Source organism: Peromyscus maniculatus, chromosome 5, assembly GCF_049852395.1.
Source record: "Peromyscus maniculatus bairdii isolate BWxNUB_F1_BW_parent chromosome 5, HU_Pman_BW_mat_3.1, whole genome shotgun sequence".
Lineage (NCBI taxonomy): Eukaryota > Metazoa > Chordata > Mammalia > Rodentia > Cricetidae > Peromyscus > Peromyscus maniculatus.
The window spans coordinates 135,573,183-135,634,110 of record NC_134856.1 but is presented as its reverse complement, the minus strand read 5'-3'; the positions used below and the strand labels follow the sequence as shown (position 1 = coordinate 135,634,110).

At 52.0% G+C, this 60,928-nt stretch overlaps 3 protein-coding genes across 3 annotated transcripts; 1 reads left to right on the top strand and 2 right to left on the bottom strand.

Annotated features, from left to right (window-relative positions):
* Positions 1 to 1,482: 1,482 nt before the first annotated feature.
* On the bottom strand, positions 1,483 to 5,362 carry LOC143273538 (uncharacterized). Its single transcript, XM_076573631.1, has 4 exons — positions 4,575 to 5,362; positions 3,238 to 3,360; positions 2,122 to 2,229; positions 1,483 to 1,608 (listed from the first exon to the last, which is right to left on the bottom strand). The coding sequence occupies exons 1-2, from the start codon at positions 5,360 to 5,362 to the stop codon at positions 3,330 to 3,332; spliced, it is 819 nt and encodes a 272-aa protein (XP_076429746.1). The 3' UTR covers positions 1,483 to 1,608; positions 2,122 to 2,229; positions 3,238 to 3,329.
* Positions 4,931 to 17,410, top strand: Gprin1 (G protein regulated inducer of neurite outgrowth 1). Its single transcript, XM_076573382.1, is given in 3 exon segments — positions 4,931 to 5,040; positions 14,372 to 14,489; positions 14,491 to 17,410. Coding segments are annotated over 2 exon segments (2,880 nt in total). The 5' UTR covers positions 4,931 to 5,040; positions 14,372 to 14,414; the 3' UTR covers positions 17,296 to 17,410.
* Positions 17,411 to 18,309: 899 nt separating this feature from the next.
* Cdhr2 (cadherin related family member 2) lies at positions 18,310 to 54,649 on the bottom strand. The gene is made up of 32 exons (XM_076573380.1): positions 54,558 to 54,649; positions 44,087 to 44,149; positions 43,758 to 43,829; positions 42,211 to 42,350; positions 42,059 to 42,112; positions 40,381 to 40,470; positions 38,808 to 38,897; positions 38,087 to 38,212; positions 37,857 to 38,003; positions 37,698 to 37,773; positions 37,491 to 37,606; positions 37,166 to 37,399; positions 36,114 to 36,269; positions 35,870 to 36,031; positions 35,541 to 35,602; positions 34,729 to 34,972; positions 31,966 to 32,205; positions 30,206 to 30,275; positions 29,314 to 29,919; positions 28,341 to 28,412; positions 27,884 to 27,933; positions 25,617 to 25,765; positions 25,354 to 25,462; positions 23,813 to 23,901; positions 23,355 to 23,423; positions 23,183 to 23,260; positions 23,024 to 23,084; positions 22,804 to 22,928; positions 22,257 to 22,370; positions 22,099 to 22,176; positions 21,160 to 21,217; positions 18,310 to 18,547 (listed from the first exon to the last, which is right to left on the bottom strand). Exons 2-32 carry the CDS (start codon positions 44,136 to 44,138, stop codon positions 18,407 to 18,409), a joined length of 3,930 nt encoding a protein of 1,309 aa, XP_076429495.1. The 5' UTR covers positions 44,139 to 44,149; positions 54,558 to 54,649; the 3' UTR covers positions 18,310 to 18,406.
* Between the last annotated feature and the right edge of the window lie 6,279 nt (positions 54,650 to 60,928).

The window sequence follows — 60,928 nt, the reverse complement described above, 5'->3', positions numbered from 1 at the left end:
ATTACATTCCTATGCCACCATACCCAGCTAGTTTCGTTCAGGCCAAGCAAGAACTCCTGGGGCAGCATGGTGAGGGCCTAGGAACAGTCCTTGTGGGGAGGTCAGGAAGGCCTTGTCAGGTGTTAGTTATCTGGGCTGAGGGTGGGAGGGGCGTGCACATACATGGGTGCTGCATGTGTACATGTGTATGGCCACACTACGACTCCTGGCTTTGTCCCATTCTAACTCTGTGGCCCTAGTGAGTTAACTTTTCTCATCTGTCTAGTGGAACTAATAATTATCCATCTCAGCTGGCTTTCTTTAAGAATTAAATAAGGAAGCAGGGTGGTGGTGCATGCCTTTAATCCCAGCACTCAGGAGGCAGAGACAGTCAGATCTCTGTGAGTTCAAGGCCAGCCTGGTCTACAGAGTTCCAGGACAGGCTCCAAAGCTACAGAGAAACCCTGTCTAGAAAAAAAAAAAGAATTAAATAAGGAGCTGGAGAGATGGCTCAGAGGTTAAGAGCACTGGCTGTTCTTCCAGAGATTCCGAGTTCAATTCCCAGCTCACATGGTGGCTCACAACCATCTATATTGAGATCTGATGCCCTCTTCTGATGTGCAGGCAGAACATGCAGACAGAACTCTGTATATATATAATAAATAAATCTAAAAAAAGAAATAAGATGCGGCAACAACTATGGAAAACCTGGGGAGTACTACCATTGCCACCTGGGGTGGGCACAGTGCACAGGAGAGGCATGGAGCCTGAAGAAGTGTGCGGTCTTGATGAGCATGTAAACATGGGCTGCACATGTCTCCTTGAAGCACATGAACTGTGTTCAAAAATGATGCCCAAAGATGGGGCTGCATGTTCCTGCCTGCCATAATCCTAACACACACAGACACACACACACACACACACACACACACACACACACACACACACACCATCCCTGGAGGTTTTGATTGGTAAAAGCTGATGTTCAGCCTAGATCAGAACCAGTGTACTGGTGAAGGGACAGGAACTATGGATGTTACTAATTGGCAATCTCAAAGCTTTCCCAAAGCCTTTAGCTTCAAGCAAAACTGGAATGAGGTTATCTGGCTAGAGCCCAGGAGTGGGCGGTCCTGGGTGTGAAACACGATAGTGTTTGAAATAGACATGAACATGATATGGACATGACAGAGAGGGAGAACATGAGAGACACACTGTGATGCTTGTGAGCATGTGCATACAGACATTCAGAGTGGCATGGGGGCTGGCTGCTGTCTCTGCTTTGATATAGTCTGCTTGTCTCCATGGTGCCTGTTGCCACACACGCTGGCTCTCTTTTCAGAAAGTCACTGGGATTGTTTATTCCACCCCCGGCCTGGGCACCCGCCAAGGAGCTGCAGGCACTTGTTTATCTTCTGGTGCATACGAATGTGTATGGCTCCCCAGCGGCAGTCCAACCCGAGGTACAAGCACATGTACGAATACACATACACACATACCACATGGTGTGGGTGACCATGTAGGTTTATTATAAGGTGAGCCTAAGTTCCAGGCCTTGGGAGATTCTCCATAAAGGGACACATATAACTCTCCAGAAAGCTCCAAGTAGGCACATCATCCATCTGGCAACACCTAAAATTACAGAAAAGTAAGAGAGTCACTTGCCCTGGGTTTGGTGCCTTGCTTCACCCTATCCCCAGAATGAATTACTGGATGGTGGCTGGCCAGATTTGGGTCACTACCTACTCAATAGATGGGTCCAGAAGTAGCCCTCTAGGGAAAATGGGGGTACCACAATGAGAAAGGACATCTGTGTGAGACTTTCCATCAACAGTGGTGTTCTCCACAAAGGCTATACTATGCCGGTATGTGCGGACCTCTGGAAGCCTAGTGTTACATGTGGTGGCATGAGGTTCAGAGACCTTGAAGCTGGGACTGGCAATGCTAACAATGAGCACACAAGAGCTGCTTTCTTGCCCATTTCCTGTTCCTCATTTGCTCTAGCAAGTGTTTGGTTGTCCAGAAATTTTAAAATATGATTTTATTAACAAGTCCTGTTGGAACAAAAGCTGTTATAAGGCATGGCCGAGGACACATACAAAGAGGCCTTGACCATGACCTCATAGACACAGCCAGATTACTGACCTTACCCTTCAGATGCGCCCACCAAGAGGACTCTCAACAATCCACTGCCTGAGTCTTTGATATCAAAGAGAAGTACTCAGACTGCTGGAACCATTTTGGGTAGGATACCTAGGAAGAAACCACAGCACCATGAATAACCCAGGGACAGTCCCTAACCAAACATCTGTCAAGTGTTGTTATATGCATATGTTGCCCTTGGCCAGGGGAATTCTGAAGTGTACACTTACACCATTTTCTAAGACTTTGCTGCAGATCTAAGCTCCACTCATCCACTGTGGCAGCTCTTAGTAACCTTGTGTTGGCTGCCTCTGCTTCCCGGGTCACCTTCTCACTCCCCTGCTGGTGTCCTACCACCTCACAAATGAGCCACATGCCTTTCATATTCACCTCGGGCTCCTGGAGGCATCCCCAGGATCTGCATCTCGGCTTCTCCCTCCAGACTCCTGCCCCGCCCCCCGCTGGCATCTTTCCCTTCCCTTCTGCTCCGGCCCCTCCCATCTCCACCTCATCTGCCTCTGTGGAAGCTGTCACAGTCATTTGTGTTCCTTCTTCCTTTCTTTTTCCCCTTTTTATGACAGCATCTTAGGGACCCCAAGCTGACCATGAACTCCTGGTCCCCCCTTCCGTCCCCTGAGTGCTGGAATTACAGATCTGTGCCACCATACCTCTTCTCTTTCTCAGGGTGCAGACTTCCTGGGGAAGATGTCTCCTTGCTCACTGCCCTTCCTTCCTCCCATTTTCACAGCAGCCCGGTGTTCCTTGGGAGGTGCTAGGGTTCTCATGCTTGCCTGCTTGTTTAATGCCCTTCCTCCGTATGCTGACTCCCTCCCCACCCCCACGACTGCCAGCTCTCAGACAGTGTGCCTCCAACTGTGACAGCATTAGAGCTCAACCCTGGACTCATATCTTAGGGTGGTCATCCCACAAGCACTCCCTTTCCCCAACATGCATGCAGTATGTGTCCTCCATCCACAAGGTGGAACCTCAGAGGACCAGCAGGAGACTCTCTCAACATTCACCTCATGACCAAGGCCAGTCGATTGCCTTCAGTAGGTAAGAGTCACCCACTATCCATATGAACAAAGGCTTCCGGGTCCATTTATCATGAGTCCTCACCTGAAACACTGCCACAGCCCTCTCAATATACTTGGTTCTGCTCCAGCGTCATTCTGCCGAAATCAAAGCTGGTTCTCGCCACTTTCGGTGTCTCATGGACCTCCTAAGTCTCGGTTGCTTCCTCTGTGTCACAGAGCCAATAATGATCACCTTGAAGGCGAGGCCGGTGAGGAATGAAATGACGGATGCGGAACAGGGTTTGTAAATTCTGAAGCTAATTAAGTCCCCTCTTGAGCAGTCAGAGAACCATTTTCAGCACCAATAATATGAGAGAGCAGGTCTGTGTGCGCTGTCCGTGGTCCTGAAAACGGGCCCGCGCTCCGTATTTTGATGAAAAGGTCTGTATCATGAATTTCATTGTTTTGAGACTTTTGGAAACAGAGTCTCGCTGTTTTACTAGATCAGTCTTGCCCAGGCTGACCTGGTACTCACATTGTAGCCCAGACTGGTTCGGAACTCAGGGTTATCGACCTGCCTAAACTCCTGAGTGCTGGGTTAGACGCAGTGTCCCTAACCCTAGTTTTTCCTGTGGATTTTAAATCCTCACTTGCCATCTAGATTTTCTTATTATCTTAAGTTAAAGTGATCAGTTAATTAGTGGTTTCTAAGACATAAGCCCAAGTGTGAGGCTGCAAGAAGTGATCTGTATAAATTTGCAATCCCAATTCGACCTACTAAGGAACGGTGTGGCCACAACAAGAAACTTAGCTGTATTTGAAAAAATGTGGATAGAATATTTCCTTGGGCCGGGCAGCGGTGGCACTCGCCTTTAATCCCAGCACTCGGGAGGCAGAGCCAGGCGGATCTCTGTGAGTTCAAAGCCAGCCTGGTCTACAGAGCGAGATCTAGAACAGGCACCAAAACTACACAGAGAAACCCTTTCTCAAAAAACAAAACAAAAACAACAACAACAAAAAAAAAAAAAGAATATTCCCTTGCTCCTGAGTGACTGGTCATGAAAGTCATCTATAAATCAAATTTTAGCTCTGTGTCCCTGCCCAAGAGGTTCATTTGCCTTCGTTATTATTTTAGCAGGTGGCTTTCACAGTTCAGGCACAAGGATCTCTTATCACTTACAAGACAATCAGAGCTCTCATCTGAGAGAGGGAAGTGGGAGGGTCCCACTTCTCTGCTCAAAAATAGAGGGAAATGGGCAGTGAGTCCTCACGCCTTCTGCAGTTGACCCAAGTGGAAGCCCTGGACATCGACTCCAGGCACTTTCTTTTCTACGACCGCTCTGAGATTCAATGCTAGTCCCAGTTTACAGACCTAGAAACTGAGGCTCAAAGAGGTGAGATGAATTGTTGGAGGATATCCAGGAGGAGGACCGGGCTTACCCTGACCAGAGAGTGGGAGGATGCTGCCGGGAGGATTCAGGGAGCCTCCCAGCCCAGGGCGGCCACTCGCCGGAGCGTGGGCAGCAGCGAGACAAAGGGCCGGGGGCGGGGCGGAGGGGGCAGAGGCCGGAAGTGCGGCCGAGGGGGAAGCGGGAAATTTCCTCGCCTAGGCAGTTGGCAGATCGGGACGACCCGGGGTTCCGGTGCCGCCGCCGCCCGTGCACCCGCGTTGCTCCCGGCTGAGCAGCGGGTGGGCGCGCGGCCCCCGGGCCCGGGCGGCGTCTGCCGGCCCTCGCGCGCCCCCGCGGCGCCCCCTCCCGGCTCTCGAGTGCGCCCAGCGCGCATGCCCGGGGCGGGGCGCCCAGCCGACCAGGGACAGCGCGGAGTCGGGTCCGCCCGCCAGCGGGGCCGGGAGCACCGGGGTGGTCTGCGCGACGGGAATGGGAACTGCGAGAAATCGGCACCGGTAAGCGGTGGGCGCGCGTGGGGAGGCTGGGCGCGCGGGCTGGGGTCGCTGTCCAGGGTCCTGACCGCGAGGGGCTCGGGCTGCGGGGCGGGGGCGGCGGGGCGGGGCGCGGTGGGGCGGGGCCCCGGTGCACTGCCCCGGCCCGAGGTGCGGGCAGGCGGCCCCGCGTCCAGCCCCGCTGCCCACCGCTTTGTTCCGCACCGCGGTGCAGGAGGGGGCGATTCCCGCCACCGGGGGGAGGGGCTGCTCTCATTGATTCATCCCACCCGGCACACACCCAGTGTGGGACACACTCCGGGACGTGGTCACACACCGCGATCATGCCTGGAAACCTCATTTTTGGACGAGGCCACAGGTACACACACACACACACACACACACACACACACACACACAACCGTGACCCTTGGTCATTCCATCAGACTCACACATCCGGCCACCTGTACACCCACCCAATGCACCCAGTGGGGGCTGCGCACTCACAGCACCCATCCTGAATCAAGTCAGCAATACTCTAATCGACACCCAGCCACCCTGCTCCGGCCACCTTGTGCTTCTGCCCCTTCTGTACCCTACACCCTGGAGTAGGCTGTGACCCTTTTGCACACACTTGCTTTGTCTGTTAGCTTGCCGCTCTTCTTCAACCCACACTAGCACAAGTCTGCACACCCTTGAACGTCCATTCTTGCCCTTCTATGGATTAGCAGGTGGACAAATGGACAAATGGTCTGGGAAATGTTTCTCAAAGAAGGTCTTTTGTTATAGACTCCTTCGCCTGTGGTAGCAGGCAGGAGGCTTGTTGCTGTGAGGGCTCTAGATGAGGGGACAAGTGGCAGAGGACTGGGGTTTTCAGTCACACTCACAGGCATACACCAGCCTTTGTCAGTCTTGTTACCATAGCAGGAGATGTTTGCAGGTGCCTGGCAGCTCTGGCCCTGACTGGGGGTGTAGAAAAGACTCCAGACTGGGAAGAAATCCTAGAGGGAAAGAAAAAGCCAGGCTAGCCGTGTATCTCTGAATTCACAGGATTGCCCTGCCTGTGAGCCAAACACAAGGACCTATGCACACACTTAGGCTAGCTCTCCCAAGGTGAAACTGTAAGGCCATGTGATGTCAGATGCACACGCCCACAGGGTCCCAATGGCACCCACAAGGCATAAATGCACAGGCCATTCTATGAACACAGGGTATACAAATGCACACCAGGCTTTTCTTGACTAGGACACAGGAGCCAGGTCCTGGGCCCAGACTGGCCTGAGCTGGTACAGTCCTCCACAAACAGTGCACTTACTCATTTGCATACCAGATGAGTTGACCCATTCGCTTACATGGTCATTTCTGCCTACTGCCTATACTGGATCACACACACCTCCCTTACATCCCAGTATGCATCCATGTGTCCATAGGGTGTGCACGTCACCGAAGGTATGTGTGTGGATGCAGGGACACTGGCTTCCTCTACGCATACTTTCTGGTACTATTACCTGCGAAGCCCACAGGATTTGAAGAATCTTTGGTCTAGGCCAAAAAGAAAGGCGCTTTACGAGCCAGTGTTTGGACTGAGTTCAGATCTCCAGAACCCATTTAAAGCCAAATACAGTAGCGTGTGCACCTGTAATCCCAGCGTCCAACTGTGAGAGGGGAGAGAGGGGAACCCTAGAAGCCGAAGGGCCTGTTAGCCCGGTGTACAGCAAGAAGACCTTGGAAGTCAAAGACTGATACCTGAGGTTGTCCTCTGACTTCCACATGTGCAGGAGAATGCCCACATTCCCACATACACACAAAGATAAAGAAAAGAGCCTAGCACTAGTGTGTAGATGTTGATTGACAGACTGGGAAGAATCCAGGCTTTGAGCTCAGACACAACTAATTTTGAACCCCGGCCTTGCTCCCTCCAGGCTTTCCTCCTGACTTCAGTGTCTTCATCTATGGCACGAAATGATAAGGGTCCCCATTGTGAAATTGTTGTAAAGTCTACGCGATAAAATGAGCCTGAGGGTGCTGAGTCCAGGGCTGAGCATGCAGTGGGGTGGTAATGGAGGTGTTCTCTAGTGGTAGGGTGTGGGGAGGGGATGTGGGGCGCCAGGCCTCGGCTGCCTTAGAGTAGTAGCTGGAAGCTACTGAGACTTCCTCTCAAGCCAAGAAGAATCCCCCAGACCTGTGAGCAACAGACCCTTTGGAATTTGTCTCTGGGCCATTGGATTGGGAGATTGAGACTCCCAGAGTGGAAAAACCCACACAAAGCCACAGAACAAGTTAGTGACTAAGTTGCGGCTTGACCCATATCTAGCCAAGCTGTCCATCCCCTGTACTGGGCCCAGTCCCGTCTCAGAAGCCGAGAAGCTGGAGCTGGGAACTGAGATGCCAACCTCTTCCTGGGAGGCTTTGCAGAAGGGGCATACTAACATCTGGCCATGCCTGCCTGTCAGATTTGCCGCTTCATTCTTGGAGAATAGGAGCCTGTCACCTGCTCCATAAGCACTTGGGCAAAGTCCTGTCCTGCTTTTATTGGCATGTGAGCAAAGTGTCGAAACTCAGATGCTACAGGGCAGGAAGGCAACATACATGAGGATCTGATGATAAGAAAAAATCTGAAGGGGTTGGGGATTTTGCTCAGTGGTAGAGCCCTTGCCTAGCAAGCTCAAAGCCCTGGGTTCGATCCTCAGCTCTAGGGGAAAAATAAAATAAAAATATTTTTAAAAAATCTGAACTCAGTGATGAGTGGCCATGGACAGTTAGCCTCAGTGTCCAGGACACCGTCGGGAGGAGCGGGGATTGTGGCTACCTGCCTCCTTCAGGCCATGCTTCTCAGCTCCAGCTGGCTGTGGCTCTGCAGGAAGCATGCTCAGCTTGCCAAATTTTAGTTTGCCAGAATAACCCGGACATCTGATTTCCACATGAACTCTATCAATGTTTAGATGTTGATGACTTTGCTTCTTTGTTTTAACTTGACTTAAGGGGCTGGGGAGGCTTCATCCCATCCACCCACATAAAAGAGTCCTGGAGAGCCAGAGACAGGAAGGTCCCTGAGCCTCGCTGGCCAGCCAGCCTAGCCTAATGTGTGAGTCCCAGGTTCCAGTGAGAGACCCTGTCCCCAAAAAGAAGGTGGACAGCTCCTGAGAAATAAGATCCAAGGTTGACCTTTGGTACACACACACACACACACACACACACACACACACACACACACACACACACACTGACTTAAAAAAAAAAAATTTGTTAGCATTGTAGGCCAAACAAACATGTCCTAAAGCCAGATTTTTGCTGAATTTTGTCTCTGCTGCAACCATTTCAGACTCAGCCCCCCACCCCCGCCCCCTCCTGGGAGCACAGCTGGGCTCTGACAGGCTGAGTAGATAAAAACAGGTTTTCCATGTACACAGCCTGGCCCTAACGTGAGCAGAACCATGCACACCCCTCATCTACTCTAATTCTCACACCAGGCCTGGTGGGCAGGGAGGCAATGAGTCGTCTGGGGGAGGGGTCAGTGAGAAGGCCCTGCCTGAAGTCTCAGAGCTGCTGAGCTGACTGCACTCTCTGTCCAGGCCACACACAGGAGGCAGGAGCAGGTGTGGGGAGACCCTAGTGTGGGCTGTTACCAGTGTGAAATAGGAGGTGGGGGGGGCCAGGACACCCCTCCTTTAGCCTTTCCTGACCCTTGCGGGCTGCGCTTCCCTCCCTGGGTAATTGCTGGGCAGTTGTTAAATTCCTATGTTCCAAAGGAGGAAACAGGGAAGCCTGGCAAACAGACTTTGGTTCTCACTGGAATCCGGGTACTTTCTCTTGTTCATCTGCCCAGTCATTTGCTTCCCACAGCCCCAAAGACAAGATGGGTCACAAAATCGACCTGTACAATTGTTTTTTGTTTTGTTTTGTTTTGTTTTGTTTGTTTGTTTGTTTGCCGGGGGGGGGGGGGGGGAGGGGGGGAGCCTTCATGGCATGCAAAAAAAAAAAAAAAAAAGAGCCAATATTTAAAAAATATTTTTAAAAAATCCATATGTGTGACTTTGCTCAGTGAATTAAGGACCTAGCCACAAAACAGTCACACACACTTCCTGTTTAAAACACAGCAGTGTTTGCTCAGTACCCTTAGGATAAATCTCCACCACTCCCCCAAGGCTCTACACGGTTGGCCGCCACTGCCTCTCCCTCCCGCCCCCCTCCCTCTCTGACTCCAGCTCTGCTCCAGCCTCCTGGCCTTTTCATGGCTGCCTCAGATGTTGACCTCCTCAGAGGGGCCTTTCTTGACCATGTGTCCAGACCAGCTGCCCACTCCTTTGTCCTCACAGCATCTCATGTCATGACATCATTTCTTTACTACCGGCTTATGACTCCCCTCACTCTTTCCTGTATCGGAGGTCAGGGACCACGGAACACGTGGAATTTGTAAGTGTTGTGTTAGTGGGTGCCTTCTCATGTGCCAGAGTGGCCGGAACTGGGTGCTGTTACCTCTGTCTAGGGCCCAGCAGTCTCTATTTCTGTCACAATCACCGCCATGATTCCTTCCAGTCTCCTTCACTTGAGGGTATGGGGTCTCTTGCTTCGGGGTTTGGTCATCTCCCTTGCTCTATTCCAATATCACTGTCAGTGGGCAAAGTAGAAGACAGACCAGACCATCCATGCCATTCTCGTCTGATGCCTGTCTGATCCCTGCAGACTGGTGTTCTTCCACACCCTCACTTTTTATGCTGATGAAAACCAGATCCAAGAATTCAACCAGACCACTGTCCCACTTGACTCTTGCATTCACACCCCCAGAAATCAAAAAGGCACCCAGTCCAGCGCTTCAAAACTGAGAACCCTATAGTCCTCCACAAGACTGCCCTCCTGTGTGTCCATCCTTGTGATGACTACCATCATCCCAACCCTCGGACTCGAGATTTAGGGAATCCAGCGGTGAACAGTAACAGTTGAGACCCAGCAGGAACCTGAAGTCCAGTCAGGGACTCAGGTTAAACAGATACATGCCGAGTGACAGAGAGCTAGCTAGGGGAATAGGAGGGGGGCATGAGACTCCAGAGGAAGCTTGTAGGCAAAGGAGGCTTCCTGGAGGAGGGAACATTTAAGCTGAGAACTAAAACTTTAATAAGACACAGTCTGTCTAGGAGGGAAAGAGTCCCACAGCAGAGAGTGTGTGGAGGCTGAGACAGGAGGGCATGCCAAGCCACGGCTGTGCACAAAACAGTCGTGTGTGTGTGTGTGTGTGTGTGTGTGTGTGTGTGTGTGTGTGTGTGTGTTGCTTGGGTATGAGGAAGTAAATATATAGGGCTTAGAGGTGCATTAAGGAGATGTGCATTAAGGAGATGGGCACCCTCACACAGAGCCAGTGAAGGTTTCTTTTACTTTCCTGTTTTTCAAAAAGATGCAGCCATTCAAAATGGAGTGGGAGCCCCCATCACCTTCTAAAGTGCAGCACAAGGTGTTCCTCGCCTGTTTGTGGTGATGCTAGGATTAAGCGACCTACTGTGCTGCCTGTCCTACAGGCACAGAAAGCGTGCAATGGACCGCGATGACACTGACAATAAATGTCTGGGTCGCTGGTTTGGGGCATCTACATATGAAGCTGTTACTGTGATTTTATCTTGTGGTGCTGGGGATGGAACCCAGGGCCCTGCACATGCTAGGCAATCACTCTCCCACTGAAGCTGATAAGGGCTGGAGAGCTGGCTCACCAGTTAAGAATGCTTACTGCCCTCTTCATTTCCCAGCACCCATGCTACACCCACCTGAAATTCCAGCTCCAGGGGGATCTGAGGCCTCTGGCCTCCTCTGGCATCTGCACACATGTGCATATACCTATAGGCAGACCAACTCCTGCCTGTAATTTAAAATAAGCATTTTAATTGACTATAGACAGTATGCTATATCACCAGTAGCACCTGGAGTTTGCTGGGTTTCCTGGCTGCATCAAGAGGCCACGGGGAGTGACTGGCCCGTACTGTTTAGGACTGTGCTAAGTACACATCATGATATTTAAGCAACCACAAGATCGACAGCACATGTTTCTCAGCACACACATCCTCTGGTACAGCACACGCGCTGTGTTCACCTGCAACCCAGATTCAGACACCACAAAGAGACATACCAAAAAAGGGGGAAAAAAAAGACTCCAGCTCTTACTTTAAAGAGGCCATCACAATGAAAGTTTCATGAGATTTTATCCTGGAATTTTCTACCTATAAATAATCCCATGACACGTACATGGTTTCCCTTGGCCGCACGCTTAGAATCCTGGCACTTATGCTGTCCCTGTCCCTACGTGCCTTTGCTCGCTCGGTCTCTCCTGGGCATCTCTCCTCATCACTCTACATCACTTGTCTGTGTGGTGGTCCATGTGGATGTCTCACACATCCTCACTTCTGACTTTCTCCCCAACAGGTGTTCTCACGTGCCCTGATGTGCCGTCCTGTGTCTGCAGGAACATCCCCGGAAGGGGACCTGCTGGCTAAAGCACTGTGTGTCTTGTAAGCATATGTAGAGATAGACAGATACTCTTCCTGATAGATTACAACTGATTTCATTTCCTAACAAGACTAAAGAGTGCCAGGAAGTGGTGGCGCACGCCTTTAATCCCAGCATGAGGGAAGCAGAGGCAGGCAGATCTCTGTGAGTTCAAGGTCAGCCTGGACTACAGAGTGAGTTCCAGGAAAGGTGCCAAAGCTACACAGAGAAACCCTGTCTCAAAAAATAAACAACAATAACAAAAGACTAAGGAGAGTCTGGTCTAGAAGGAGCATCACTGGATGTCAGAAGGACCACTGGGTCTTTCACATGACTAAGATGTCTAGGAGGAGCATCACTGGATGTCAGAAGGACCACTGGGTCTTTCACATGACTAAGATGTATAGGAGGAGCATCACTGGATGTCAGAAGGACCACTGGGTCTTTCACATGACTAAGATGTATAGGAGGAGCATCACTGATGTCAGAAGGACCACTGGGTCTTTCACATGACTATGGACCCAGAATTTACTTCCCATGTCCATGCCAGTTGGACTGAACTCTGATGTGTGGATGAGAACAATGAAGTCCCCATGGCTTAGAAGTGTGTGGTGTGTGTGTGTGTGTGTGTGTGTGTGTGTGTGTGTGTGTGTGTGTTTTATGATTTGTTTTGAGACCAGGTCTTGCTATGTAGCCAAAGCCAACCTCAAATTCAAGCTCCTGCTTTTGTTGCCAAACACTGGGATTACAGATGTGCCACACCATGGAGCTAGCATTCAGTGAACACATATCTGACACACCAGACAGTAACAAGTATTCTGGATTTTAAAAATTCAGTAAAACAAAGTTGTGTGTGGTGCCTTTAATCCCAGCACTGAGGAGGGAAAGGCAGGCAGATTTCTGAGAATTTGAGGCCAGCCTGGTCTACATAGAGCATTCCAAGTCAGCCACACACAGTCTACACTGTGAGACTGTCTATATGGAGAATGACAGTCCGCAGTGGAGATGGCTGGTTTATACAGGATAGACCAGGAAAGACCTCAGAGGCACCTGGAGGGAAATGGCCAGTGGGAAGGCCCCGAGGGCATTGGGTGGGTATTTAAGGAATCATGAGGTAGCCCACAGACGCTAAGACCACACACAGAGAGGGGAGGAGAGGAGGAGGAAGGACCAAAGGAGACAACAGAACCCGCAATGCAGGATCTCGTGAGTCACTGTATTTTCTGCCTGTTTGCATCAGCTAGGGAGGTGCTGAGAGGTCTGAGCAGAAGGATGGGATCCGCTTGGGGGCTTAAGATTCCTCTGGCAGCTTTTAAGAATAAACTGGATGGGGAAGGAAAAGCAAGGGCAATCCAGGTGCGGAGTGGTGAATCCAAGTGTGGGGCCCAGGGTGGAAGCCAGAGTCTGCCTGTGTTTTAAAGGTGGATTCATCATATTTTGCCGATAGGTGGTTCATGGCATATGAAAGCCAAGAGAGACTCTAGTCCAGTGGTTCTCAGACTTCCTAATTCTGCGATCCTTTAATACAGCTCCTCATGTTGTGTGACCCCAACCATAACATTGTTTTTGTCGCTACTTCATAACTGTAATTTTGCTACTGTTATGAATCATAATGTAAATATCTGATATACAGAATAGCGGATATGTGACCTGAAGGGGTCGTGATCCCCTAGTTGAGAACCACTGCTCTAGAGATTCTGGCCTGATCATGGGTGAGATGGTCTGAGGACAAGTAAGAAGCAACCGCCAGTTTTGCTCATTCTGGCTGCTACATGAGTAATGGCAGTTTCTCCTAGGTCCATCTTCCTGCTGGACCCTCTTCCCAAATGCTCCCCAGGCACAACAGTTGCCCAGCGATGCCCACCCTACCAGGATTCTGCAGACCACTCCCACCATCACTCACTACAGCCACCAGTTCTTCAGACCTCATGTCTCCTCAAGGACCTTCAGGGTGCTGTCTCCCATCCTGTCTCCCTCCCTGTAGCTGCCCAGTGCCCATTGCAGAGAAGGGCTGTGAGAACGAGTGATGGTCACCTGAAGGAGAGGCTGACTGGCCTCCTCGTGGGTCTTGGCCAGCTCAGTCTCTCCTTTCAGCCCAACCACCACACCACCTCAGAGCAGTCTTTGAAAGCACATGACTGTGTCCTTTCCTTGATGGACCATTCACAGTCCCCTGCACAGACGTCAACTGGTGGCCTACAGACATGTTTTCTTTGGCCCACATAGTGTTTGGGGTTTTTATTTAAATCCTGAATTACTTAGCACATTTTATATCAAAGTCTGGATTTCTCATTTCCCTAAGGCACTAGAGCTAGAGAAGCCAGGTTTCGTTTCTCCAGGACACCATTTGGCCCCTCTTTGAGAGGCCATGTACTCTACAATTTGTCATGGTCACACTGCCCCCCCCCACTTGTTTTGTATACAACTTGCTTCCCTCATTTAAATGACTCACCTGGCCCAGGGACATCAAAGTTTTCAGCCACCGGCCTTGAAGACCCGTGCATCACTTTCGGAAGCCTGTTGCATGAGGTGAGGCTGGCACAGGAGGGAAATGGTAGTGAAGCTGAAAGATCAGATTGGAGCCAAGCTGTGAGGGGTCAGTTTGTCTGTCTGTCTGTCTGTTGAGGCTTAGTCTTACTATGTAGCCCATTTTGGCCTCAAACTAGAAATTCTCCTGCCTCAGTATCCCAAGTGCTGAGAGTACTGGCTTCTTAGATGATAGCTATTGGGTGTGATAATGCAGGAAGTGACAGGACTGAGTTTATGTTTTAGCTGAGACCTTGACAAGAGGACCAGACAGGGACAGAGAATCCGGTGAGGAGCCTGGATATGGCTGAGTGGTTCTGTGGAGTGCCTCTTAAGCCTGAGTCTGTTCTCTCTGTTTCAGAAGCACACAGCTGTCTTGAGCTCAGACATGGCTGTGAGGGTAGATGGTCAGTACTGAAGATCCAGCCTGGCTCCAGCTGCTTCAGAAGGACTCCAGCCCCCCAAGACCCTTCTGCTCCCCCACAGGATGGGAGCCTGGGCACTGGAGGCCCGGTCATGAGGGACTGCTGCTCTTCCCCAAAGGCTGTCCCTGCATCCCCAAGGCACACCCTTGACCAAAGCCTAGACATGGACTCCAGACACAGCAGTTCCAGTGGGGCTGGGGAAGGGGCCTCCTGCTCTGAGAGCCCCGCTGGGAGCTTAGCCTGCCCCTCTCCTACCTGCAACCCTCCCCCAGAGACAGTGAGAGTACATGGAGCCTTGATCTCAGGAGCCGCTGAAACGACTTTGTTAGGAAAGCCAGAGCCCACGTCCTCAGCAGAAGCTGCTCCTACAACCCCGGAGAACAGAAACCTTGTGTTCTTAGAAAAGATGGATTCTAACTCCTTGAAGCAGGCAGATTCTACTTCCACAGGAAAAGAAGAGGCTGGGGCCTTGAGGAAGGAAGAGTCCATGTTGACGGGAAAGGCAGAGCCTATAATCTGTGGAAAGGGGGAGCCTGGGACTGTTGGATGGATGGATTGTACACCTCCGAGGAAGGAGGATTCTGGGTCCTTAGGAAGAGTAGATCCAATGTGCTCCAGCAAGGTGGATACAGCATCTCCAGGAGGGGAAGATCCTGGGTCTTTAAGAAAAGGAGAGCCTGTATCCTCAGGCAAAGTGGATCCCAGAAAGGAGGACCCTGCCCATTCCAGAAGAGAGCAGCCTGGATCTACAGGAAAGGGAGATCTTATATCTTTGGGGAAAAAAGATATGGAAGCCCCGGAAAAAGCAGATCCTGCACCCACAAAACAGACAGATCCTGGGTTCTCAGGAAAGCTACCTCCAGGATCATCAAGCAAGATGGAACTTGTGTCCTCAGGAACAGTGGCTCCTGGGACCAAAAAGGTGAATCCTGTGTGCCTGGGGACGGTGGACCCTGCAGCTGTGGGAAATACAGAAACTTTGTCCTCAGCAAAAGAGGGCCCTTCTCGGTTTCTTGGAAAGATAGACCCGGCGTCCTCAGGAGAGGGTGGGTCTGCGTCTGTGAGAATGACAGAAACAGTATCTGCGGGACAGCCAGCAAAGACAGACCCCACATCTGTGAACAGTACAGGACCTTCAGGCAGTGTGGACCCAGTTTCCTTAAGAAATGTGGAACTTGTCTCCCCAGTGAAACCAGAACTGTTGTCTTCTGGGCAGGCAGAACGTGTGTCATTGATAAAGACAGAAACCCTATCCTCAGGAAGAGAAGACCTCAAGTCCTCCAGAAGAGTGGATCACACATCTGTCACAGGAAACATGAAAACATCTCAAAAAGGGAATCCCGAGTCTTCAGGAAAGACAGACCCCCCATCTTCAAGTTCAGGAGATGCCAAGTCTCTGGGGACATGGGGGTCCCTGTCTGCAGAGAAAGCTGAGGCAGTGACGGAGGGGAAAGGGGGCCCACGGGCCTTGGAGAAGGCAAGTCCCACAGCCTCAGAGAAGGCTGATCCCCTCGCTTTCAGCAAGGTGGGCCCTGCAAGCCAGGGAAGGGCAGAGACTGTTCCCTCTGAAGAAGTGGGCGCCACAACTTTAGGAAACGTAGTCCCAACGGCTTCAGGAAAACTAGCTTTGGTGTCCCCAGGGAAGGTGGATCTCATGGCCTCGGAAAGAGCAGAAGGCATTCCAGAGGTAAAGGCTCCGGAAAAGAGGAATCCTGTGAACTCCACCAGGGACTCAGGGAATGCTGAGCCCAAGTCTGGGGTCAAGGTGGTAACCCAGCTTCCGGATGCCACATCCCCGGGAAAGGTGGAGGCTCCGTCTTTGCAAAAAGAGCAGCCACAAGTGTCTGGGAAGATGGATCCCTCAGGAAAAGTCGACCCCACTGCGTCTGTGGAGCCTGTGTCCCTGGGGAAGGCTGACTCCGTGTCTCCGTCTCCTAGAAAAGCAGAGTCTGAAACCTCGGCAGAGACTACCCCTCTGTCTCTGGAGAAGGCCAAGTCCTCTTTCAGGCAATCAGATGGCACAGCCTGCAGCTCAGCCCAGCCTCTGGGAGATGCCAGGAGCAGCGGGGCCCTGCCAGAGCCACAGCCCTCTGCCAGCACCAGCCAGAAAGACCTAGCGGCAGCTGCGGCTCCGAAGAGCCCCCGCGCGGAGGGCACAGCGCCCCCGCCAGGGCCACGGACTCGCGACAACTTCACCAAGGCGCCGTCGTGGGACGCGGGAGCGCCACCGCCCCGCGAGGACGCGGGCACGCAGGCCGGCGCCCAGGCCTGCGTCTCGGTGGCGGTGAGCCCCATGTCTCCGCAGGACGGCGCGGGCGGCCCGGCCTTCAGCTTCCAGGCGGCATCGCGCGCGCCCAGCCCCTCGGCCAGGCCGCCGTCGCGCCGGGACGCGGGCCTGCAGGTGTCGCTGGGAGCCGCCGAGACACGCTCGGTGGCCACCGGCCCCATGACTCCGCAGGCCGCCGCGCCGCCCGCCGCGCCGCCCGTCTTCCCCGAGGTGCGGGTCCGGCCCGGCTCGGTGTTGGCGGCCGCCATGGCACCCCAGGAGGCGGCCGAGCCGGTGCGCGAAGTGAGCTGGGACGAGAAGGGCATGACGTGGGAGGTGTACGGTGCCTCCATGGAAGTGGAGGTGCTGGGCATGGCCATCCAGAAGCATCTGGAGCGCCAGATCGAGGAGCACGGCCGCCAAGGGGCGCCGGCGCCGCCGCCCGCCGTCCGTGCGGGCCCAGGCCGTGCAGGCTCCGTGCGCACCGCCCCTACCGAGGGCGCCGCCAAGCGTCCGCCCGGCCTCTTCCGCGCGCTGCTGCAGAGTGTGCGGCGGCCGCGGTGCTGCTCGCGGGCGGGTCCCACCGCCGAATGATCGCACCGCCGAGTGATCGGTCCACATTTTGTAGGCCCGGGTTTCCAACCTTCTCAGGCTCCCTTCTTGATATCAAGCCCTTGAAAGCTACGCCCCACCCCCAGCCCCGTGTGCGTCAGGCCTCCGAGGAGTGGGCTGCTTTTAGGGGCTTCATTCCAGTCCCTCCCTTCCCGAACACTGACGAAACCCCCTTACCCAGTCCCTTTGTGGCCGTGCGCCCCACACATCCAGCCCTGACAACCCCACCCCGGTACCCTCCCTCACGGCGGTCCGCTCCACTCCCTCAGGTCGTACTGAGGGAGTGCAGGTGCCTGCTCCCATCCCTCCACCCTCGAGCTGAGGCAGGCTCCTGAGATGGCCGAACTGGTGCTTAGAGGCCTCCCCCAGGTCCCCACAACCGGGAAAGATTGCATGCAGATCTCTAGGTGTTCTTCCATGTGTGCCAGGATTGATGTGAGGCCACTAGAAAGGCAGACTCTGAATGGGAGGCCGGGGGTGGGGGTGGGGCAGGGAGTCTCTGAGCAGTGAGGGGTCTCCACATGGTGCTGGCCCCATGGCCAGGGTGTCTCTTGCATGCTGTTGGTAGTCCTACCCCCATTCCCGTCTCCCCCCACCCAGCCCTGTGCCCCAACCCTATTTCCTCTCCTACCCAATCACTATGCACAGTTCCCACAGGGGCCAAAGGGTGCCCTGGGGCTCAGCTGAGAAGGAAGAGTCATGGAAAGGTCAGAGGGTCTTAGACGGGACTGAAGGTCATAGCAAGGCTCCTAGAAGGTCTCAGGCCACTGGCTGTCTGGGTGACAACTGGTCTTGGGCATTGGGAACAGGATGGAGAGCTCACTGACATCCGCAGTTGTCTTTTAAAGGTCCCCTCCTCCCCCACCTTTCCCCCCACAATGCTGTGAGCCCCCACAAGTTCCTTGTAACCACTCAGCGCCCTGGCCCCTCTCCCTCTAGCCTCGGTTTTTGGCTCCTGTCACAGTATACATTGGTAATAAAACCTTTCCCCAACTCTTGTCTGTGACTCAAAGTTGGGAGTAAAGCAAGACCATATATTATATTTAGGGGAAGGCAGAGAGTACAGATTGTGCTTGAAGAATGGAGGTCTCCGTCACAGATCTATGGTGTCCAGGCTAGGGTTGGTGAAGGACAGATCCTTCTGCTGATGCCCGCTTGTGCCCACCTGCCTTCCGGAGAGCACGGCACTCAGGGGCTCTGGGTCCAGTTCAGGCGAGTTGTGTGGAAGCGGCTTCTGGAGAGACAAGGGGGAAGGGGGAAGATGGGCTTCTCTCCCCAGACCCCAGGACAGCGGTGGGCCTTCCCACTCATCACCAGATAGCGCCTTGGCTGGAGTTTCTCACCCTCACTCCTGAGGCCCACTCCTGTTGGGGCCCCTGTCTCCTTGCTGTATCCCAGAGACAGCCATGGCCAGGGGTGGTCTAGGTGGGGTATGCCTAGGGAGTCACCTTTGGCCTTTGACTAACCCCAACAGAGCAGGGTTCTAGCATCCTGCCCAGTCCTAGGCCAAAGACCCCCTCCCTCACAGTTCCCGCCACCTGTACCCCAGAGCAGGCCATGTGTTGGGCAAGGTCCATCAGTTCCATGACAGAGCCATAGACACCCTGCTGAAGGAGCGGGCCAACCATTCTTGTGGATGTCCACGGCACAACACGAGATTCCTCTTGAATGTGCCATCGCCTGTCTTTTTCAGAAATGTCACCCAGGAGTATACCCGTACTTTGTCACGGCGCTCACACATCGCTGCTGTCCTTCCTCTTACCCTCCCCATGTGACGTCACTCCCACACTCTTCCTCACACATACACCTTCCTACAGGAGGGCCAGCCCCTGAGCTAGGTCACTGCAGCAACACCCGCCTCCCTTCCCCCACAAAGCCAGAGCCCCAAGTCTCCCCTGCCTTTCCCTGAATGCTAACTATACAGGCTTCTTCCTGTCTGGGATGTTACCTTCCCTGGTAAACAGTGGAGCATCCAAGAGCCCAGAGGGGTTAGTCAGTCAGTGTTTACAGACCCTGAGCCCATAGCATTAGATAATGAAACCTGGCACCTAAGCCTGGAGACTTGACTTCTGAGCTGATTTGCCCTGCAGGATGCCTGGCCTTAAGCCAGCCAGCACTCCCTGAGCATCTGCGTCCATCCGTGCTACCTGATTGGCAAGGGGGATTGGAGGTCTCCAGGTTGCTCACACCTTGGACAGTGTTTACAGAGCCCTTATAGGTCAGAGCACTCAGAGATTGCTAGAAAAAAAAAAAAACAAAAAACAAACCTCTGTCCCCCAAGACAGTCACCCCCTCGCTCTAAACTCTGCTCTCGGAAGTCCTGTTCTTTCCCAGCCCACAGGTCAGTCAGGACCCCCTAACTCCACTCTTGGAGGAGAGTCCACAATGCCCTCCTCAGGGCCTTGAACTTTTTTGTCTCCATTCTGTCAGAGAAGTTCACTGGAGTTTTTATCTCAAACCACCTTCACACAGAAATGGGCCACACACAGGGGCTGACTGGCTTGCTGTCCATGATCCCCACTCTTGGGAGCCCATCTACAAGTCTTTATGCCAGACTTTTCATCATAATACATTTGGACCCCTGTACAAGCCTAAGAGAAGCTTTGGTTGACCCAGTCTATCCAAGAAATTAGTCCTCTACCTGGTGGTGGTGGCACACGCCTTTAATCCCAGCACTCAGGAGGCAGAGGCAGGCAGAACTCTGAGTTCAAGGACAGTCTGGTTTATAGAGTGAGTTCTAGGACAGCCAGGGATAGACAGAAAAACTCTGTCTCAAGAGAGAGAGAGAGAGAGAGAGAGAGAAGAAAAGAGTCCTCAGGGAGGGTAAGGATTGCAGCGTGGGTAGGCTGGGGCCATGGGGGAAGGGCCCAAGGAGCTGGGTAACATGCAAACACTGCTTCTTTCCAAGAAATGAGCTACTGCAGCTAATGGGTCCCAAAAACCTTCTGCTCCAGTGGGGGGGGGGGGCTCCATAACAGAGCCCTCCTGACCTTACTGACCAGTTCCAGTGGTTCTCCATTCTAACCAGATGTCAGAATTGCCTGATGAGTCAGGCAAGGCAACAGGTACCTGTAATCCCACCACTCAAGAGACTGGAGCAGGAGGATGGAAAGTTTCAGCTTGGCCTAGGCTACCCAGTAAGACTCGGTCGCAAAACAAGGCTCAGTCAAGAAACTAGAACCCCCTGGGGAGCTTTGGCAGTGTGTCCTTGCCCTGTCCTGCCCTGTCCTTGCCCTGTCCCACCCTGGGCCATCAGGATCAGGATCTGAATGCGACCTGAGCATCAGTTCTTTTAGAATCCCCTAGGTGATTCCAAATAAGAGCCCAAGCTGTGAGTTCTTGATCTCATCTACTAACCAACTAACCATCTAACCAACTAACCTAGTTAACAAGAAGTGGTGTTGTCACTCAATCATTTACTGAGCTTGCTCCTTTGCTCATGTCCACATTGCTTCCTCACCTACTAGCATTTGTGTAGAGATCAAAACCAGGCAGAACCAGTTTCTGACTACATGCTTTGTGCCAGCTTTCTTCCTTCTCTTTTTTGTTGGTTTGGGGTTTTGCTGTTTTGTTTTCTTTCGTGAGTGGTGCTGGAAACTGAACCTGGAGCCTCAGCAAGTGCCCCACCTTTACACTACATGCTTGCTCTGACTTAATCCCCACATCAGCCTTGCAGAGTTGTTTTGATTACCATTTACAGATGAAAAGAACCGAGAGCCAAAAGCAAGAAGCAGTTCACCCAAGAGCACATTAGGGAGGGATTGGGCCTCATTCATCCTGAATTCCACCCCTTCAGAGAAGAGCCTCAAGTCAGAAGCCCAAGTACCAACTCCTCCCACATCTTACCTTGATTTCCTTAATGTCCGTGTCCAAGTCCACAGCATTTTTGTCTAGGGAGTTGAGGCTATGGGAGAAGTGGTAGAATTTAGATTGTTAGCAAACTGACTCACCTTCCCAATCTGTGGCCTCGTCACCACCATCAACATCATCCCAACATTTTAACCATCACCATTACCACCAACATTACCATCACCATCACCACCAGCATTTTAACCATCACCATCACCCCAACATTTTAACCATCACCATCACCCCAACATTTTAACCATCACCATCACCCCAACATTTTAACCAACAGCATCACCCCAACATTTTAACCATCACCATCACCCCAACATTACCATCAGCATCACCACCACCATTTTGACCATCACCATCACCCCAACATTACCATCAGCATCACCCCAACATTTTAACCATCACCATCACCCCAACATTACCATCAGCATCACCACCACCATTTTGACCATCACCATCACCCCAACATTACCATCAGCATCACCCCAACATTTTAACCATCACCATCACCCCAACATTACCATTAGCATCACCCCAACATTTTAACCATCACTATCACCCCAACATTTTAACCATCACCATCACCCCAACATTACCATCAGCATCACCACCAGCATTTTAACCATCACCATCACCCCAACATTACCATCAGCATCACCACCAGCATTTTAACCATCACCATCACCCCAACATTTTAACCATCACCATCACCCCAACATTACCATCAGCATCACCACCTACACCACTGCCCTCACTGCCATTATCACCATCATCAGCATCAGCATCAACACCATCACCATTACCATTGCCACCATTAACTCTATCACCATTGCCATTATCACTATGACTACAACCATCACCATTATCCTCATCACCCCTTACTTCCCACTATCGACAACTAGTGTGGTAGTGAGAGATGCTGTTCACCTGACATAGTCCAGGTCACTGGAGGAGTGACTCTCCAATCCCAGATCATTGGTGGAGAGGTCCAGCATGGGGTTGGCTCTGGGGAGAAAGTTTGGTTAAGCAGCTACGGCCTTCGGTCATCTTACAAAGTCTCTTGTTCCCTTCTGACCGCTGCTCACCGCTCAGTGTTGTACATGTTAGTCCCAGGGATAGCAACAGTTGAAGTCATTGCTTCTACTGGCGTCTTCCGGGCCTCCTTGCCAGCCTTCATAGCTCGAAGCTTCCGGTGGTAGCTGTTGAACCAGGAGGAAGTCATATTTGCAACATACTCACCTAGTATGAAGCCCTTCAGCTGTGGCCTCAGAAGGACCCTGGCCGGTGATAGCTTTAGCTGCATTATGTAGGGGGTAAAACCACGAGCCAAGAGAATGTGTTGTCAAAGGGCCACATAGGCAGCCAGTGGTGTTAAAACTCAGGGGAAGCTACCAGTTGTGTTCTGGGAAGGGGAAATGGCAACACTCTGAAGTGCTCAACATTTCTACCCCCAAAAGGAGGAATCTAGAGCCAAACTCATCTGCAGGCAAGGAGACAGGCTGGGATGGGAAGGTGACTCAGCCTTGCACATGTACCTGATGCCTGACCCCAAGTTCTTTCTACCCACCCCACACACATTGGGTATCTGGGCGAGAAGAGAGCTAGAGACCGAGGGAGAGATGCAAACCACACCTCTTCCGCACACACACGAGGGCCGTGGTCAGAATCACGAGGACCAGCAGCAAGGCCACTACCAGTCCTATGATGACACTGGTGAGTAGTTTCGGCTGGTCAGACTCCTGGCTGTCCTGGGAGCTCTGGAGAAGAGGGAGGGTGAGGAGGCTGTGGGACCCACGCCCCTCCCCCACCTGTGCCGTCTGTCCACCTGTGCCGTCTGTCCGGCCACACTCACCACCACCACCAGCCCCAATTGCAGCAGCTGCCTCAGTGCGTCCTGGTCCTTCCGGATTATCCTGCCACAGAGCCCTGCTTAGACCCAAGGGTCACTGACCTCCCCTGGGGGTTCCTTCTTCTACGTCCCCTGCCCACCCTTCCAGACAGCCCCACTCACGTATTCAGCTCGTTAAGTGTCAGGGCTGACCCATTGGGGAAGACAAAGTAGGCATCCAGATAGGACTGGACTTGGGCTCTGGAAGAGACACATAAACAGCCCAGGAACACTACAAGCCTCTCCAACAACTGTTGCTTTCCTCAGCCCGGCCACTATGCCTGGGGACACTCACCGAGCCGTGGAGTCTATGTTCTGTATCGTCACAACATAGACAGTGGTCCTGGTCGCCTGGACAAGAGCCCTACAAAAGATGCAGATATCACAGCTGCATGGAGCAGGGCTGTGGCCATGGCTGTGGCCAGGGCTGTGGCCAGGGCTGTGCCAGTGGAATCGGGAGTCGTATGGAGGGAAGGGTGTGTTCACTAAAGAACTGATACCCCTCTGCACACACTAGAAATGGAAATCCTTTCTCCTGGGACCCTGTTCTTCTCCGTGCATGACTTTCACAACTGGACATGGCCGTCCTGTCATGCCCCACCCCGCCTTTGACTGCACATGGACTTGGTGGGGTACAGGCAAAGGATCGAAGACAGGGACAAGTTCAAGTATGGGTCAGGGACGGGGTAATTCTCCAGGACTAGCCCCGTAGGCCTTCTTCCCACAGCCACTTCTTGTGCTTCCCAGACCTACGCCTTAATCTCCTCCACGTTGGCACCCACATCCTCCTTGTTGGTGGAGAACTGTAGCCTCACACGGTAACTCTGGTCCACAGTGAAGAGCTAGGGTAGAAGGGGGTGCAGAGAGGAGACATCAGAAACATAGGACAAGATCATCGACAGCACATGTCTCAGCACACACATCCACTGTACAGCTCATGCGCTGTGTTCACCTGCAACCCAGATTCAGACACCACAAAGAGACATACCAAAAAAGGGGGAAAAAAAAGACTCCAGCTCTCACTTTAAAGAGGCCATCACAATGAAAGTTTCATGAGATTTTATCCTGGAATTTTCTACCTATAAATAATCCCATGACACGTACATGGTTTCCCTTGGCCACACGCTTAGAATCCTGGCATTTATGCTGTCCCTGTCCCTACGTGCCTTTGCTCGCTCGGTCTCTCCTGGGCATCTCTCCTCATCACTCTACATCACTGTGGTTCATGTGTGGTGGTCCATGTGGATGTCTCACACATCCTCACTTCTGACTTTCTCCCCACCAGGTGTTCTCATGTGCCCTGATGTGCCGTCCTGTGTCTGCAGGAACATCCCCAGAAGGGGACCTGCTGGCTAAAACACTGTGTGTCTTGTAAACATATGTAGAGATAGACAGATACTCTTCCTGATAGATTACAACTGATTTCATTTCCTAACAAGACTAAGGAGAGTCTGGTCTAGGAGGAGCATCACTGGATGTCAGAAGGACCACTGGGTCTTTCACATGACTAAGATGTATGGGAGGAGCATCACTGGATGTCAGAAGGACCACTGGGTCTTTCACATGACTAAGATGTATAGGAGGAGCATCACTGATGTCAGAAGGACCACTGGGTCTTTCACATGACTAAGATGTATAGGAGGAGCATCACTGGATGTCAGAAGGACCACTGGGTCTTTCACATGACTAATATGGACCCAGAATTGACTTTCCATGTGCATTCCAGTTGTTTGGACTCTGATGTGTGGGTGAGAACAAAGAAGTCCCCATCATTTAGAAGTGAGGTCAGGAAGAATGTGTGTGTGGTTTATGATTTTTTTTTTTTAGATCAGGTCTTGCTATATAGCTTAAGCTGGCCTCAAATTCAAGCGATGGAATTACAGATCCATCTCACAGTGTCAGGTATTCTGGATAAAAATTCAATAAAACATGCCTTTAATCTCAGAATTTAGGAGACAGAGGCAAGTGGATCTCTATGAATTCAAGGCCAGCCTGTCTATATATAGTGGCTCCAATCCATCCATAGCTACATAGTAAAACCCTGTCTTAAAATAACAAAATATAGGCTGGGCAGTGGTGGTGCACGCCTTTAATCCCAGCATTCAGGAGGCAGAGGCAGGGGGATCCCTGAGTTCAAGGCCAACATTGTCTACAAAGTGAGTTCCAGGACAGCAAGTACTAAACAGAGAAACTCTGTCTTGAAAAACCAAAATACATAGATAAACAAAAAAGAAAAGAAGAAGAAGACGCGGCTAGCTTGGACACCAGGGCAGGAGGCAGGGAATGGCACTCACTTTCAGAGTGATCTGGGTTTCCAGTGCAGGACCCACCGCTGGCTGGTCCTGAGCCTGAACTGTCACCTGGTATGTGCCTTGGAGGGTGGAATCAAGGTTGGTCACCAGCCTGTGAGAGATGGCAAGACACAGCTTTATTCTGTAACCCAATCTGGGTCCTTCTAGCCCTCTGGAAACCTACCCATACACCTTCCAGGATGGGGACCCTGCCCGAAGCTGTACCCCGCACCCCACCCAAGCCGTCCAGGTATCCTTCACATTACACGATGTTGCCAGTGTACAGGTCAGCTTCCACTGAGCGGGTAATCCGGAAGACCTGGACAGGGTTGGAGGCCCCATTGTTGGAGACAAAGTCCGATTTCAGGATGGAGAACTGGATGATCCCATTTCGCTGTGAGTCCTCATCTCTGGCCTGTTAGCAAGAGTGGATGTCTGGAGTACGACTTGGAAAGGCCTCTCCATTCCCACCATGATCAGAAGCCACAGCCGCCACCCAAAACTTTTATTTTTATTTTTTTTAAACAGGGTCTCACTATGTAGTCCTGGCCATCCTGGAGCTCACTATTTAAGCCAGAATGGCCTTAAACTTTCTGTGACCCTCCTGCCTCTGTCTCAGAAGTGCCAGAACTACAGAAGTCTACACCACACCTAGCTAGATTCTTAAAAGACGAAGTTCACCTTACATCCACATTTGCCCAGGTGCCTTCTCCTGCACCCCAATATAACAGATCGCCACCCAAAGTCTTCCTATACTGAAATCTGCGTCACTCTCTTCTACCCAGCTGCCAAGCACATACACACCCACTCACAAACAGCCGCACTCAGCTCTAGAGCACCGCAGTGTGCATCCTCCCTTTAAAGCCCTCATTTCAGGGCTGATTAATGTGAGCCTACATTCCCTAGTGGACCAAAAGTGAACAAGAAGGAGGGACAAACATTCTAATGCCTTTAAAAAGAATGTAACAGAGAGCTGGGCGTGGTGGCACACACCTTTAATCCCAGCACTTGGAAGGCAGAAACAGACAAGTCCCAGTGAGTTCTAGGACAGCCAAGGCTGCTACTCAGAAACTGCTATCTCAAAAGAAACACACACACGCACATGCACACACACGCGCGCACATACACACACACACACACACACACACACACACACACAGAATGCAATAGGTACACAGGGCTTCATGTTCAAGGTAAACAGCTGGGCTTCAGGTGGCAAAATGGAGTTATTTTTTAAAAGAACCAGTTTGGCCAAGAAGAACATTCAGTCAGTAAAGCGTTTTCCCTGCAAACACAAGGCCTGACCTGCATGTACCAGAACCCACCTAAAAAGACCAGGTACACTGGGTTGTGCTTGTAATCCCAGCACTGGGGAGGTGGGCACAGGTGGATCACTGGGTCCTGTCAACCTAATAGGCAAGCTCCAGGCTACTGAGAGATCCTGTCTTTAAAAAAAAAAAAAAAAAAAAAAAAAACTCCTAAAGAACAATGCCCTACATTGTTTTTAACACACACACACAGACACACACCCCATACCACATACATGCATATGTGCATATACACAAATATGTACACATATATATACACACACACATGCATACACACACATTCACCACATACACACAGGAGCATGTGCACTCACCCACACATGTGTACCTGCACATACACACACACACACACACACACAAACAGAAGAAAACAATTCAAAACCATGACTAAATTGGGACATTGGCATACAGTAGGCTGAGGATTGGAAATTAACTGTGTTAAGTCTTGAAAGAACCTAGAAAGGAAAAATTGCTGTCCCCAGGAGAGGTTCTGTCCTGAGGACACCCTCAACTCTGCATGGGAAAAGCCAGGCCTTTCCAAGCCTGGGGCTTTCCATTCACGTAGTGCCAGACAAGAGCCACCAGCCTCCTGTCAAAGAGGAAAACTGAGCTGGCCATGGTAGCTCATGCCTTTAATCTCAGCACCACAGAGCAGAGGTAGGCAGATTTAAGGAGAGCCTGGTCTACACATTGAGTTCCAGAATAGCCAAGGCTACAAAGTCAGACCCTGTCTCAAAACATGCACAAAGGAAACCTAATCCCAGAGAAGCAAGACAGCTTCCGGCCCCAGGGCCTCACCCCACAGGGCCTAGCCACCCTCCAGTCACACACTCATATCCATCACCATAACAAATTGAAAGCATTGCTATAATTGTGCTCAGGAAGCTATTTAAGTAGAAGAAACCCTTTTAATTTACAATTGGCTATGGGTTCTCGATCACACTCAAGAATTCTGGCATCATCAGGAGATCTAGCCTACAAGTGGTATTTCTGGTCATGAAATTTTTATGAATACGAAATTGAACAATTAGCAGAATGGGAGCACATCGGCTGGGCAAGCATTGCTGCAGTCCCGGCTTGTGTCAGCGGGTTCTGAGCCATCAAATCTAAGGTTAAAACATCTTAGGGGCAGGGGAAAGGCCGGAAGGCCTTAGTTCTGTCCCCTGGAGTTGCTGTGACTGCAGCGGCTGGAGCTGAGGACTCACCTGGACAGAAGCCACCGGCTGGTTGGGTAACACGAGCTCTGGAATGATCACTACAAATACAAGCAGGAAGAAGTTAGCTCGACTGGGACAGAGCCACCTGGCCCAGATCGGCCATAAGCCGGGTCCACACCCCAAGCCCATGCCCCGTCCCTCTGCAAAAGGGACCCCTTGCAGCTGAGGATGCAGTTGTCAAGGCATCCATCCTCACGGTACATATGGGGAAATCAAGGCTCGCAGAGGAAAGGCCTGCCTTAAAGCCAGCAGGCAGCTGATCCAGAGCTGGAATGAAAATTAGGTGTCCCTTCTAGCTACAAGCTGGGGTGGAGGTGGGCTGGACCCCTCTGTGGCCTAGAGAGGGTTTACAGGGGTGGGAGACGGAGGGTATCTAAGGGTAATCCCGTGTTACGAGGTGTGTGTAGATACACCGGGGTGAAGATGGGTTGCTTTACTCATTCACCAAAGGTCTTGTTGTCAGGCAGAAAATAGGGAGCATTGTCGTTCTTGTCCTCGATGATGATGGGGAGGCTTCCTGAGGAGATGAGATCACGTGGGTCAAAGCTCTGAGCAAACTCCTCACCCCAAGAGCCTGGGCCTCGTCAGGCCTCCAGCAGTTCCCGCCCCTGCTTCTCCCGCCCTGTGCTCAGCTCTGCTCCTCACCCACGAGTCCCCACGGCCTCCTCTAGATTTCCTGTCTGTTGGTGTTGTCCCTACCCTACGGATGATGAACAGCTGGTCAGAGCCATGCAAGAGTGGCAGTCCGGGAGTGGGCCCGGGATGCCCCACTTGGCCAGGGCCCTTTATGCATGGGTGGGTGTCATCCAGTAGCAGCACACTTGGCTGGCATAAGGGCTCCGTTCTCAACACAGCTGAAAGTGCGTGTGTAGATACTATGTCTGTCTGCCTATATTGATATATGTGTGACGTATACTTTTATGTCAACTGGTCTTTTAAAACACTCACTCTGAGCCAGAAGTAGTGACACACAACTATAAATCTCAGCACTTGGGAGACTGAGACGGGAGGATTATAAATTTGAGGCCAGCCTGGGCTACAGAGTGAGACCCTCCCCGCTCTGTTCCTTGGCTTCCTCATCTTTAGATCAGCTGGGCATCCCCAGCTCATGAGTTGTGCAGGAATAAAATGAGCAAAGGCTTTAAGGTGCCTGGCACAGTTCTGTGCTGTGCTCACTGTTAGCACGGCCCTTGTGCCTGTGTGGAGGTGGAGGAGGACTCAGCTAGCTCTGGGGTGCTGTCTCCTTTGTCTAGGTGCTTCTAGGCACCCTGCTGGACCCTGCGTGCATGCTCTCACACTCTCCACGGCCCGCCCCTTGGCCGATCCCCACTGGACAGACGGGGCAAAGAAGCTTCGCGAGGACATGGCCAGCGACCCAGGTGACAGTTCCTGATGTCTGCAGCCCTGAAGGGGCTCACCATTGCTGCTGTACGCCTCAAAGCGGGGATCGGTGTTGAGGTCATGCGCCCGCACAACCAGCGTCACCAGGTGACAAGCCTCATAGTCGATGGCCTCACTCTGATTGACGTACACCGAGCCGTTGGCAAGCACAGAGAACCAGCCGTGGCACACGCTGCCCACGTCAACGTTACCCTTGGTGCAGATGACATTCACTAGTTCTATTGTCAGGTTGGCGTCAGTATCCACATCCTGGGCCATCACCTGGGCCACCAGGCCATGCTGGGAACCATTCTCAGCCACAGCGATGCTCTGGAGTGAGGCTGCATCCAGGGTAGGTGGCTCATCATTCACATCCACCACAACTACAGTGACATTGACTGTGGAATTGAGGCCCTGGGGGCCTGGGTTCTCAGCAGTCACCATCAGATTGAAGAATTTCTGTGCTTCATAATCCAGGCTCACATCGGGGAGCAGCCAGAGGGACCCCTCGGCCCACCCTTGACCCAGCACGTTGCCCTGGATCACAAAGTTGTTGACACCAGTCCCGGACAGGCTGAAGCTGATGCGGTTGTTGGCTTCTGTCTGGTCAGCATCCCAGGCCTTCACTGTGCCCACAAACTCTCCTGTGTACAAAGGACAGAGCGTGGAGGACCAGCTGTGCCAGCCACAGGCACTCCAGGCTGGTCCTGCAATGGAGCCGTTAGCATGGGCCTTACTATTTGGTGTCAGAGATGGGATGTAAGCAGTCTCTGCTTCAGTACACCCTTCTCCAAGTGCTGCCTTGCCAAAGGATGACCAGCAGGATTATCCTGCAGGTACCCAAGGTGCTAGGATACATATTCCCCTGTCATCTGCACAGCGAGCCCACAGCCCAGCTCCCTGGGCCCACCCAGCCCAGAGGGCACATACCTGGATCCCTCTCCATCACCAAGAATTCATAGGAGGACTGGTTGAATACAGGCAGGTTGTCATTGATGTCCTGAAGGGAGAGGCAGGTCTAAGTCCTAGGGACCTAGTAGCCTCAGGTTCACATGTACCCCAACAGCCATCAGAGAAGCCAATAGTATCTCTACACAGATAGAGCCATCAAGTCTGCGTCCCTCAGACAGCACTGACAGGTTTCCAGATGTGCAGACAGCCTTCCGGAGAAGGCCAGGAAGTAGTGCTGCTTCTGTTTGTCTGACCTCAGCCCAGAACTGTTACAGGGCCCTGTCTGTGTCCCCATCTGGCTTAGCCTGAGGTCCCATTTCTCACCTTCTTTCTTTCTTCCTTTCTTTCCTTTTTTCTTTCTTTCTTTCTTTTTTTTTTTTTTTTTTTTTGGTTTTTCGAGACAGGGTTTCTCTGTGCAGCTTTGCGCCTTTCCCAGAACTCATTCTGTAGCCCAGGCTGGCCTCGAACTCACAAAGATCCACCTGCCTCTGCCTCCCGAGTGCTGGGATTAAAGGCGTGCGCCACCACTGCCCGGCTCTGAGGTCCCATTTCTGACCTGTGACACCGGCTCTGGGTTCAGTCTGACCTGGAATCTGGTGCCCTGGACACCTGGTGCGTTCTGACCTTGCCTACCATGCACAGCTGGAGCCCTGTCTTCCATCATCTCCCCAGGGTTTGTCATGGGAGATGTCATGGATGCTCCAGCCCCTCCCAGTCGGCTGGCATACAAGCACCCCTTGGCGGTCAGTTTTCTCTGTAGAACCATAGAATGGAGACTTGGGAACAGAACTCTAGCCCTTTGTCTTCCCTCTCTTCCTTCCCCACCCTTCCCTTCCTTTCCTCTACGCCTCCTCCTCCTTTCCTCCTTCTCTCCTTCCTTTTCCTTTGTCTTTTTCTAAGATAGAACTCTCATCATGTAACCCATCTTCTGAGCTCATGAAATCCTCCTCAGAAGTGCAGAAGGGGCCTCTGCTCGTCCAGGCACATGGTCGGATGGGGCTCCTCAGATATGTATCACTGGTTTCTCGCCCAAGGCTGCTGAATTCTCGTGGTCATCCTGACTCACGCAGGAGTGGCTAAGACATCAGCTCTGAGTCCATTCCTGCTCTGCCTCTCCTGGGGCTCTGGCTTCTTTGGCTTCAGTGTCCTCAGCTGAAAACATGGGTGACCTCTGACACAGCCAGAGTGTGAAGCTCACAGGGGCCAAGGGTCCCCTCTAATCCAGTAAGTGTAATTCTTCATTTTTCCTTTAGTGGTCTGCCTTGTTCCCAGGATGCTGCCGAGTCCTAAGTCTCTGCAGTGTCTCCCAAAGTCTGCTGTGTAGCCCAGGATAGACTAAAACCCTCAATTACCCTGCCCGAGTCTCTCAGGTATTGAGGTTATAGCTGTGCACCACATGCTTGGCCCCTGCTTTCTTAATAAAATGGCTGTTACCATCCGTCCCTGTCTCTCGGTGTGCAGGAGACACAATTGGAGCCAGCTTCACTTGCCCTTGGCCTTCGCTTGGTGTCCATTAGGAGGGTTCCCCTGAGTGCCTTTCCTGGGCAACACCCTCTTCAGAACACCTCATTCATTCATGCTGATTTCATCCCTAGTCTTTCTGACATAAGGACTAGGATTGCCAAGGTCTGCCCGGCTGAGTTCTCAACCTCTCATCGACCATGCTGTACAAGGCAGGAAGTGTGACCTGTGCTAGCTCCGGGGAGCTAGGCTGTGTGTGTGACAGCACCTTGCCTTACCTCCACAGTGATGGTGACATTGACGTCAGTGCTGAGGGGAGGCATGCCGCAGTCAGCCACACGCACAGTTAGTACAATGTGGCCCTCCAACGCAGGGTCAATGGCCTCACGGTCCAGGGGCTCCAGATTCCTGAGGAGCCCGGTGTTGGGGTCTATGGAGAAGTTGTGGCTATAGGGCCCAGGCAGCAGGCTGAAGAGCAGGCGGCTGTTGTTAGTGTCTGGCTCGTCATCATCATAAGCCTGTGAACATAGTTTGGCCTCAGGGATACAGGCCTCAGGCCCAACCCCCTCCCTCCAGCACTGGTCTAAGCAGCCATTGGCTGGACCAGGAGGAGACAGACCATGGCTCCCTGCTGAGATGTGGGGCACAGCCAGCAGGAGCTCTCATCTCAGCTTGTCCATCCCCCATGAAGATAACTGCTTCATGTATCTTGCATATCTAGGCCTGAGCTAGACCCTGGAAAGAGACCTGAAGTGGAGGTTTCCATAAGCTGAGGCTACAGAGAGGGTTGTCGGGGAGTATATGCAGGGGATCTTGTGAGTCTCCCATTGCTACAGCATGCTCTCTTTCTGTTTCTCTGTCTTTCTACACACACACACACACACACACACACACACACACACACACACACGGTGGGCTGTTTATTTATTATTTATTTATTTATTTATTTATTTATTTATTTAGAGACATGGTCTTATGTAGCCCAAGCTGGCCTCAAACTCACTACGCAGCCAAGGATGACTTCAATCTTCTGGTCCTCCTGCCTCTACCTCCAGGGGCCTAGGCTCTCAAGCATCCACCGAAGCACCCTGTTTATGTGGTTTTGGTAACAGAACCCAGTGCTTTTGGGCATGCTACCCAAGCCCTCTGCCAACTGAGTTACATCCCTAGCCCAATACTATATTTCTTTGTTTTTAAAGTTTAAAAGATTTTTTATTTCATATGTTTGAGTGTTTTGCCTGGGTGTATATAAGTATAGCATTTGTGTACAGTGCCTACAGAAGCCAAAAGAGGACATCAGATCCCCTGGAATTGGAGTTATAGACAGCTGTGAGCCATCATGTGGGTGCTGAGAACCAAATCTGGGTCCTCTCCAAGAGCAGACAGAGATCATAACTGCTGAGCCATCCCTCCAGCTCCCCACTCAACTTTTTTTTTTTTTTTTGAAACAGGGTCTCACTATGTAGACCTGGCTGGCCTGGAATTCACAGAGATTTGCCTGCCACTGCCTTTCAAAGGTGAAATCAAAGGTGTGCATCACCACATCTGGCTACACATCTGGCTGTACTTTTTAACAGCTCATTCTCCTTACAAAGGGTGTATGCGTGTGCACAAATGCATTCTTGTCTTGCCAGGGCCCCAAACATGCTGGATCACACTGGAATGAGCCTGCACAAAGAATGCATGTTCTTCTCGGCCCCAGCCCTGACCTGGGGCCTTCCACCTGACTCCCAGTCATGCTGTCCCCCCTGCAGCTCCCTACAGCCCTGCTGCCTTTGACAGCACAGATAACACTATTAGTAAAGGTCTGCCACTTGCCTAGTGGGAGCCCCAGGAACAGGAGTCAGAGCAGGTTCGCCTCTGAGCACTGGGGTTCAACAGAGGACCCAGCAGGTGTTGAGATGGAGGCTATTCCTTGTCTGTCCGCCCTGCTCACCCCACATCATTGCCTTTGCTTTAGTTCTGTTGGGTCTTGCTCAGTAAATGGGCCCTTCATAAGCAGCCAGAGACGGCTCTTCCAAAGGCACAACTCACCTGTCTCCACAAAGGGCCTCGGTACTTAGCCTGTTAATTTGCCAAGTACTCCTCTGCATCCCTAAGGGTGCTGTAGTTCTGACAAATCAGAAATGTTTCTCCCATGAGGCTCTTAAAGACCAGAGTCAGAAGGAGTAAGTCCAGTGAGATTTGGACTACAGCCTGACCACTGCCGTTGACCGGCTGTGCAGTCACAGAAAGGCTTGACCCTGGAACATCTGCAGGGAGCCTCAGCCCCTGAACAAGGGAGGGACTGGTACTGAGAGATGGCCTTGTGAGCATCTGCAGCCCTCTTCTCACAAGGTGACCATCTGGGCCATCCTAAAGGAGAGTTCTCAGTCTCATACCATGGAGGGCAGAGGGCTTCCCAGGCGTCTCTGGAGCCATGAGTGAGTTTTTACCATACAATCCTGGGAGCTTGGCTCAGAACTGAACCTGTAGCCCACTCCAGGGGCTGCTTTCCAACTGCATTCTTTGAGTTCTGGGTGTTAATGCTACCTGTGGACCCTTTAATAACACCACCCATTTTTTGTTGTTTGTTGTTCTCTGTTTGGATATTCTGTTGTTTTTTTTTTTTTTCTCAAAACAGGCTTTATCTACATAGCCCTGTCTATCTTAGAACTTGCTCTGTAGACCAGGATGGCCTCAAACTCAGAGATCCCTCTGCCTTTGCCTCCTGGGTGCTGGGGTATGCACCATGATGCCTTGCTTGGATCTTATTTTTTATGTATGCCATATCAAACCTTTTTGGAATGAGTTTCCCAGGAATGTATGATTTGTTTGTGAGGTCTATTCCACACCAGGCCTCTGCAGAGTACCTTAGACCCATTATCTCATGCCCTGCTGACCCTGTGAATAAGGACAATGACTCTTAATTTTCTAAGAGGAAATAGACACTCAGAGAGACTGAGTAACTTCCTCAGAGACACACAGTAGAGCTCAGGCTTCATACAGGGCCAGCATGGTCCCCTCCTCCACCTCCCCACCAGGTCCAAGGTGGCTCTCACCTGGATGGTCACGGAGACATTGCCACCCTCCTCTGGCACAAAGATGGTGTAGGAGCCTCGGACCACAGGCGCGTTGTCATTAATATCCAGCAGAGTGATCTGTAGTGTGGCGGTGGTAGACTGGTTCCCTCCGTCGGTGGCCTGCAGCGTGAGGTAGTACACAGCCTGCTTCTCGCGGTCCAGCAGTGTGCCATTTTTCACCGTCACATTTCCTGAGTTTGGATCTACCTCAAACAGGCCTTCTCTGCTCGGAGTGACCAGATTTAGCCAGTAAAATGACAGGATATGCACTTACAATTGAATTTCAGACAAATGATAACACAGACTTGAGTGACCCTTTTGCAGTATTTCCAACACACTTATGGCTGTGGATTGGTCATGCTGTGAGCGCCCTCAAGCCTGCAGGTGTTGGACACTTGGTCTGCAGTGTTGGGAGGTGCAGGGGCCTCTGAGAGGTGGCCTTTGGGAAAGATGTCCCTGGCCTCTTCCCTTCTGGTTTCCTATCTTGTCATGTGATCTCTCCATCTCATACAGGGTCCCACCATGTGAGTCAATAGACTATGAAGTCCTCATATGGTCCAGTGCATGGAGCCCCATGCTTCTGAGCCTCCAGAACGAAATAAACCTTTCTCTATATAAAATACCCTGCCTTGAGTATTTTATTATAGTCATAGAAAACTAATCATTTTTTAAATTGTTTTTCTGGAATGGATGCAACTGAGCACTTTGTACTTCTGCAGACTACACTTCTCTACCACTCTAGCCCCATGGGGAGGTAGAGAAGAGCTCCCCTGCACACCTTAGGAGCTTACCCATTTCCTGAAAGCAGACTGTAGGTGATACGACCCCATTCGCCCTCATCTTCGTCTGTAGCCTGTGAGGTAAAGATGGCAGGACACTGGAGACAGGGCCATCTGTGGTACCGCACAACTCACTTGACAAGGCTGTTGTGCATCCTGACTCCAAAGGCTCACCACACATCTGCATTCACACATCCACACTCCACACACTCGGATACAGTCATACATGCAGGCATGGTTGCAGGGATCCAGTGACATGGAAAGAAACAATGTCTGGGACAGTCTCAGATTGGCCCTTTTCAGCATCTGCCTCCCAGCGTGGTCCCTCCAGTATCACTCACCTTGATACTGCTGGTGACCACAAAACCTGTTGGACTGTGCTCTGGCACAGTGAGTTCATACAAGCTCTGAGAAAACGTGGGCCTGTGGTCATTAATGTCTCTAAGGTGGATGGTCACATTGGCAACAGAGTAATTCTTGCTGACTGAGTCAGTGGCCACAACCTAAGGACAGAAGAACAAGCGGCGATACAGGGGCCTGGTTACCCATGACCTCTGTATCCCACAGCATCTTGGCAAACCATACCTGCACCAACATCACTGTGTTCTTCTCGTAGTCCACCATCTCCGAGTTTCTCACCACCACCTGCACACTGACATACCCTGCCGCTCGCTCTGGGGACACGTTGAAGGCTTCAGCATCTGGGCCCTCCAAGGACAGCAGGAAGGTACCATTGTCGCCCTGTAAAGGAGGGTGGCATAGTAGGGATTGACCCCCTGCAACTGCCTACCCAATCTCCAAGCTCAGGCCTTCTGCAGAAGCCCTGTCCAGTGAGACCCACAGAGGGAGGCAGAAAAGACTAAGACAACAATCCAGGCCCAGGAATTTGGGCTGGCTGTCCAGCTCTGCAATGCAGCCTCGGCCATTGAGGACTGCCCTCGGCACTGTGGGTCTCCAGGGCTGAAGAGAAAAGCCACACTCAGCCACTCCTTCCCAGGCGTCACCCACCACCCACGCCCATGCCATCCTGTTCCCTCAAAGCTGCCCTTCAGCACTAGCTACCGGCTGAGCACGCCCACCCGCCTCGTGTCACCACCTGGCACCCTCCACTCAACCCAATCCCATCAAACCATGACCTCACCCATCACTCAGTACCACCTCTGTGGCGTTCCTTCCCAGGTGATCACTCAGGCCACTCTAAACATGCCAGCCCCCTTTCCCTGATGCTCCCTACTTCCCCGAACCACGGGCTACCCAGAGCCAACAGCACCAACATCACAACCACTCACTGTTGCCTAGCACCTAATATCAACCTGCACTGCACACTGCTTCTGCTCGGCACCACCCAGCATTCCCCTGAACATTGCCAAGCAGCACGCAACAACCTCCACTTTGCAGGACTCACAGATCGGCGCCACCATTGTTACCATCATAGTTCTACCTTTATTCCCCATGGACTCCACTCATCATCCGGCCAGGTGCTCTGTAGTCCACCGCCCATCTCAACTCCAATCCTCACCCACTCTCTTTGCCTGCTTGCCCTCCCCTTCACCACTCCCTCCTCCCATCTGTGACCTTCCCCTCCTCAGCCTGGACCTCCTCTCCATCAGCGTCCCTCCCTCCTCGAGTGCACCTGCCTGGTCTGGGTCATAGGCCACCATGGTCAGGTCATCGATGGGGATTTGGGCAGAGGTATGCTCATCCACGTAGCCTGTGAAGGTGACTTGGGCCTCTTGGGGGCTAAAGGTGCAGGTTGGGAGGCTGCAGTTGTAGAATTCTGGCTTGTGGTCATTCACATCCGTCACTCTTATTGTGACCCACGTGCTCGCCTTGGCCTTTTGCCCGTAGATGTTAGGCTTCTCCTCAGTGGCCTGAGGCACAAAACAGAAGCCAGAGGGCAGAGACCGGTTCTCAGAGAGTGAGCTCTAAGGTCAAGGGCTAGAGAAGAGGAGTCACACTCACCGTCACCTGTATCCGTACTTCTTCATTATCGTCAAGCAGCTGCTCTCTGTCCAGGGGGGCGCTGACTGTGATGACCCCATCTTCCCCGATGCTGAACCAGCCGGACCTCGTGGAGTCTGATGGGGAGACACTTGCAGCAGCTATTCCAGGGGCTCTGACCACCCCCACTTACCCCAGCCCTCTCAGGGGAACACCCCCAGAGCTCACTGGTGATGCTGTAGGTCACGTGGTCATCGATGCCTTTGTCGCCATCCACTGCCTCCACCTTCAGCACCGAGGTTCCCTGGGAGGAGGCTGGATGAGTGCATTTGACCCTTTGCTTAGACGCTCACCACTACCCAGCACCCCCACCACCCCCACACATACCAAGGCCGCGTCCTCAGCCACGGAGGCTGAGTAAAACTCCCTGACAAACTGGGGGTCCAGGTCTGGCTCATCCACCACTGAGATGGACAGGAAGAGTGGCTGGGAGCATTGGGTGGTTATGGTGTTATTCCACAAGCCGCCTGAATCCTGTGGGTGAGAGGCCTTCTGTGAGCCAGTGCCCCAACTCTGAGCCCCCGGGGGCCCCCGGCTCTGCTGACACCCCCACTCACGCAGGCCTTCAGCTCCAGCTGGTAGAAGGCGCTCTTATTGTTGTAGCTGAGGCTGTCACTCAACACAATGGAGCCATTGTCCAAGATGTGAAAAAGATTCTTGCTGTCATCGGTGCTGGGGATGACCTACGACAGAGGATACTTGGGTGAGGCCCGCTCTGGACACCACCGCCCCTCACTCTTCACAAACCCTACTCTGAGAGACATAGGGTCAAATCTTGACTCTACCGCTGGCCAGAAACGCAAATGTTCCCAAGCCATGTAAGCTCTGAGCCCTGGTTTCTCCCCTTGGCTGCTATAATTGCTTCGGTGGGTTGAAAGTCAGTTTTTAGTTGGTGTTCAAGTGGTGGTGGGATCACTAGCAAGCCTGCTGTCACAGAACACATGTGCTGTGATTGTCGGGTGAGCTCGGGCAAGACCCAGGCCCTCTCCGAGCTTTGATCTATCCTGGAGGCTGTGAGTGCTTTAAGTTTGCAAGAGGCCTTGACCGTGCTGGTGAAGGGGGTGGGAGCAAGGTTGCTTCCTTCAGCAACCTGGCCAAGTGAGACTTCCCTGTGGTGGGCACGGGGAGGGAAGGGGTGGGTAGGGAAGAAAGCAGAGTGTAGTCAGAGAAGGGCTGGGGAAACAGGACTATGATTGCCTGTGGAGATGCTGCCCCCTGGTGGACGTGAGGCACAGTGAGGCCGGCTCCCGCCTGGGTGCCCCAGGGACTCTCACTCACCTTCTCGATGTAGTACTTCACTAACCCTCCTAGCCCGGTGTCCGGGTCCGTAGCCAGCACCGAGAACACCACAGAGCCGACTGGCAGGGTCTGTAAAAAGGGACTTTTCATCTGTGTGTCCATCCCATCCCAACCCTGGGCTAAGCCTTCAGAGGAGGCATCAGACAAGTTAAGATGGGACAGGCCTTCGGGCGGCTGGTGGTGCACGCCTCTAATCCCAGCACTTAAGAGGCAGGGGCAGGTGGATCGCAAGAGGCAGGTGGAGTTCTGGTCTACAGAGCGAGTTCCAAGACAGCCAGGGCTACACAGAGAAACCCTGTCTCCAAAAACAAAACCAAACAAACAAACAAACAAAAAGACAGGGCAGGCACCAGGACCCCTTCCCCCAAATAACCCTGCCTGGAAACTCCTTCCCTCACACGGCCTCTCATACCCCAGAGCTGGTTTATACTCTCTCAAGACCATCAGTGAAAGAACATTCAAGAATCCAGCCTGCCTGAGCCATCCCACTGCTCAGCATCCCAAGGGCTCCCTATAGCCCACACCCTGAGTCAGACTTCCTCAATCTTGGCTTCTGAAACTTCCTCATTCTTTCCAGAATATGGCCCAAACAATGTTGGTGGCCCTCAGAGGTCAGGCAGCTGCGGGTCTCTGCCCCTCCTGCCCCAGTCTCTGACGCAAGCCACATCACTGTCTGAGGACCTTTGCATGTGCTGTTCCTCAACCTGGAACACCCCTTCCCTGGAGATCCCTGGCAGGCCCCTTGCTCTCCAGGTCTCTGTTGGGAGGTCACCCACTCAGAAGCCAGGAGCAGCCCTTGCAGTGGTCCTTCCTTCCATCCTTCCCATCCTGTCATCCTTACAGTCTCTCATCTCTGAACCACCCCTTGCAGTTGATTTTGCTGGTTATCACTCGAGCTCTAGACTGTGAGACCTGGAGCATCACACCCAGAGGCGTCTTGGTCACCAGGTGGTGTGTGGACCCAGGACAGTGCCGAGAACATGGGTGTCGGGTAGGGCCTGTCCGGCAGATCTTATGCCTGATCCCACTTCAAAGGTTTCCCAACCACGTGATCTTGGTGATTCGGAGACCACACTTTGTTAGTCACGTGCAGCACTAGGGAACCTCCGGTTCAAACGGTTGAAGTGAGGTACCTCTGGCTGAGGAAAGAGCCACCGCACAGACCAGCCATTTCAGACACAGGATGAACACAAAGTGAGTGGATGAAAAAAGCCAGGTCTGTGCATGCTGGAAACAGAGAAATGGCCAGTCTTTCTGCTGGAGCCGGAGAAGTGGAGAGATGTTAGCTTGGAGCCAGCGCTGCCGGCTCTGCCCCTCAGGATGGAGGCAGCAAGTGAAGTAGAGATGACAGGCAGAGGGTGACATCAGCTGTGCCTAAGTCAGAGTACCCCCAGCTTTTCAGACGCATGAGAAGAGAGCTCCCTCTGCTTCCCGTTCCTACCGAAACAACTCTAACCCGAGGCCCTTGCTGGTAGACTGTGGCCCTGTCATTCCCAGCCTCGCACCTCCCCGGACTGCTCCCCATGCCCTGTCCCACAAAGACTGGAGATACCTCACTGATGCTGGTGGAGAACACAGAATTCTGGAAAACGGGCGCGTTGTCATTCCTGTCGTCCACAAACACCTGCATTTCCTTCCGCACCTGCCGACGAGAGAGCCCGGGTGAGGCCAGAAACGTGCTTCAAGATGCCAGAAGAGTTTGGGGGACACTACACAGAACTCTGCCACCTTTCTTCAGATGTATCCCCCTATCTCCATCCTCTCTCTCCCTCCTCTGTGTATGTGCACACATGTGCACTTATGCATATGTGTGTGTGTGTTCTACATTAGTTGAATGTGAAGGTGCAGGCGTTCAATTTTTAAAATCTAAATTGTCCTTGTTCTGTAACAGGGACACCACATGGTGTAGTTGTTTGGTTTTTGTTTTGTTTTGTTGTTTTTTGTTTTGCATAGCATGAACTGTGAGCAACCTGAGTTCCCATTGGAGGGGATCAGCAAAAGGACCCTGAGGCATCCCCATGCGGGAAACAGACATTACAGATGCATGGAGGTCCCTGCCTCATGCATGTGATGTTCTGTGAAACCTTGTGACTGCCAATACGATGTCCATCACAAGATGCAGCCCTTGGCACTGAGCCAGAACTGAGCCGACACAGCTCTCCTCTCTTCACTGACCTTTACTCAGACACAGCCTTCCCTAGCCTAGGCTGGCCTTAGACACACTATGTAGCCAAAAATGGACCTGACGGCCGGGCGGTGGTGGCGCACGCCTTTAATCCCAGCACTCGGGAGGCAGAGCCAGGCGGATCTCTGTGAGTTCGAGGCCAGCCTGGTCTCCAAAGCGAGTTCCAGGAAAGGCGCAAAGCTACACAAAGAAACCCTATCTCAAAAAACCAGCCGGGCGGTGGTGGCGCACGTCTTTAATCCCAGCACTCGGGAGGCAGAGGCAGGCGGATCTCTGTGAGTTCGAGGCCAGCCTGGACTACCAAGTGAGTCCCAGGAAAGGCGCAAAGCTACACAGAGAAACCCTGTCTCGAAAAACCAAAAAAAAAAAAAAAACAAAAACAACAACAAAAAAAAAAACCAAAAAAAAAAAAAAAAAAAAGTGGACTTGAACTCTGGATCCTCCTGCCTCCACCTCCCAAGCACTAAGATTACAGACATGCACAAGAAGAAGAGTGAGGAAGAGGAGGGTTGGGGGTACCCCTCGGTGAAGGAAAGAGGAAGAGGGCATATGGAGGTTTGGAGAGAACATCATGCCAGTCATTGAGTAGACGCAGTGGCTTTAAGACAATAGAAACAGAGGCTGGAGAGAAAGCTCAGTGGTTAAGACCACTCTGCTGCTCTTCTACAGAACTGGCATCAGTTCCCAGCACCCTCATTGTGGTGCTGCAGGCTTCAGGCATGCACATGGTGGGTGCATAGGCATACATGCAAACAAAGCATTCAACCACATAGAACAAAAATAAATCACTTTTAAATCAGTGTTTATATTAATGTAATCCAACACTGTACTTTTATATACAAAATCCTTATATAGTTAACAAATGTCAAACTCTTGGTCATATTGTATGACAAGGTAAACACATAATTTTGAAAGCAATCAACACTGAAGTATTATCAGCTGGGGCACTCTCTGCTTGCCTGAAATAGACACTTGATCAGAAGTGGACACTTGGGACCCTGTTTGTCCCAGCCCCAATCACCCTCCCCCTCTCCTTTTAACTCACTGGACTGTTGTGACCGTCAGATACGGAGATGGTGATCTTGAGGGAATAGTGTGTCTGGAGCAGCAGGGAGAAGAGGCCCTGTCAGTGTGAGACCCCAGCCATGCTCCCAGGACTCGGCCTCCAAGAGCTTTCCCAACCCCACCACTCTTTACCTCGTAGTCCAAAGGGCTGTCCAGCTTCACTTCCCCAGTGTCTGGGGTGACGGAGAAGAAGTAGGCATCGGAACCAGTAATGCCATAGGTCAGATGATCATTATCACTGTCTGTAGCCACCAACCAGAAGGCCACAGCACCTGCAGATGAACAGGATGTCCCAGGTCCATGGCCACCTCTGTTAGGGTGGTCTGGTCCAGCTGCCCACAGGGCAGAGATGCAAATGGGACTTGAAATCTGGGATTCTGATCCCCGCACCGTCCAGCCTCTCTTCCTGCCTCTGGGCACTAGACTTCAGTGAGACTAGAAATGCCTGTGCAGTGTTCTGTGGAGGAAACACTCTTGATTGTAAAGGCACACTGCCCATTTAATGACTAGTTGTTTGTTTGTTTGTTTAAGATTTATTTATTATGTATATAGTGTTCTGCCTGCATGCCAGAAGAGGGCGCCAGATCTCATTACAGGTGGTTGTGAGCCACCATGTGGTTGCTGGGAATTGAACTCAGGACCTCTGGAAGAGCAGCCAGTGCTCTTAACCACTGAGCCATTTCTCCAGCCCTGTTTTTTAATTTTTGTTTCTTTTTGAGAAAAAAAAAAAAAAGAAGAACTGTGTTAAATGGCCCTCTCTGTGATAAGAAAGACAGTTCCCGATTAGGAGATGCTAAGATGCAGAAAGACATGGTTCTGGTGCCTGAGGAAACACGGGAGGCAAGCCAGTGAGTGGGGACCTTGTCCGAGGTGCTCTGTCCTCAAGATGGTGAGGAGTCATGACTGAGGTCCTCTGTCCTCCACAACCTCGGAATCAACCAGTCACAAACGGGCTAGGACCCTCCTCAGCCACCCAAATCGGTGAGTACTCAGGTCTCGTGTAAAGTGATGGAGCATTTGGGTAGAACCCAAGCCTGTCCCCCTGACTTCAGTCCCTTCTAGATAACGGTAACACCGAGTATGGTGGAAGGGGCTGGTTTATAAAGTAAGGCCAAGAACAAAAGCTAACACCACTTTTCCCCCAGTATTTTAGCCCACGGAGGCTGAAGCCGCAATGTGAAACTGCCGGTGCAGAGAGCTGACATACATACGGTCATCCAGGGGCTGTTCCTCAGACATGGGCGGGGAGCCTGAGCCTATGTGACAACCTTGGGATAAATGCTCTGCTGTGGGATGTCTTCTGTATGCTGGGAATATGTGTGGCTATGATTGGTTAATAAAAAAGCTGCTCTGGCTGCAAGTCAGGTTATGGGAAATTCAAAGAGTGAGACAGGAAGAAGAAAGGCAGAGGCAGAGCAGACGCCACCACCACCAGGAGAAGCGAGACGTGAAAATACCGGTAAGCCATGGCCACGTGGCAACTTACAGATGAATAGAAATGGGTCAAGTTAGAAGAGCTAGCTAGAGAGAAGCCTGCCATAGGCCATGCAGTTGGTAATGAATATATGCCTCCAAATGATTATTTTATAAGCAGCTGCAGGCCGTGGGGCCGGGCGGGACTGGAGAAACCATTAGGCTACAAAGCTCTGCTCTGTCCCAGCACAGGGATCATTACTCACCCACTGGTAGGTCCTCTGGCAGAGTCGCATATGACATATTGTTCCCAAACACTGGTGGCCTGTTGGCTGTCACTGTAGGGACACACAGCAGGGGAGATCTGTACACCCTGAAGCCCACCATCAGCTGGTCCTTTGGATGCCTACCCTTATCCTTACAGGCAACTTTCAGCCCAGCCCACCCACCTAGACCCAGGCTCCCTATAGCCCTCCCAGGACCTGTCTAGGGTGGGCCATTCAAGCTGGGCATTTACTAGTGAGGACTGGTCCCCACAAGGCCCTGCTAGGGGTCCCCAGTTTAACACCGCTCTTGTGGGGAGGGAGGCACTCACCAGACAGCATGGAGGCAGACAGCAGTGCACAGAGCAGCCCCAGCCAGGCCATCGTGGAGGAACCTAAGGAAAGAAGTGTCAGGGAAAGGCGCCCGGGCCAGCCCTCCCTACTGCTAAAGTCCACTTGCCTAGGTCCGACCCCAAGCTTCGATGGCCTTCACTCTTTAGCTCTGCCATGGCCTCTACCACCTTCTATTCATCTTCCACAGGGAACTCGAGGGTAGGAAAGATGCTTGAACCTACACTTAGCCCCAGAATTCAGCACCCACTGAGTGCCGGGCACTGTTCTAAGTGCCTCGGGTGTGTGGCAGCCTGGTTTCTGTAATCATGGGGCAGCTGTTTATTACTGGGCTGAGCCGGGCAGTGGTGGCGCACGCCTTTAATCCCAGCACTCAGGAGGCAGAGGCAGGCCGATCTCTGTGAGTTCGAGGCCAGCCTGGTCTACAGAGTGAGATCCAGGAAAGGCTCAAAGCTACACAGAGAAACCCTGTCTCGAAACAAAACAACAACAACAAAAAAAAAATGACTAGGCTGAGTCAGTGGCATGCCTAAGGCTACACAGGAAGCAGTGACCAGACTTGATTTGAACACAGATCTTCTGACTCTGGAATTCACCTCAACCACCACTCTACCTCTCCTGTCTCACACACAATGGCACCGTCCAGAATCGAGGGTTCAGAGGGCCAGGTGGGTGGAGAGAGAGGGAGGCAGGAGAGAGAAAGGCCGAGGTGGCCATGAATCACGTAGCTGAGGTCCTCTATCACACACTCAGGGCAACACCCCTTCATATCTCTGCTCTAGAACTGTCACATCCAATTGTTCCTCCTCTGTTCCACTCCACTGCGTCACATGGGCCACCTTCCCCCCACCCCCATGTTCAGTGTCATCAGCCTCCCGAGGATTCCCCCTGACGAAAGCCTACTCCCTGCTCTCAAGCAGTCTCACCGTGCCTCTCGTCCTTTGCTTACAGCCCTGGGATGGTTCCTGGTTATCAGAGTACAAACTCCATATCAGAGCTTCCAAGATTCCCAGGGACCTCCCCAGCCTCATGGCTAACATTCCCACAAGCCACTGCTGCCCTACCAACCCTTTCCAACCACGTCTCCATCACTCTTGCATACCACCCTGCCCTCTGCAAATGAGGCTCCTGCTTTCCCAGCCACTCCCTTCCTGCTGATCTACAGGATGTTTTCTATCCACACACCTCAGTGCTTCCCAGAAGGAAATGACTCCTCCTCCCATCCTTATTGAAATGAGTGAATGAGTCCACGAATCCCAAGCTACCTAAGGCTAATATGGGACACTAGAGACTCAGCAGGGTGGTTGGTGCACCCCAGACTCTGTGTACAGTCCCCCTGGCTTCCTTGGGCAGAAGGTACACTGGCCTCTGCACTGTAGTGCCAGCTCCCAGTAAGCACAGAATAATCTTAGTGATTACTATTATGGAAGAAACTCAACTCTTGCCCCTTCGAGACTGATATCCCCACTCCTGGTGCCTTTCTTCCCCAAACTCTGCCATGGCTGGCTCCCTTGCACTCCATGTTCCCTCAACAGTCAAGTCTGGTTTCCACCTCCTTGTTGTCCACGGGCTCTGAAGGCCCAGCATAAGCCTTCTGTTTGATTCAGCTCCATCTTGCCTCAGTGTAGTGGTTTGAATAAGAACAGCCCCCATAGCCAGGTGGTGGCGGCACATGCCTTTAATCCCAGCATTTAGGAGGCAGAGGTAGGCGGATCTCTGTGAGTTTGAGGCCAACCTAGTCTACAGAATGAGTTCCAGGACAGTCAGGGCTACACAGAGAAATTCTGTCTCAAAAAACAAACACAAAACAATAATAATAATAATAATAATAATAATAGCCCATAGGTTCAGATATTTGAATACTTAGTCACCAAAGAGTGGAACTATTTAAAAGGATTATAAAGATTAGGAGTAGGTGTGGCCTTGTTGGAGGAAGTGTGTCATTGGGAGTGAGCTTTGGTCTTACAAAAGCCCAAGCCAGGCCCAGGGTCTTTCTTTTTCTGTTGACTGCAAATCAGGATGTAGATTTCTCAGCTACTTCTCCAGCACCACGTCTGCCTGCACACCGCCATTCTCCCCACCAAGATGATAATGGACTCAACCTCCAAAACTGTAAGCGAGCCCCAATTAAATGCTTTTTATAAGAGCTGCTGTAGTCATGGCGTCTCTTCACAGCAATAGAACACTGACTAAGACACGCAGTTCTGCCCAAACTGATAGAAGACACTGAGTGTGAAGAAGAGTGTCAGGGGTTGAGGTACCGGCCATTTTAAATGTCTGCTGACATGTTCTGAGTGCCTGCTACGTGATGAGTGCCCCTACTTAATCCCTCAACAGGTACTGGCTGCCATCTACATCTACCACACACCAGACCGATTTCCAGCCCTGGCAATACACAGTGAGCAGGCAGGCAGGGGCCGGCCTTGCTCAGCTGATGGCTGCCCAGATGTCTGCTGGTGACCCCATCATGAAGGGAACAAGCGTGGGGAGGGGGCGGGTCAAGGACATAAAGAAGAGAAATTATTTTAGGTGGTATGGCAGATAAGTAGTCTTATTCTTTTTTTTTTTTTTTTTTTTTTTTTTTTGACATTTCTCTGCAAGGAAAGGAAACTGTATCTGCATCCTTATCACCCTGGCTGGCCTGGAACGTCATCTGCAGAGCAGGCTGGCTTTGAACTTGTGGCATTCCTCCTGCCCCTGCCTCATGAGTACTGGCTGAATCAGGCTTGCTAATTATGGCTTTTTATTTTCTGTAGTTTATGATCTTCTGACGTGTTTGGGGTGTGGCTGGCTGGAGAAGACTAGAGCTAATTCCAGAGACAGCAATCAAGGCCTTCAGACACACCTTCCTGTACAAACCGAACAATTTAGAGCCAGAGTTCCAACCACCCTTCAATGTCTCACTCTCACACCAAATCCAGGACCGTGTACTACACAGCTAGGTGATTATTCCTGCATCCCAGGGTACCCAGAGATTATCCACAACCAGTCCTGACTGGTTGCACTCTGCCTTCCTTCCCATGAAAACTCAAGAAAGGCCCTGACATGCCTGCCTTCCCTCCCTCCCTCCCTCCCTCCCTCCCTCCCTCCCTCCCTCCCTCCCTCCCTCTGCTTTCTGGCCCATCTGGGCTTCCTTATGTGGCACTAGGGCAGGCTCCTTCCTCTTGGAACAGTGAGTGACCACATTTGCTTTCAGTGTTTAGTGTCTGTGTCATAACTCAGTCTTTGATGGCTCTTGACTGAGCCATCAACATCCTGTGCTGCATACTTTTATGTCAGCTTGACACAGGCTGAAGTCATCTGAGGAGAGAACCTCAAGTGAGAAAATGCTTCCTAAGATTGGACTACAGGGCATTTTCTTAATTAGTGATTGATAGGGGAGGGCCCAGCCCATGGTGGGTGGTGCCATCCCTGAGCTGGTGGTCCTGTTTCTGTAGGAAAACAGGCTGAGCAAGCCATGATAAGCAAGTCAGTAAGCTGCACTCTTCCGGGGCCTCCTGCCGTTGAGTTCCTGTCCTGACTTCCTTCAATGATGAACAATGATTTGGAAGCATAAGCCAGATGAAATCTTTCCTCCCCAACTTGATTTTGGTCATGGCGTCTCATCACAGCAACAGTAACCCTGACTAGGACACACCCCATGAGAACAATGAGGACATCAGAAAGAGCCATCATCATCAGAACATGGCACCAGAGATGCCTTCTGCCAAGGCTGCAAGACTGGCAGACTCCCCTTCTTGCCTTTTGAGCCAGGAATGAACAGCTGTGCTGGAAGGCAGCCTGAGCCACCTTTGAATGGACTGTCACAGAGGGGAGCAAGCTGCCAGTGGCATCCTGTGGGCACAGAGAGGGACTGGCCACTCAGAGCTCCTGTTTGACAGTCAGTTCCCAGTGGACAGAAGGAAACCACACCGACACAAAGCCTGTGCCTGGGATACATACCCACGCAGAGCCCTGCCCAGTCGCAAGCTTTCTAAGCAGGATGGTGGGGGTCAGGGTTTTGTTGTTATTTGTTTGTTTGTTTTGACTAGCTTGGAACTCCCTTTGTAGACCAGACTAGCCTTGAACTCACACCTACCTGCCTTTGCCTCCAAAGTGCTGGGATTGAAGGTTGTTTTGTTGTTGTTTTTGAGACAGGATCTCTATGCAGCTCTGACTCTACTGGAACTCTCTATGTAGACCAGGATCACTTTGTAGTGTGGCCTCCAGGAAACAAGTGTCACTCACAGCCCAAGGCCACCAACTAGGGTTACCTAGATTCAGCCGTGGTCACAGAGGCAGGGAAGTGAGCAAGCACAATAAAACTGACCTCCTGTCCCCCACAGAATCCACAGCCACACCCAGAACTGCACATTCAAGCCAATGAGAGTGTGGAAAGACCAACTCTGAAGACCCATAAAATGCAAGAGACCCAGGAAAAAGTGTAATAATTGGTAACCCCAGAGTGATACAAGAGGCTCCATGAAGACCAACATCCAAGAACAGAAATGTCTCAAAATGTGGGGCTTACTGCTGGCATTTAGTATGTAGAGACTCTACCATACAGGCCTGCTCCCACCGAGAATTACCCAGTCCCCATTCAATAGTGCTGGGACCATGAGCCCCTGAGGCTGCCAAGCTGTGAGAAAGATGCCCACTCCGTCCCACTACTACCGCCTTGCACAAAATCCTAGCTGAGGACCCAAATACCATGAGCAGAGTTTAGCAATTCTTGCTACACCTAATCTAAATTCCTACAGAATCATAAATATTAATAATAATAGACTGTTTGTTTAAGCCACTGTGCTCTGGAATATTTTATTATACAGCAGTGAGTGGCCAGAACATTATTTCTGCAAAACGCTGAAAAAAAATTATTTCCAACCTAGAATTCTATCTATACCCACTAAAATCATTGGTCACACAGTCTTAGATTCGGCCCAGATTTTTACCTCTCAGGAATCAAGTGTAGGAGTCAGCCAGAGTCAGGAAACAGGGTGCCAGCCCCGAAGTGGGGAGGTAGCTGATCACCAGTAGACCCTGAAGACTAGGGGCTCCCACATCCTGCGGGAGGTTTGCGTCTCTGGCAGAGTGAGGGGATGGACTTGTGAACTGCAGAAAACCAAGCAAACAAGGCCAGTGAAGGCGGGAGTCGGGGGTCAGTCCTGGTGGGCGACTCAGACAAGGCCAGTGAAGGCGGGAGGGCGGGTCAGTCCTGGTGGGCGACTCAGACAAGGCCAGTGAAGGCGGGAGAGGGGGTCAGTCCTAGTCGGTGACTCAGACAAGGCCAGTGAAGGCGGAAGTGGGGGGTCAGTCCTGGTGGGCGACTCAGACAAGGCCAGTGAAGGCGGGAGTGGGGGGTCAGTCCTGGTGGGCGACTCAGACAAGGCCAGTGAAGGCGGGAGTGGGGGGTCAGTCCTGGTGGGCGACTCAGACAAGGCCAGTGAAGGCGGGAGTGGGGGGTCAGTCCTGGTGGGCGACTCAGACAAGGCCAGTGAAGGCGGGAGTGGGGGGTCAGTCCTGGTGGGCGACTCAGACAAGGCCAGTGAAGGCGGGAGTGGGGGGTCAGTCCTGGTGGGTGACTCAGACAAGGCCAGTGAAGGCGGGAGTGGGGGGTCAGTCCTGGTGGGTGACTCAGACAAGGCCAGTGAAGGCGGGGGGGGGGGGGGGACAGTCCTGGTGGGTCACTCGCTGCTCTTCATGAGCCTGTGTTCTGCTCGGCTCTGCCCTGGGGATAGTGCGGTGCCAGCCCACGTTCTGTAGCTCAGGTGTCATCCCCCCCACCCCACCCCACCCCCGCCCCGTGTTCTGAGATTGCAATGCAGAGGGCAGAGCACAGCAGCCAGGGCAGACAGGGGCAAGGCTTGCTACAAATGGAGGCAGGGTCTGTGTTTGGGGCAATGGTGCGGGGTGGAGATGGCTGTGAACGGATGAGAGTGGGGTGTAGGTGGAGGTGATGGAGGTGATGATGGAGGTGATGGGGTGATAGTGGGGGTGGGGACAGTGGCAGGTGGATGAGAAGTTGGGGGCAGCAGAGTGCTGATGTGCCATGTGAAGAAGGTCCTGGGCTTTCTTGCTGGCTGGGCACGTGAAGACCTGACATCTCCACGGGGTTATAGCCTCGAGCCTAACTCCTTTGTCCTCTCTTCAATCCTTTTCCTTCTACTGGAAGTAAAGAAACAAGCACAGGCTGATCAGTCACTGATGTGTGTACAATTTATCCCTGTCACAAAGTTCATCTCGGCCAATCTCCCAAGAAGGAAGTTTCTCCACCCAGCTCATCATGGGAAAGGGAGCAGGCAATGAAGGGCAGTGCTGGGCTGGCCCCTTGGCTTAGAAGGAACCCACCACAGTCATTGACAGGACCCCAGTCTAGTGGGGTATGGTGATGCCTGTAACCCCAGCTAGTTGGAGGGTGAGGCAGGAGGGTTAAGTCCAAAGCTAGCCTAGAAACCTGGGAAGGCTGTACCTCAAAATAAAATTTAAAAACATTGGGCTGCCATGCTCAGGGCCCTGGGTCCCATGCTCAGCAGGGAACCCACCTTTGTTCTCCCTTTTCAGGGCTTCGCTTTTCTCTTCCTCCTCCTCTTCCTTCTCCTTTCTCCTTCCTGCTCCTCCCTCTCCCTCTCTCTTTCTGATGTGCCATGTTTCCCCCCAGGCTCCACAGCACCGCCAGAGAGGTGAGGCTGAGGAAAAAGGAACCGAACTGGGACCTTCATTCTCCAAGGCCACCAAGACCTCCATCACAGCCCCCTTCCTGATCACCATCCAGGCAAGCTCCGCCCACTTTCCCTCCTGTTCACATAGTGAAACTCAGATGATGGTGATCCACATCTGCGTGCTCACGGGCCATCTCCCCTGACTCGTCACTATCTCCTGGGAGGGAGAGATGGCTTAGCTGCTCCTCTTTGCCTCTTGGGAACCTTAAACCTCTGGGGAACCGGCTCTCCTGCCCAGTACTCCACAGCAGTCGCAGGGGCCATGCCCAGGGCACCTTTTGGTCCTCTTCCCAGACTGCATGAGCTGACCCCGGGTCTCACTCTCTTGTGGCCTTTATCACTGTGACTTTTCACAAACATACTCATTGATCATAATGAGGCCAAAGTTCTGCAGTCTGCACTGCCGTCTCCTGGATTCTGTCACTTAAGAAAAATGTGTTGTGCGACAGGAAAGCATCAGGGGACCTCGTCACTTGGATGGGCACAGCCACTCCCAACATCATGCCTGTCCAAAGCTCATACGGGCTGTAGGACACACTTCCCACCCTTGGCAAGCCAAGTCCTTAGGGGACCTGGGTCTCTCCACAAGTGGCGCTCTTGCTCCCTGTGGCGTCCTGTCCGCGGCCCACACCCTGAAGTCTCGCCCTGCATTTGCATGGGTCTCCTCGGCCCCAAAGGCCCTCTGTGTCCCTTGCCATTGAGCAAATTCTGTCTACCCTACAGGCTCAGGTCACAAATGGAGCCTCTGAGCCCCAGTCAGGGGACATTTGCTCCAGGACATAAGGGAGAAGAAAGTGAGGGGAGGTGCCCAAGGACTCGGGCTAGGGAAACTCACCCCTTTTCTCCTATGGAGAACCTCAAGTCAAAGTCGGGTGTGAAGTGAGACCCCACTGATGTCAGCCACTGACCACTGTGCACCTGATTCAGTTTGCTTCTTAGGAGATGGGAGGCTGGGCCTGGAGCACAGCCAGTGTCCCATTAGTCAGGAGGCAGGAGGTCTCCAGTTCTAGGCTAGCCTGAGCTTTAAAGAACGAGCCTGTGATAAGGAAGGGAATGGCTCAGTTGCCTTTAGCCTACTGGCTATGGGTGGGTTAGGACTTCTGTTGGTCTTTTCTGTATCGAACACACAGATTGCAAGCCCAGTGCCACTTTGAGATCTTTGGCAGCAATTAACCATGCAGCTCACACACGATTGAGCCGGTATGATAATGAATATTCAGAGACGAGTAATGCCTGGGGGACACTCACCAACCTAAGACAGAGCACCTGTGTGGCCTGGGCAGGCGTCTCCATGACGGGTAAGGTGACCTGCTGACGTCCCACACAACCCAAGTCAGAAGCTCATTTTTTAATAAAAGGGGGACCTGCAGGGCCCTGGCCCCTGTTTTGGGTAACTGTTGCCTTGCTTGCGGACCTTGACCTTGATATCCACCCAGTGCTAATTCCCTGCCATGTTCCACCCTCCTGAATGCTTAAGGGAAGTTCCTTGTCTATGTATCCTGAATAATGGGCATTAACAGCTCAGATGCAAGATTGCAAAACATCACTAGTGAACTTCTGCCCTCCGGGGTCCTCCCATTGTGCTGTAAGCCTGTATTTAAGACCTCCTACCCCCTTCAAGAAATGACATTCGACATTTAAAATTATATATATATTTGAATGAATACTGTGAATGTAATCTATGAATACCACAAATGTGATTAATATCATGAGCGTAATTTAAATAAATAAATAAATAAATAAATAAATAAATAAATAAATAAATAAGAACGAGCCTGTAAAACAGAGAAGCAGGGAGGGAGGGAGAAGACAATGGGGATGACGGAGGTAGGGAGGGGAAGAAAGAGAACAGAGGTGTGGGGGGGGGGGGGGAGAAAGAGAAATCTAGACCCCGGAAATGCCAGGTCCTTGCTCCCAAGCTCCCATCCCATTCACTTGAGGCTGAACAGGAAGCTCTCTACCACAGCAGGGGAGCTGTGAGGGACAAGTTAACTGAAAGCGATTTCAGAGTATTTAGTGGAGAAGAGTTTGCTCACTCCCGACACAAAGACGTGAGACCTGTCTGGGTGAGAGAGAGGCCAATACTCTGATCTAATCATAAATGACTATGGATGCGGAGACGCTATGCTGCTCTTTACCAATATGTTCAATTACTTTGTGTCCGTTAAAAATAAAAATATACATCTACTCATGCTGTAAAGTGTCTGAGGAAAGGTCAGGAGCATTAGGGACTCCCAATCATTCTACGAACCCCCATACCCAGGCCATCCTCTGCTGGGCCTGACCCAGCAAGGGCTCCTTCCCCTCAGCTCAGAGGATGCTTTGGCCACACCTCACAAGACTCCAGGAAACCGAACACCTCTAGAATTCGATCCACTGGGAGTGGGGACCCCATACCTACCCAGGACTTCTGGGAGGACCCCAGGGGAAGGGACCTCTTCCTCTGCTAAAGGCCCGGCCATGCCCCCCCCCCCCCAGCCACCCACTCATCCTCATCCCCACCGCAGCTCCCTCAGTCCTTTCTTTCACTTCCGCTTTCTTTTACTCCTTCCCACAGCTGCTCCCCAGGAAGCGGCTGTTGTACAGTTACTTTTCATCACCCTAAAAAACGGCAGTGCAGAGGGACGGCCAAGAACAAGGGAGAGAGGGTGAAATGCCAGCTACAAACGAGGCTGGACCCAGGTGCCCCTCAGCTGTCCCCACAGGGGCTGCTCCTGATCCCACCAGCCCAGCTAAGTGGTCCAGATACAAAGACAGGGACCCAGGGACATTTGAGCTTTCTTCCCCAGGGATGCCAGGCTTCCTGTAACCAGGGGCAATGTCCCCCCTCCCCAAGCCAACTGCTTCTTCTGGGAGACAGGTATGGATCAGGCCCCGGGTCTGGATTCCAGCATTTCACATACTGGCTGTCCAGCACCAGGCAAGCCTGGCTCTCCCTCAGCTTCGTTCCCCTGCTGAGGAACAAGGTGGGGGTCAGGCTATGGCCTGTGCTGACCAGGAGAACATCAGTGTTCTCTGAAATCAAGCCAACAGGCAAGTGAGTCCTGTCTGAACAAGGGCTGGTCTGCCAGAGCCTTCACCCTGTGACCAGAACAAGGACTGAGCTAGGGTTGGCAGGGCTAGCATGGTTAGTACTCCCTGAGGTGACCCAGCACTTGATGTCTGAGTCTGTGACAGACAGCCTCCATACCCCTACCCTGCCTGCTTTATGAGCCCTCCAGGGGCTCCTGGTAACACCACGCCCACTCTACAGATGCAGAAACTGAGGCCCAAAGGCAGTCAGCAGCCCACTCAAAGTATGAATGGAACTGAAAGAAGATCTGAGGCCAGCAGAGTGGAGCCAGCCTTTCTCCCTCAGGCCCAGGGCCAGACTCAGCAATCTTCCTCACCTCTTTCTGGATAGTAAATGAGGTGGTTAATTCACTTCCTAGGGGCTCTTCCCCCTCAGTCTTGAAGGATCCCTTCGGCTGCTCCAAATACCCCCAGGGTCTTGGGAAGGCAGAACCGGGGCTGCCTCAGCCTGGAGAGGAAGTCTTAGCCCTACACTCTAGAAGAAACAGGCTTCACAGGTGGCCTCACCAACTCAAGCCTAGTTCTGCCCAACCCAGTAAAGTGGCTAGTGCCACAGCTAGCTTCTGGCCCCTGGTCCGTCCTTCCCCCCACCCCACCCCACCCCACCCCGCTCCCCCACAAGTGTCAGCGAATGAGTCTGAAAGACCCAAAGTTTGCCTCAATCCCAAGGACCCCAGCTTACCCCTGGCTAAGAGCCTCCGAGGCAGCTGAGCTGGATGTGCCCCGGAAGGGGCACGGAGGCAGTGATGTGCACCAGGCACAGGTGGGCACCGTCTGGAGCCAGCAGCCCGCAGACTTTGGCACCATCTCCACCTCCCCTGAACAATCATTAACCCTGCAGAAACCACACCTCCTCCCTCCGAAGGCACCGGCTGCAGCTGGAGCAGGCAAGGCCCCAGGGCTGCAGTAATGCAGGGACAGGCAGACGCCCAGCCCAGGGACCCGCTGCAGGCTGGAGATGGTGCCAGTCAGAGGGCACATCAGGGCCTCTCCTGGCTGCCCTTCGGTGGCGGGGACCTGTGGAGAAGCGGGGTAGGGAGAACAGGTGAGATGAAGGAACTTGTCAACTGTCAAGCACTGAGCCTCCAGCCCAACCCCTGAGGCTGGCATGAAGGGGACACCCTGTGGCTGGAACAAGGCCCTCCCAGTCAATATCTGTCCCCGCTAAGCAGGCAGGCCCTCATGTTGGTTCATGATCTTTTGTTGTTGTTGTTGTTGTTGTTGTTGTTGTTGTTGTTGTTGTTTTGAGCCAGGGTTTCTCTGCCTATCCTGGATCTTGCTCTGTAGACCAGGCTGGCCTCGAACTCACAGAGATCCACCTGGCTCTGCCTCCCGAGTGCTGGGAGTAAAGGCGTGTGCCACCACTGCCCGGCTTTTTCCCTTCTTTTTTAATTTAAGAAATTTTTTTATTCATTTTACATACCAACCACAGATCCCCCTCTCATCCCTCCTCCCGCCCCCACCAGCCTTCTCCCCACTCCCCACCCCCTCCTCCATGGGGAGTCAGCAAATCTGGTACATTCAGCGGAGGCAGGACCAAGGCTCTCCCCCCTGCATCAAGGCTCAGCAAGGTGTCTGACTATAGGTAATCAGCTCCAGAAAGCCAGTCCATGCACCAGGGATGGATCCTGATCCCACTGCCAGGGGCCCTCAAACAGACCCAGCTACACAACTGTCTCCCATAGGCAGAGGGCCTAGTCTGGTTCCATGCAGGTTCCACAGCTGTTGGTCTAAAGTTCGTGAGTTCCTACCGAGCTTGGTTCTGTTGTCGCTGAAGATTTCCCCATCATGATCTCGACCCCACCCCACCCCCACCCTCGCCTTGCTCTTATAATCCCTCTTTCCATGCCTTATGCTCTTAATCCTAGGACTCAGAAGACAGAGGCAGGTGGATCCCTGTGAGTTCCGGGCCAGGCTGGTCTATATAACAAGTTCTAGATCAGATATAGTAAGATGTTCTCTCAAAGAAACAAAAACAAAGAAAAGAAAATCAAAGGACAGGGAAACTTTTCCAGGGGCCCCACCCACTCACAATGGTGGCCTCCCAGCCAGGAACAGGTCCCCAGATCACCAGCCTGTTCAGCTCACAGTGCCTCTTCCTACCTGGAGAAGCCGCTGCTCCCTCTGGATCCTGCTGTGTCCCTTTGAGGTTCCAGTCTTCCAGTGTAAATCCTCAGAGAGCACCAGATCCACCAAAAGGCTCATGGTTCTTCAGAGTCCTGGTGAAGGCTGTCCACATGTCTCTGGGGAGGAGCTAGAATCTGCATTTATTGAGCACCTACTGTGTGCTTTACATTGTGTCTCACAGATGCTGGGTGCCACAAGAATTAAGGAGCATGTTTGTGGTGCCCATCCCCCAGAAGGGAACCTGAAGCCATGCCTCAGAGCCTTGACTGCTATTGGCTGACGGGAGCCACCTGATTCACAGGACAGGAAGTGCTGCCCTGACCCTCCCCATTACTCCCCTTGGCGGGGGTGGGGGGGTGGGGGGGTGGGGTGTGTGGGGGGGTGTCCTTCTCTATGCTTCTCCCTAACCACAAAGCATTCCTCATCTCCCAGTCATGATGACCAGTCTTCAAATAGCCCAAGAACCCTTGCCCAGGTATTGGTCCTTTAGTTTCCTTTAGAAAACCCCACACATGGCTCCTCCACTCCATGATGGGCATGTGGCTGAGGCCTAGGCAGCCAGGCTTAGGACCACAGCAAATGGGCAGGTTTGGTTATAAGAATCAATGCGAAACCCAGCATGGAGGCCTGTGCTTATAATCCCAGCACAGAGGAGGGACAGGCCAGAGGATGATGAGTTCAAGGTCAGCCTGGGTTACATAGTGTCTTAAAAAAATTAGAAATAAATAAAAAATAAAAACAAACAAACCTAATGATTGGTCTCAAATAAAAGGCTTCAATTGGAATGGTTGAAAGGATAGATTTCTCCTTCCGTATTTGGAGTCTAAACTACTGTGGTTATTGCTTTGTATAAATAAAATGCTGATTGGCCAGTAGTCAGGCAGGAAGTATAGGCGGGACAAGCAGAGAAGAGAATTCTGGGAAGTGGAAAGCTGAGTCAGGGAGACACTGCCAGCCGCCGCCATAACAAGCAACATGTAAAGATGCCGGTAAGCCACGAGCCACGTGGCAAGGTATAGATTTATAGAAATGGGTTAATTTAAGATATAAGAACAGTTAACAAGAAGCCTGAGCCATTAGGCCAAACAGTTTAAATAATATAAGCGTCTGTGTGTTTATTTTATAAGTGGGCTGCGGGACTGCTGGGGCTTGGAGGGACCTGGAGAGAAAACTCGAGCTACACTAAACTGTAAGGAAATGACTGGGGCACCACACAGCTGTTTTAATGCCATGAGAGCAAGTAACCAAGAGAGCCCCAGACTAAGGAAAGCAGAGGTAAGAAACAAAAACACAGGCATGGTGTTACAAGCCTTTAATCCCATTGCCCCCGAGACAGACCCTTTCTTGAAAACAAACAAAAAAGAAACAGAAACAATGTATTTCTTGTGACTTTGTGTTAGCTCCTGACGTCCTCCACTACAGAGTCCTTCACCTAAACCAATAGATTGCCTTTTTTCTTTGATTTTGATGATTTCATTCTGCTCTGACTACATTCCTCTTAGACGTTAGAAGTCCTCTGTCCTTCCAACTTTCCACCAGATGCAAAGGAAGGGGTCAGAGGCCAGAACTTGACTGTGGCTTGGCCATCTCCCAACGGCTAATCCTCTGGGAAAATTCCTCCTGAGGCCTACATGCAAGTGGGAGAGAAATCACACTGCCTACTTTATAGGATGTTTTGTTGGTTTTTGAGACAGGTGTTTTCTATGTAGTCCTGGCTGTCCTAAAACTCATCTGTGGACCAGGCTGGCCTCGAACTCACAGAGATCCGCCTGCCTCTGCCTCCCGAGTGCTGGGGTTAAAGGTGTGCGCCACCGCCACCCGGCACTTTTTTACAGGATCCTTTGGTGCCATAGGAAGAAGCACTGAAGAAGTGGAGCCAGGGAGGTGGCTGCCACCAAGCCTGACAACCTGAAACCAATCCCGAGAGTCACACGAAGGAACAGAGCCCATTCCTGCTGGTTGTCCTCGACCTCCATATATGAGCTGTGGCACATGCGTGCCCCCCACAGATGCAAATAAAAGTGTTTAAAAAAAAACAAAGAACTAAGACAGTACAAGTGGTGTGGGTCTGGGGACTTTACAGACTCCCCACTGCCGCCCCCGACTTGGGCTCCGAAGACTGAGCCAGAGCATTCCTGTCTTGTTACTGCTATTCGGTAGCCTGCTACTCCTAGGCAGAGCCATGTCTGGTTCACAGTCAATGGATGTGTGTCATGTACTCAATGTCGGTGGAAGTTTTGACAGAATAGTTGATTCCCCAAACCCTCCCAAATGTAAAACGAATTATTAAGATATATGTAGCTGGTTGTGCTAGCACACAACCTTTAATCTCAGAATTTAGAAGGAAGAAGCAAGCAGATCTCTGAGTTCAAGGCTAGCCTGGTCTACATAGTGAGTTCCAGGACAGCCAGGTTGACACAGGGAAACCCTATCTCAAAAAACAAACAAAAAGATACATATGTTATATATCTGGATGAGGGAAGGAGAACCTATAATTAAGCCTTGTCTACAACATGTATCTTGAGGTTCTGGGTAAAAGAAGTAGTTCATGAAAGAGGTTTCTGAGAGTCTTGGTAGGCAAGACAAAAAGAAAAACAGGATCTATCTATTTAAAAACGTATCTAAGGCCAGGAGTGATGTCACACACTTTTAATCCCAGCATTAGGGGAAGAGAGCAGAGGCAGGTCGATCTCTATGAGTCCTGGGTCAGCCTGGTCTACCTACAGAGTTCTAAGCCAGCCAAGGCTACATAGTGAGACCATCTCAAACTACCAAACAGAAACATGTCTAAGTCAGTAGTGATGCAATCCTAGAATTCAAATAGACAGACAGGAGGAGCTGGAGGTTATCCAATGTTATCCCTGACTACAGTCTGGTCTATACAATGCGAATCTACAGACCAGCTCTGGAACTATGCTGTGACTACAAGGTTCAGTGCCTAGGAGTTTTCCCTCTGAAGTGTTCCTGAGGAACCTATGCAGGGCTGCACTTCCCTGACAGGATCACTCCATGTGACAGTCTAGACATCAGACACCAGGCTATAGGGTCCATTTGGGTGGGGAAGCTAACTAACCTGGTCTGAACTGTGGTGATGTATGACCCTGCCTAGGCAGGAGGCAAGAACGACGGGAAAGCCACACATTTAGTCTGGAGCACCGTACATCAGTGTCAAGGTCTCAATGAACATTGGCTTTTGTTGTGGTGTGCAGCTGATGATTTTGTTGATGTTACAAGTGTAATCTCTTCTCCACAACTCTAGGATAGCCCTTTCTTTTATTATAGATGGAAAAACAGATCCAAGGCCAGATTATCAGTAACACTATCTGGGTAACTAATCTTGCCTGATTTTCTGACCACAGCTGGTGAATTCTGCTCTGGGAATGAAAGGGACTAATCATGGGCTGGTGGGTTGGGTGGTGGGAGGAAAGGCAGGTGGCCTCACCAGAGGATCCAGCTGTGCCTTAGACCTTGGGTCCAAGTACACCAGACTGGTCTCTGTGCCCAACCCAACTGGATGGACTCAGGACTCTATGGCAGGGCCAGCAGCTCTGAGTCACTGCTTTGACTGCCAGAAGGTGGACAAAGGCTAGACCTTTGCATAACATCTACATAAGCCTGATATGCTAATGACATGCTTCCCTTGTGCCACCAAAGCAGCCCGAGAATTTCCCTGGGCTCGGGGCTGTGATAACCTAGGTCTAAATAACAGATTCATGTCCAATGTCCGTTTCAGGGAAAGGGGAGTAGGAAGTGGGGCTAAGAGCCAATGATGAAGCTAAGGCCTTCCTGAAACTTACCACCTTAGGTTCTCAGGTCCTCCCTCAAGCCCTCGCATGTAAACTGCACACAAGGACGGGCTCCAGTTCATGGAAATGTAGGGACTAATCTTGTAATGTTAAAGAGCACCACACAGTAATCCACAGAGCAATGTTTGCATGGGTAACGAGTATAAACCAAGGTCCTCCGGAGCCACTGCGTCAGTGTTCGATTAAAAAAAAAAAACACAAATCACTGGGCATCACGGAGCATGCTTTTAATCCCAGCCCTAGGGAGACAAAGGCAGACGGATATCTGTCAGTACTGGGCCAACCTGGTCTACACTAGGAGTTCCAGGACAGATAAGGCTATATAGAGACCCTGTATCAAAACAAACAAAACAAAATGAGAAAAGCTTCCTATGGTCTCTGTTCTGTTGCACCCTCTGTGCCCAGAAACTGGTCAAAGTGAAATCTAGCGGCAGCTTGTCCCTGACCAACGGGCTATATGGCACTGGGTACAGCCATTCTTCCTCTCAGTACTGCCTTCGGGGCGACCCATAGAGCCACAGCCTACAGAGGCCCCTTGGTGGAATGTGCTCACGCCTCCAAGCCCAATCCTCCCAGATCGTTGCACTTTGCAGGTACAAAGTCCCTTCAGTGCCTGTATAGTGAGGGTACCAGCCCAGGAACAGGTCAGCCCAAGAATCAACTTTCCAATCCACTCCTGGCCTCAGACCCTGGGCCCCTTCCAGGAAACACATTCTCTTTAAAGAGCTCTTGTCGGGAGGAAGCCAAAAAAGGAGGCCCAGTTAACCCTGAGAACAACGAACTGCTTAGAGGAGTCAACCAAGACTTAAGCTGAGATCCTGGCGCTGGTCCCCGCAATCCCCAGGGCGTGGTCTGCAAGAACTACAACTTCCAACATGCTCGGCCGCACGGCACGCTGGGAGTTGTAGTCCTCACCAACGCGCTTCCCGTGCTGCTTTGAAACGGCCGGGGCAGGATCTACCCCGTCCTGTCGTATCTGGTGTCTGTGTCCTCTGAGGTGTCCTTGAAAGACCATAGAGTCGTATTTAACGTATTTTACAAAAGAGGAAATAGAGGCCGCCCTCATGCCGGGTCACAGGGGCACTGAGCGCGAGGGCTCCCAAGAGCTTCGCCCGCGCCT

Bases quoted from the DNA above. Each gene is read 5' to 3' on its own strand.
- LOC143273538 (XM_076573631.1), bottom strand. From the start codon at position 5,362: ATGATCGCGGTGTGTGACCACGTCCCGGAGTGTGTCCCACACTGGGTG. The intron at 3,361-4,574 runs GTAAGCCCGGTC...TCTGTGACACAG, and splicing joins CCTCCCACTCTCTGGTCAGG to AGGAAGCAACCGAGACTTAG.
- Cdhr2 (XM_076573380.1), bottom strand. From the start codon at position 44,138: ATGGCCTGGCTGGGGCTGCTCTGTGCACTGCTGTCTGCCTCCATGCTG. The intron at 38,213-38,807 runs GTGAGTGAGAGT...CCTCTGTCGTAG, and splicing joins TGAAGTACTACATCGAGAAG to GTCATCCCCAGCACCGATGA. The intron at 21,218-22,098 runs GTGAACAGCATC...CTTCTCCCATAG, and splicing joins AGTGACCTGGACTATGTCAG to CCTCAACTCCCTAGACAAAA.